Source organism: Panthera tigris, chromosome B1, assembly GCF_018350195.1.
Source record: "Panthera tigris isolate Pti1 chromosome B1, P.tigris_Pti1_mat1.1, whole genome shotgun sequence".
In the NCBI taxonomy this organism is placed as follows: Eukaryota; Metazoa; Chordata; class Mammalia; order Carnivora; family Felidae; genus Panthera; species Panthera tigris.
Genome location: NC_056663.1, coordinates 121,674,900 through 121,746,988, shown reverse-complemented (window position 1 = coordinate 121,746,988; position 72,089 = coordinate 121,674,900). Strand labels below are relative to the sequence as shown.

At 36.8% G+C, this 72,089-nt stretch overlaps 1 protein-coding gene and 1 pseudogene across 2 annotated transcripts; one reads left to right on the top strand and one right to left on the bottom strand.

Moving 5' to 3' along the window:
- Nucleotides 1-27,661: 27,661 nt before the first annotated feature.
- Nucleotides 27,662-41,473, bottom strand: LOC102970414 (alcohol dehydrogenase E chain). 2 transcript variants are annotated; one of them, XM_007080970.3, is made up of 9 exons: nt 41,421-41,445; nt 38,386-38,487; nt 37,789-37,927; nt 35,839-35,926; nt 35,522-35,741; nt 33,116-33,376; nt 31,286-31,421; nt 30,203-30,341; nt 27,662-28,424 (listed from the first exon to the last, which is right to left on the bottom strand). In XM_007080970.3, the coding sequence occupies exons 1-9, from the start codon at nt 41,436-41,438 to the stop codon at nt 28,400-28,402; spliced, it is 1,128 nt and encodes a 375-aa protein (XP_007081032.1). In that variant the 5' UTR covers nt 41,439-41,445; the 3' UTR covers nt 27,662-28,399. The 2 variants fall into 2 exon arrangements, with proteins under 2 accessions (XP_007081032.1, XP_042838641.1); XM_042982707.1 differs by lacking the exon at nt 38,386-38,487 and having other exon boundaries at nt 41,421-41,473.
- A 1,872-nt stretch (nt 41,474-43,345) lies between these two features.
- Nucleotides 43,346-44,826, top strand: LOC102954931 (annotated as a pseudogene).
- Nucleotides 44,827-72,089: the final 27,263 nt, after the last annotated feature.

The following is a 72,089-nucleotide window of genomic DNA, read 5'->3' as shown; positions in this document are numbered from 1 at the left end:
CTATTAGACTTTATAATCTCACATTTAATAGCTCTAAATAGTTTCTTTTAAGGTCTGTGAAAAATGTTTTTTATATCTAGCCTTATGTATCTGCTTTAAGATAATCTCAGGTTCCTAAATTATCCAGTAAGAAAACATGTCTGCAACTCAATGTGTAAAGTGCAAAATGTACAAAGTTTTTTTTAATATTTAATTTTTTTTTAATTTGAGAGAGAGGGAGAGAGAAAGATGGAGGTGGGGGGAGAGAGGCAGAGGGAGAGAGAGAATCTTAAGCAGGCTTCATGCTAAGTATGGAGCCTGACACAGAGCTCGATCCCATGACCCTGGGATCATGCATGACGTGAGCCGAAGTCAAGAGTCAGATGTTCAACCAACTCAGTCACCTTTGTGCCCCTCAAATTGTACAAAGTTTTGAATTCTTCTCAAGGATTTAGACGTCTCAGAATAATTTTTACTGGTTAGACAATTATGTGGCCGGAAGGTTTTTTCTCATATGAAAACAAAAATCACAGTCACTTCAAGTTATTTTACAATTGCATTTGAATGTTGGCAACTGAAATCTGTATTTATTCAGTGTTTATTTATAAGTAATAAAGTCATAAATCTCATTGTAACAAGTAAAACCAGTTACAGTTAAAAAGGTAAGTTTAGTTTTCTACCTTCCTTCAATCATAGTTGTTTGATTCACCTGATTCAATCAGAGGTAAACAACCAGTTTTGCACATTTCTACACCTTTCTCCATGTTCATATAAGCCTATATACTAACAAATGGGAGTATTTTTACTTTGTTTTGTCTTTCACAGAAATCGAATCACACAGTACACATTACTTTGTACTTTGCTATTTATTTGTAATGATGCATCATATTCATCCTTCTTAAAAATAAAATTTTATAAGTATCTACCTAATTCAAAATAGGGGCTTATTATTCCTTTTTCTGTCAGTTGTACTGTTTAAAGTTTTTTTTCCCCCTTCTACAATCAAGACTGCAATAAATAACTTTGTCTTTATATCCTTACACCCAGATGCTTTTATTTCTGTGAGTTGATTCCCAGGTGTAGTATTCCTAGGAAGAAGGCCATGTATGTTTTAAAATTTTCCTAAATATTGTCAATTGCTTTTCAGAAACCTATAACAATTCACATTTTTATAAATTGTATGAACTAGTAGGTGAGCAGTAATAACTCATTTTCTTTTATGTTTTATTGACTACTCTCAAGGTTTGGCATCATTTCATATGTTTGATGGCCATTTGTATTTTCTCTGTTAAGAGTTTCCAGTATTGCTCATTTTCCTATTGAGCTGTTTGTTGTCTTTTTAAAAGAACACTTAGATATTAGGGATAGTAATTCTTTGTCAATTACATGTTATAAATATTTTTCCTTATGAATTATTTTCTTTCTGACTTTATTTATTTATAGCAGGATTAAAAGTTTTCTCTGTGCTAAATTTGATTTTAAATACTTTCATGGAATTATTGAATTAAATTCCAACTTTATTTGAATATTTCTCACAAGAAGTCAGAGATTTAAAGAAATACATTTCTATATACCACACGCATTTTCTCCTCTATCCTCTTTGCCCCCTGCTTTAGTTACCCTTATAGTCCTCTTTTCAATATCCATGCCATCTGCCTGTGTCTTCTCCTTTCTAGGGAAATTCTCCATTATAGACCTAGCCAATAACTTCTGCATTTGGAATATAATAAATATAATAAACATAAATATATAAATATATCATATTTATATCATATATAATATAAATATAATAAATATAATCACTTGAACTACTTAATCAATTTGCCCCATAGCAAAAGCTGATTTATCCAATATTCTTAAAAGTCTTAAAGAGAGGAGTGCTAATCAAATTGCTGTTAAGCACATTATTTAATAATTTATAAGAACTTGATATTTGGTTTCTAGTTCTAAATTCTTTTTTTTTTAAGTTTATTTATTTTGAGAGAGAGAGAGGGAGAGGGAGAGAGGGAGCAAGCGGGAAAGGGCCAGAGGGAGAGGGAAAGAGAGAGCAAGTTGGGGAGGACCAGAGAGAGAGGGAGTGAGGGAATCCCAAACAGGCTCCATGTTCTCAGCATGGGGTTTGAACTCACAAACTGCAAGATCATGACCTGAGCCGAAATCAAGAGTCAGATGCTCAACCAACTGAGCCACCTGGGCATCCCTAGTCACTTCCTCGATTAGGTGATTTTATATGACAAATGGTGATGGTATAGTTACGGCCATTATTATGTTACGTCACATAAGACTGGAGGAGGATTGGAAGTCAGGAGATTGTAAGCATGAAAGAACATATGGAAGGAGCCAGGCTGACATTGTTCCTGGCCTACTACTAACAAAAGAATGGAAGCCTTAGTCCTCTAACCACAGGGAACTGAATTTGGTCAACAACCATGTGAACTTTAGAAGAGGATTCCAAGTTCCAGAAAGGAATTCAGCCTGTCTGACACCTTGGTTTCAACTTTGAGAGACCCTGAGCAAAGAGACCACTTTTGACATGCCCACATTTTTGCCTTAAAGAAGCCATGAAATAACACATGGATGTTCTTTCAAGCCACTAATTTTGTGGCAATTTGTTACATAGCAGTGGAAAACCAATACATCTATGGAGAAATGTTTCATGTAATTATGAATCACCTACAATTATGGGTATTTTTCAAGTACATTTCCTCAAATTTAGAGGGAACTTTTATGGGTAATCAAGGGAGATGTTTAGAAAGGGATCACTTTCAGTTAATAAGAACAGAATTTAGGGAGGAGAAGGAATTTTTGGAATCTTTTTAGTGACGTAAAGGAGACAGGTGAGTAGAGATGGGGAAATCACTTGGGGTAAGATTTTGACTTGCAGAGGGGACAAGCATTGAAGAAACTGACAATAGAACACTTCTTGCTAAGAAATTTTTGAAAATGGAAATTTTAGCTTAAAATAGAAAAGTTTATGATACAAGAATAGAAAGAAGGTCTAACAATTTAGAAAATCCTATATACTGGCTAAATGTTAAAATTGTTTATTTCTACTTCTGACACTTATATAAAGATGTTTTAAGTAAAGTATTTAACCAACAATTTTTATAGTTCTGAAAATATAACCGAGAGATCCTAAGCACTCCGCCAGCAATTTGGGACAGTGGTTCCTTCTCCCCAAAGATTACTAGTAGCTTGCCCTGCCACAGCTGCCCTTGCCAGCTCCCCCAGTATATCTAGAAGATTGGGCAAGGGAAAGGGGTGTTTGTCAGTTATGAGATTTTGTCTCAGGGGAAGCATTATAGCTCTTCCCTCCTTTTCTATTTCTTTCCCAGATTGTAGGGGGAGTTCTAAGACATTTGCTCTCCCAGAGAGTTGCAGAAATTTCTACTTCTGAAGCAATACGCATTATGTATTTGTAACAGCTAGGTCCCAAGTTATCAAATCTTCAGATTTCAGAAGTCTATTATATAAATCTCCTTCCTCCCCAAATGCAGAAAAATAATTGAATATATTGTAACTTCTTTCAGACTCTTAATGATTTACTTCTCATTTAATGATTAATTTTGGCACTGGTCAGAACACTTTCATGAGTAATTTTTTCTTGTTTCCCAATTCCCAATTGCCCAGACAGTGGACTAGTTCATTCCAAAAATGAAATGGAATGAAATGACATGAAAAATTTTCAAAGTTGTCATTTCTTCTTTATACAATACTAATTTTCCATATATGAATTATCATTTAATTAGAATTTTTTACTTTTTCTTCACTTCCAAACTACAAAAAAATATAATTCCTTTTGGGAACTGTTTTAGGGGAAATAACAATTTTTGGTTATTTCACAAGAATTATCGTATCTTTAAAGATCTGTGGAGAACCGCAAAATTGAATGGAAATGTAGGCCCAGACAGGCAACAAGACTCATTCATGAGCTTACACTTTAGCCTCAGTGTAATGGACATGATGAAATTTCATTACTACATATTAGTGTGATTTATTGCTGATGGCACACGTCTAAATTGCAAAATATTAAGTTGCAAAACAACACTTACTGCTCCCCTACCATTTGTATTGCAGTGTGTTTAGTACTGGGGAGATCAGATATACATTAAACACGGTCTTAGCATCATAAGACACAGCCCTTGCAGTGAGGGATTTAAGTAAATGTTCAAAATAATTTAACATAATATTAAATGTAATAAACCCATTAAAGGTCAACATAACCTTTAAGTTAAACAGAATATTAAAGGTTATTTATAAGGCAACACATGAACACTTGATATATAAGCTATAGAACTATCTGTTCAGGAGCCAGGACTAAAAATTCTCTTGCTTCCATGTCTTGTGATATCTATGTTTCCATTATTGGGGAAACTTTGTCACAGTAAAGGAGTTTTTTGAACTCCTTTGTGAAATATTTCACAGAAATATTTTAGTAGCTCATTTTGTTTATTCACTTTTTCATTTCTCTCATCAACATGATGGCATTTTATGTTTGGCAGGCTTACATGAGAAAGGAGGAATACAAGGTAGTGAGGCTCAAGTTCGAATTTCAGTGTAGGGATTGAGAAGTCTAAAGCAGTCCTAAGAAGTATATTAGTTTGAAATAGATTCAAGGACAAGTAATTGAAAACCTGACTCAGGATGCACTAAACACCTACAGGTTATTTTCTTCCCAGGTGATGAGAATTTGGAGGTAGAATTTTCCTACCTGTGTTCAGCAGCATGATAACGTCAAGGCCAGTGTTTCAGAAAGTACCTTAGACTTTCCCATGATTGTTATCATTGGGTCCAAGATGGCTATCCCAGTACTAGGTTTTACAACTATGTTTAATCAGGCAAAGGGAGGGGGAAAGGAAGAAAAAAGGGATAGGGATAGTGCTAATTATACCTCCTTCCTTCATCCAGAAATGGGCAGCTTCATTTCAGAAGGCATCACCAAAATTTCGTTACATCTCTATTGGTAAGAAGTATGTCATGTGGCCACTCATAGATGAAAAAAAAGACTAGGAAAGTGAGTATATAGCTTTCCCAAGCCCTATGGTAGAGCCGGCAAGGCAATAGCTATTATATGCCATGGAACAAAGGACTACTGGGGGTGGGAATATGTATTTTATATGAACTGTCTCATTTAGTTATCATAATGATGCTGTAAGTAGGTGTTTTTATTATCCCCAGTTTGCAGACGAGAAAACTGATGTTCGCTAATTTGTACTAGATGGTTGCTAGGATTCAAACTAGATAGTTGCAGGGATCTGCACTGCCTGTTGAGATTCAAACTCTCTTATTATTTTTTAAATGCAGAGTTCATGTTCTTACTTACATTATTACTACAGATTTTTAAAATCAGATGTTGCAGACTTTTATGTCAATGATTAAAAACATATTTTGAGCAATGGTAACATGAGTGGAATAAACATATCACCCTCTAAAGATAATAAAGTGAAAGTAGTAATAGTCCATTGAATCTGCAAATTTTGTTCCTTTTTAAAAATCTTCTTTAAAAATTTCATCTTATTTTTCATACAGTCACTTTTCATATTTGGGAGAGAGTCACCACAGACCTTCTGCAGCATGCTCAGGGCAGTGGCCCTAAGGATAATCTGGCATGATTATGAGAACTGACCACTGGGGTCTGGGCTCCATAATCCTGAGAAAAAACACTGCCTGAATCTTTCCGTCTAGAAACTTGATGGATGGATGGCCAATAGTCTTGAAAGGCTTGTAATATTCATTGGATAACAAATTATATAGGGTCAGTCATCTATGAGGGTAGGAACAAGTTAGCTTTTTGGTTTTTAAAGTGAGGTAAACACATATTCTGGTTCCACTGTCTTCCAGGAGGTTGACTATTACTGTTTTCACTATTTATCTTTGAAATATGCTCATTTCCTGATAAAGTTAGTTTAAATGCTAAAATTGTGGGAGAAAGAAGGCTATATATGGTTCTTCTGAATTTTCTGGTGGCCCTTATAGAAAAAGCATCAGTATTGACATAGTGTTTTTTAGAGCACGTTGTTTGTTTAAGCTGCGTGTCTTTAAATCCCAGACTCTTACTGTTTTTACGTATACATAAATCAGGGTTAAGAAGAGTCCTTCCTTGGAGGTTGGCTTATTTTATGTGAAACATCTCCCTCTTAATACATATTTGTAATATTCAGGGTGCTTAGTTGACAAATGAAAATTGTGCATCTTCACTTTAGCATCTTCATGAGGCCACATGTGGGACAGGTAGTGGGTTGCACTGTATTATTGTAACTGGATTCTCAAGGGAATGGGTAAGCTTCCCTCTGCCCCCTTATCTAAAATCTATAGCCAGACTCCCAACATCTTCCCTTCCACCTGGTCATCTATTCATCCACCATCCTGGACTCATGTTTGAAATGTATACTGTTAAAAACTGAGAACAAACTGAGGGTTGATGGGGGGTAGGAGGGAGGGGAGGGTAGGTGATGGGTATTGAGGAGGGCACCTTTTGGGATGAGCACTGGGTGTTGTATGGAAACCAATTTGACAATAAATTTCATATATTAAAAAAAAAGGAAAAAAAATGAAATGTATACTACCCTTAACAAGACTTACAGTGAAGGTGCTATTGTCTAGGGTAGCAGAAAGCATTCTCTAGCAACACCAAAAGAGTTTAAATTTTGTGCTTTTATCCTAGGATGTATTATTTTCTTTATGTATAAACTGCAACATATTGTTAAACATATGGACGGTGGGGTGCCTGGGTGGCTCAGCCGGTTAAGCGTCTGACTTCGGCTCAGGTCATGATCTCACGGTCTGTGAGTTCGAGCCCCGCGTTGGGCTCTGTGCTGACAGCTCAGAGCCTGGAGCCTGCTTCAGATTCTGTGTCTCCCTCTCTCTCTGACCCTCCCCCATTCATGCTCTGTCTCTCTCTGTCTCAAAAATAAACAAATATTAAAAAAAATTAAAAAAAGACATATGGAAGGTGGACTAAGTTGGTAACTACTAGTATAACCGATCCTCTTACTTGTTAATTTTTAATTTGGATATGTTAATATCTCATGGTCCAAAGTTTCAGTTCATAGTCATTCACAATCAGTTAACCCATGAAGTTGCAAGTTGAATTTACTAAGATGGCTGCTATAAGTAATATCCAGTTTATACAACATATTTTGGAGGTTCCCTTCTAGAATGCTTGGGATTTGAAAAGCATTTCCCCATATGTATAAATTATGGGGAAGATCAGTCCCATATTAGAGATCTTCCTCATTATTCTTCTCAATTGCTCCCTAGAAGGAATTTCCTCTTGGCCCTGTTGTTACTGCTATTATCCTGCTAGTCTCCTTGTCCAACCTTTTAAAGTTGACCATACTTGCCTCTTTTACTTTGTAGTCAACTCTTGACAAGTTTCTTTGTTTATGCCATTTATTTCTCCTCTCCTTCTCTTTACTAGAACTTCCACTTCCAGAGGTAAAGGGGACCTCTTTCCTCAACTCTCTGGTCTTGATAATCCAGTGTCTCCTCATTGTCTTCATGTCTCCACTGGCTGCTGCTTGTCTCTTCTCTTCACAGAACTTCCTTCTCTTTTTTCACCCCAAAGATGGGGACACATCCCAGCACAGGTTCTATGCTCTCAGAAAGTGTTTCTTTTTTCATGCTTTTTACTATTACCTCTGCCTGGTATAACCAGGGATTGAGGGGAATGACCACCTTATCTCCCATAACATCTCGGATCTCAAGTCTTACATCTGCTTACTGGACATCTTTTGAATACCTCTTGTCACCTCAAAAATCCATGTTTCTAAGATTTCTTTTAAAAAACTTTTTTTTGATGTTCTGTTTGGCACAATGGATTATTCTTCACTTCTCCCTCCATCTCCAGACTTCTGGTAATCTTTGGATTTTCTGTCATAACAAACACCATCTTAATGCCCCTTTCTTTATGGCATTTCTCACATCTATCTCTTGTGATCCCTCTCTCATCTATGTCACTTATGTCCCATTGAAATCCTCTCCAATTGATCTCTTTGTTCAGCTCAATCTATTCTGTTTACTACTGTTATATTAATTTTCCAGATTGGCATATTTGCTAAAACTTCAGTGGCTTTTTTCTGGAGAAAAGGAGCCAAACCTGACATGGAGGGTGTCTTTACAGTTTATTTTCTCTCTCCCTATTCAGTCATATCTTCTAGTTCTCAATTGAGCTATTCATGGTTCCACAGATAGTAGTGCAAACACTTCTGCCTATGGCCCTTCGCTGATACTTTTTCCCTGCCTGAAATGTTCCTTCAGTTTCTACTTCTGTTATTCTCGTAATGCCTTACACTCCCTCCCTGGACTGTATTATCTATGCCCAGTGATTCAGTTAACACCCCATACTTGGCAAAGTGCTCATTGTTATAGACAACAGAATCCTCTCAAGATAGTTTACACAGAAGGGATTTCTTGAGAGAGGTATGTAGCTCATAGAACCTAGCAGACTCTAGGCTGAGCTTCCAAAAATAATGTCAGGACCTAGAAGGCTAAGGGAATTGTGCCTTTGTATTAATCAGGGAGCTTCTAGAACAGCTCCTGACTCCAGCTCCAGAACCTTTCTGTCCTTGCTGTGATCGGTACCAACGGAATGGATGCTACATATCCAGACTCTTTTGACAAAATGCAGTTCTCAAGCATGGTCTCTCATGAATGTATTTGACTGGAGGAACTTAATTACACTTCTGCATTAATCACTTTTTGGAGGGAGGGGACCATGGGAGAATTCAGTGCTAGGAAAAGAGGATTTACACTGTGGAGACTTATCAAAATGGGACTCACCCCAAATCTATATATTTAGCTCAGAACTCAATTCTCAGCTCTAGCCTTTGTGTGGACAACTTTATTTGAATATCTTAGAAGCACTTCAGACTTGCCAAGTCCAATGCCAAACTTAACCATCTTCACCACAAATACCTGATGCTGTTCTTAGATCCCAAATTTGTGAAGGGGCCTACTGTCCACTTCCAGTTGTCAGGAAAGACACTGGAATCAGCCTCAATTCCATCTCCATCTACCATGCATCCTGTGCTCTTTTCAGTCTTGCTGCCATGTCACCTATACTTCCTAAGAATATGCCATTTATCTGATGCACTTTTTCCCTTCACACTGCCCTAAAACAGGCTCTTATCTGTTTTAAATTCTCTCTTGTCTCTACATAGTGAAAGCCTCCTTACTGCCCTCACCTCTAATGCCCCCTCCCCAGGGCTGCAAGAATGAGTTTCTAATGTGTTCTGACTAATCACCACTCTGCTCAGAAAATTTCAGTAAAGATCCCATGGCCCAGAGGATAAAATCTAAAGATCTTTTGAGAAATTCAGGAATCACTATTACCTGGCCCCACACATTTCCCCTTCTGAAGTCTGCAGGTCAGCAATACTAAGTGATTATAATTCCCTGAACACATTCTGCTTTTTCATGCTGAGCCCTCTCTCTGGGAGGACCCCCCCAAATTTTCCTCTTGTCAAACTCCTCTTAATTTTTTAAGTTATATGTATTTATTTGCCTCCGGGTGACAGTGTAATCACAGAGTGCAAAGTTTAGGTCAGACATCGACAGTTTCTCCTTTAGGTGTTAGTTTTGGATGTAATTGTTATTTTTTCACCCCTTCTTCATTCCCTTCTTTTTCTTCAGAACTATTGGAGAAATGGAGAATAGCTCAAGGCCTTCAAATCTCTCTTGTGCTGAAAAGTCAACCAGCATATTCTTCAGTGTCTTGTCTTGAGTGTCACTGAAGGAGGGGAAAGTAGCAAATGTAAAATAAATGGACATTGACAGTTCTGAATCCTTTCTGCTATTAATTAGAGTTTGAAGATTTTGGAAACATAAAACCAAATGCCTTTGTATTTCCTTCCATTAATGATGGACTTGACTTTACTCAGCTTCTCTTTCACTTCTAACTTACTGAGGCTTGAATTCAGGTTCAAAAGAAATGGTCCTCAAGTTATTTCTCAATCTCTTTCTCCCACCCACTCTGAAACTTGGAATATTTATTAGGGGATAAGTTATCCTAGGGGACATTTATTATTATTATTATTATTATTATTATTATTATTATTATTTTAAAACGCTTTTTATTTTAACTCCAGTAGACTTAAAATACAGTGTTACATTAGTTTCAGGTGTACAATATAGTGATTCAACAATTCTGTACATTACTCAGTGCTCATCACGATAAGTGTACTCTTTAATCCTCATCAACTATTTCACCCATCCCTCCAACTACCACCATTCTGGTAACCATCAGTTTGTTCTGTATAGCTAAGAGTCGTTTCTTGGTTTCTCACTCTCTCTCTCTCTTTCTTCTTTGTTCATTTGTTTTGTTTCTTAAATTTCATATATGAGTAAAATCATATGGTATTTGTCTCTCTCTGACCTATGTTGCTTAGCATAATACTCTCTAGCTCCATCCATGTCATTGCAAATGACAAGATTTCATTCTTTTTTATGGCTAAATAATATTTTATTGTGTATATATATCACTTCTTTATCCATTCATCTATTGATAGACACTTGGGATGCTCCCATTATTTGGCTATTGTAAATAATGCTGCAATAAACATGGCGGTGCATATATCCTTTCAAATTAGTGTTTTTGTATTATTCCCAGTAATAGAATTACTGGATTGTCAGGTAGTTCTATTTTTAATTTTTTGAGGAACCTCCACACTGTCTTCCACAGTGGATGCGCCAGTTTGCATTCCCACCAACAGTGCATGAGTGTTCCTTTTCTCCATATTCTCGCAAACTCCTGTTGTTTCTTGTGTTGTTGATTTTAGCCATTCTGACAAATGTGAGATGATATATCATTGTAGTTTTTTTTCTTCCCACAATTTTATTTAGATTATAGTTAGTTAACATATAGTGTAACAGTTTTCAGGAGTAGAATTTAGTGATTCATCACTTACATACAACACCCAGTGCTCAAGAAAACAGGTGCCCTCCTTAATACCCATCACTCATTTAACCCATCCCCACCCACCTCCCTTCATTAACCCACATATTTGTTCTCTGTTATAAACAGTATCTTATGGTTAGTTTCCCTCACTTTCTCTCTTTTCCCCCCTTCCAATATGTTCATCTATTTTGTTTCTTAAATTCCACATATGAGTGAAATCGTATGGTATTTGTCTTTCTCTGCCTGATTTATTTCACTTAGCATAATACACTCTACATCCATCCACGTCATTGCAAATGGCAAGATTTCATTCCTTTCGATAGCTGAGTAATATTCCATTGTATATATATACCTCATCTTTATCCATTCATCAGCCGATTGACATTTGGGTTCTTTCCATAGTTTGGCTATGGTTGATAATGCTGCTATAAACATTGGGGACATGTACCTGTTGGAATGTGTATTTTTGTATCCTTTTCATAAATGTCTAGTGGTAAAATTGTTGGATTGTAAGGTAGTTCTATTTTTAACTTTTTAAGGAAGCCCCATACTGTTTTCCATGGTGGCTGTACAAGTTTGCATTCCCACCAACACTGCAAGGGGATTCTCCTTTTTCCACATCCTCACCAACAGTTGTCGTTTCTTATGTTGTTAATTTTAGCCATTCTGACAGGTGTGAGGTTATATCTCATCATGGTCATGCTTTATGTTTCCCTGATGATGAGTGATATTGAGCATTTTTTCATGTGTCTGTTGGCCATCTGTATCTCTTCTTTGGAAAAATGCCTATTCATGTCTTCTGCCCATTTCTTAACTGGATTATTTGTTTTTTGGACATTGAGTTTAATAAGTTCTTTATATATTTTGAATACTAACTCTTTATCAGATATGTCATTTACAAATATCTTCTCCCATTCTATTGGTTGCCTTTTAGTTTTGTTGATTGTTTCCTTCACTGTGCAGAAGGTTTCTATCTTGATTAGGTCCCAATAGCTCATTTTTGCTTTTGTTTCCTTTTCCTCTGGCAATGTGTCTAGTAAGAAGTTGTTCTGGCTAAGGTCAAAGAGGTTGCTGCTCATGTTCTCCTCTAGGATTTTGATGGTTTCCTGTCTCACATTGAAGTCTTTCATCCATTTTGAATTTATTTTTGTGTATCATGCAAGAAAGTGCTCCAGGTTCATTTTGCATGTTGCTGTCTAGTTTTCCCAACACCGTTTGTTGAAGATACTTTTTTCCATTGGATATTCTTTCCTGCTTTGTAAAAGATTAGTCGGCCCTATTGCTGTGGGTCCATTTCTGGGTTTTCTATTCTATTTCACTGATCTATTTGTCTGTTTTTATGCCAGTACCATATGGTCTTGATGACTACGGTTTCATAATATAGCTTGAAGTTTGGAATTGTGATGTCTCCAGCTTTGCTTTCCTTTTTCAAGATTGCTTTAGCTATTTGGGGCCTTTTGTGGTTACAAATTTTAGGATTGTTTGTTCTAGCTCTGTGAAAAATGTTGATGGTATTTTGATAGGGATTGCATTAAATGTGTAGATTGCTTTGAGTAGTATAGACATTTTAATAATGTTTAATAATGTTTAATAATGTTCTTCATGAGCATGGAATTTTTTCCATTTCATTGTATCCTCTTCCATTTCTTTCATAAGTGTTCTATAGTGTTCAGAATGCAGATCTTTTACCTCTTTGGTTAGGTTTATTTCTAGGCGTCTTAAGGTTTTTGGTTGTAATTATAAATGGGATTGATTCCTTGATTTCTCTTTCTGCTGTGTCACTTTTGGTGTATAGAAATGCAACAGATTTCTGTATGTTGATTTTATATCCTGAAACTTTGTTGAATTCATGTGTTAATTCTAGAGTCTTGGTAGAGTCTTTCAGGTTTTCTATATAGAGTGTCATGTCATTTGTAAATAGTGTAAGTTTGACTTCTTCCTTGCCAGTTTGGATGCCTTTTATTTCTTTTGGTTGTCTGATTGCTGAGGCTAAGACTTCCAGTACAATGTTAAATAGTAACAGTGAGAATGGACATCCCTGTCTTGTTCCTGATTGTGGAAGAAAAGTTCTCAGTTTTTTCCCATTGAGGATGATATTAGTTGTGGGTCTTTCATATATGGCCTTTGTGATGTTGAGGTATGTTCCCTCTATCCCTACTCTGTTGAGAGTTTTTATCAAGAATGGATGCTGTATTTTGTCAAATGCTTTTTGTGCATCTATTGAGAGGATCATATGATTCTTATCCTTTCTTTGATTAATGTGGTGTATCATGTTAATTGATTTGTGAATATTGAACCACCCTTGCAGACCAGGAATTAATCCCACTTGATCATGGTGATTCTTTTAATGTATTGTTGGGTTCAATTTGCTAGTATCTTGTTGAGAATTTTTGAATACAGATTCATCACGGATATTGGTCTGTAATTCTCCTGTTTAGTGGGGTCTTTAGTTTTGGAATCAAGGTCATGCTGACCTTATAGATTGAATTTGGAAGTTTTTCTTCCATTTCTATGTTTTGGAACAGTTTGAGAAGAATAGGTATTAATTTTTCCTTAAATGTCTGGTGGAATTCCCCTGGGAAGCCAACTGGCCCTGGACTTTTGCTTGTCAGGAGATTTTTGATTATTGATTCAATTTCTTTCCTGGTTATGGGTTTGTTCAAATTATCTATTTCTTCCTGTTTTAGTTTTGATAGTTTGTATATTCCTAGGAATCTGTCTATTTCTTCCAGATTGCCCTGTTTGTTGGCATATAATTTTTCATAATATTTTCTTATAATTGCTTGTATTTTTGTGGTGTTGATTGTGATCTCTCCTCTTGTATTCATGATTTTATTTATTTGGGTCCTTTCTCTTTTCTTTTGATAAGTATGGCTTATAAATTTTGTTAATTCTTTGAAAGAACCAGCTCCTGGTTTCATTAGTCTGTTCCACTGTTTTTGTTTGTTTGTTTCTACATCATTTATTTCTGCTCTAGTCTTGAATATTTCCCTTCTTCTGCTCATTTTAGGCTTTATTTGCTGTTCTTTTTCCAGCTCCTGTAGGTATAAGGTTAGGTTGTGTACTGAGACTTTCTTGCTTCTATAGATAGGCCTATATTGCTATATACTAATCTCTTAGGACTGCCTTTGCTGTATCCCAAAAGTTTTGGACTGTTGTATTTTCATTTTCATTTGCTTCCATGTACTTTTAATGTTCTCTTTAATTTCTTGGTTAACTCATTCATTCTTTAGTAGGATGTTCTTTTTAAATTTTTTTTTTAACGTTTATTTATTTTTGAGACAGAGAGAGACAGAGCATGAACAGGGGAGGGGCAGAGAGAGAGGGAGACACAGAATCTGAAACAGACTCCAGGCTCTGAGCTGTCAGCAAAGAGCCCGACACAGGGCTCAAACTCACGGACTATGAGATTATGACCTGAGCCGAAGTTGGACGCTTACCCGACCAAGCCACCCAGGCGCCCCAAGTAGGATGTTCTTTAATCTCCAAGTATTCATGGTATTTTCAAATTTTTTTCTTGTGGTTGATTTCAAGTTTCATAGCGTTGTGGTCTGAAAATATGCATAGTATGACCTCAGTCTTTTTGTACTTGTTGGGGGCTGATTCATGACCCCGTGTGTGATCTATTCTGGAGAATGTTACATATACACTCAAGAAGAATGTGTATTCTGCTTTAGGATGAAATGTTCTGAATATATCTGTTAAGTCCATCTGGTCCAATGCATCATTCAAAGCTACTGTTTCCTAGGTGATTTTCTGGTTAGATGATGTGTCCATTGTTGTAAGTGGGGTGTTGAAGTCTCCTATTCTTATTGTATTATTATCAATGAGTTTCTTTATATTTGTTATTCATTTATATATTTGGGTTCTTCCAAGTTGGGGGCATAAATATTTACAATTGTTAGATCTTCTTAGTGGATAGACCCCTTAATTTTGATATAATGCCCGTCTTCCTGTCTTGTTACAGTCTTTGGTTTAAAATCTAGTTTGTCTGATATAAGTGTAGCTATGCTGGCTTTCTTTTGAGATCCATTAGCATGAAAGATGGTTCTCTATACACTCACTTTCAATCTGCAGATGTCTTTAGGTCTAAAATGAGTCTCTTGTAGGTAACATATAGATCGGTGTTTTTTTAATCCATTTGTATATCCTTTTGATTGGAGGAGTTAGTCCATTTACATTCAGAGTGATTATTGATATGAATTGAGTTCCTTTGTAGTCTATTCCTTTCTAGTCTTTATTGCTTTTGCTCCTTTTTTCCCCACTTAAAGCATCCCCTTTAATATTTCTTTCAGGACATGTTTAGTGGTCACAAACTCCTTTTTTGTTTGTTTGTCTTTGAAACTCATTATCCCTCTTTCTATTCATAATGGAAGACTTGCTGGATAAAATATTCTTGGCTGCATATTTTTCCATTCAGCACGTTGACTATATCATGCCATTGCCTTCTAGCCTGCCAAGTTTCTGTGGACAGATCTGCTGTGAACCTAATCTGTTTTCCCTTGTGGGTTAAGGACTTTTTTTCCCTTTGCTGCTTTCAGGATTCTTTCTTGGTCTGTATATTTTGTGACTTTGACTATGATATGTCTTGGTGATGGCTGGCTTTTGTTGAATTTAAGGGGAGTTCTCTGTGCTTCTTGGGTTTTAACATCTGTTTCCTTCCACACGTTAGGGAAGTTTTCAGCAATAATTTGCTCAAATAAGCCTTCTGACCCTTTTCCCCTCCTTCATATTTTTGGGATTCCTATAATATGAATGTTATTATGCTTCTAAGAGTCACTGAACTCCATAAGCCTACATTCATGATCCAATACCTTTCTTTCCCTCTTTTTTTCAGCTTCATTATTTTCCATAATTTTATCTTCTGTATCACTGATTCCTCTCCTTGCTCATCCTTGTTATGGCATCCATTTGTGTTTGCATCTTGGTTATATCATTTTTATTTTGCCTGACTAATTTTTAGTTCTATTATCTCTGCACTAAGGAATTTTCTAGTGTCTTCTATGCTGTTTTCAAGCCCAGCTAATATCCTTATAATTATTGTTATAAATTCCAGTTCACACATCTTACTTATGTATGTATTGATTAAATTCCTGGCAGTTACTTCTTCCTATTCTTTCTTTTGGGGTGATTTCTATCTTGTCATATTGTCAAAGTCACTGTTTCTTTTGTGTGATGGTTAGGAAAGCCTGCTATATTCCTGCTTCTGGGAGTAATGACTATATACATATACATATACATATATGTATACATACATATACGTATATATATAATTTAAAAATTAATATGTATATAATAAGTTAAAAAATTGTTTTTTTTCTGTATCCCAAGAAGAAAAAAAGAAATACAGAAAAAAAACCCTAAAGGAAGCTGGATCCTATTTCCTCTGGAGCTGAAGCTTTGCAGTACTGTATGATTACTAGACATAGTGAAAGGAGGGATTTATGCTGGTCTTCTGTGGGTGGAGTATGCTGCGCTGAATCTCTGGGTGCCTTACCCTGGTGGAGATGCACCTGCCAGGCACAGTGAGGTAAGGCTAAGTGGCTCTTACCTCCACTTGGTGGTGCTGGTTTGCTCACTGGAGTTGGTCAGTGCTGAGGGGTGTGGAGAGGGAATGGCCTCAATCTGGTCTCTGGTCCCGTCCCCAGAGTGGTGAGCTCATGCCTGCTACTCTTCAGAAAGCCCTCACGGAAGAGTAAACAATCACCTCTCTTGTGTCTCCAGGTTCTACCAGATCCCCACCTTCACTCTGCCTACATCTGAGCTGTCCTCCTACCTAGTGGTACAGCACTGCTGTGTTTTATCTCAGGCGTGGGCTGGGCTTCAAAACATCAAATTTTAGAGATCTGCACGATTCCAACTTGCAGTAATCCTCTGGGGGAAGCTTTCATTGCATTTGACCAGTGCAGGCTTCCTCTAGAAATTGGTTGCATGACTGCATAGTGGTTCTGAGTTTATGGTAAAGTGCCATAGAAAGCTGGTCATGGCTTGCTGCTCTCAGTCAGTGTCCCCATTCCTATGTTTGTGAACAGACAGCTCAATGGTGCCCACTGGGTCTCTTGCCCCCTGAGAGGCTGTTCTACCTCAGTTCTATTTTTAATTTTTTGAGGAACCTCCATACTGTTTTCCAGAGTGGCTGCACCAGTTTGCATTCCCACCAGCAGGGCAAAAGAGGTCCTCTTTCTCCGCATCCTCACCAACATCTGTTGTTGCCTGAGTTGTTCATTTTAGCCATTCTGACAGGTGTGAGGTGGTGTCTCATTGTGGTTTTGATTTGTATTTCCCTGATGATGAGTGATGTTGAGCATTTTTTTATGTGTCTGATAGCCATCTAGATGTCTTCTTTTGAAGTGTCTATTCATGTCTTTTGCCCATTTCTTCATTGGATTATTTGTTTTCTTCGGTGTTGAGTTTGATAAGCTCTTTATGGATTTTGGATACTAACCCTTTATATGACATATTTGATATGTCATTTGCAAATATCTTCTGTCATTCTGTTGGTTGTCTTTTAGTTTTGCTGATTGTTTCCTTTGCTGTGCAGAAGGTTTTTTGTTTTTTTGTTTTTTTCAATCTTGATGAGATCCCAATAGTTCAGTTTTGCTTTTGTTTCTCTTGCTTCTGGAGACGTGTTGAGTAAGAAGTTTCTGTGGCCAAGGTCAAAGAGGTTTTTGCCTGCTTTCTCCCTCTAAGATTTTGATGGCTTCCTGTCTTATATTTATGTCTTTAATCCATTTTGAGTTTATTTTTGTGTATGGTGTAAGAAAGTAGTCCAGGTTCATTCTTATGCATGTCGTTGTTCAGTTTTCCCAACACCATTTGCTGAAGAGACTGTCTTTATTCCATTGGATACTCTTTCCTGCTTTGTCAAAGATTAGTTGGCATGCATTTCTGGGTCCATTTCTGGGTTCTGTATTCTATACCATTGATCTAAGTGTCTGTTTTTGTGACAGTACCATACAGTCTTGATGATTACAGCTTTATAATACATCTTGAAGTCTGGGATTGTGATGCTTCCAGCTTTGGCTTTCTTTTTCAGGATTGCTTTGGCGATTCAGGGTCTTTTCTGTTTCCATACAAATTTTAGGATTGTTTGCGCTAGCTCTGTGAAGAATGCTGGTGTTATTTTGATAGGGATTGCATTGAATATGTAGATTGCTTTGGGTAGTGTCGACATTTTAACAATATTTGTTCTTCCAATCCATAAGCATGGAATATTTTTCCTTTTTGTGTGTGTGTTTGTGTCTTCTTCAATTTCTTTCATAGGTTTTCTATAGTATTCAGTGTATAGATTTTTCACCTCTTTGATTATGTTTATTCCTAGGTATTTTATGGTTTTTGGTGCAATTGTTAATGGGATTGATTCCTTGATTTCTCTTTCTGTTGTTTCATTTTTGGTGTATAGAAATGCAACCAATTTCTGTGCATTGATTTTATATCCTGGGACTTTGCTGAATGCCTGGATCAGTTCTAGCAGTTTTTTTGTGGAATCTTTTGGGTTTTCCATGTAGAGTGTTATGTCATCTGCAAAGAGTAATAGTAGACTTCCTCCTTGCCAATTTGGATACCTTTTATTCCTTTGTATTGTCTGATTGCTGAGGCTAGGACTTCCAATATTATGTTGAATAGCAGTGGTAAGAGTGGACATCCCTGTCATCTTCCTGACCTTAGGGGGAACGCTCTCAGTTTTTTTGAAGATGACATTAACAGTGGGTCTCTCATATATGGCTTTTATGATCTTGAGATATGATCCTTCTATCCTTACTTTCTTGTGTTTTTTTTTTTTTATCAAGAAATGATGCTGTATTTTACCAAATGCTTTCTCTGCATCTGTTGAGAGGATCATGTATTCTTGTCCTTTCTTTTATTAATATGATGTATCACATTAATTGATTTGTGGATATTGAACCAGACTTGCATCCCAGGTATAAATTCCATTTGATCATGGTGAATAATTCTTTTAATGTATTGTTGGATCCTGTTGTATAGTATCTTGAGAATTTTTGCATCCATATTCATCAGGGAAATTGGTCTGTAGTTTTCCTTTTTAATGGGGTCTTTGTCAGGGTTTGGAATGAAGGTCAGCCTGACCTGATAGAATGAGTTTGGAAGTTTTCCTTCCATTTCCATTTTTGGAACAGCTTCAAAAGAATAGGTGTTAACTCTTCTTTAAATGTTTGGTAGAATTCCCCTGGAAAGCCGTCTGGCCCTGGATTTTTTTGGGGAGGTTTTTGATTATTGATTCAATTTCTTTACTGGTTATGGGTCTGTTCAAATTTTCTATTTCTTCCTGGTTCAGTTTTGGTAGTTTATATGTTTCTAGGAATTTGTCCATTTCTTTCAGATCACCCAATTTATTAGCATACAATTGCTCATAATATTCTCTTATTATTTGTATTTCTGCTGTGTTGGTTGTGATCTCTCATCTTTCATTCTTGATTGTATTTTTTGGGTACTTTCCTTTTTATTTTTGTTCAAACTGGGTAGGGGTTTATCAACTTTGTTAATTGTTTCAAAGAACCAGCTCCTGGTTTCTTTGATCTGTTCTGATCAGTGTTTTGATAGCATTAATTTCTGCTCTAATCTTTATTATTTCCTGTATTCTGCTGGTTTTGGGTTTTTATTTGGTGTTCTTTTTCCAGCTTTTTAAGGTGTGAGGTTAGGTTGTGTATCTGAGACCTTTCTTCCTTCTTTAGGAAAGCCTGGATTGCTATATACTTACCTCTTATGACTGCCTTTGCTGCATCCCAGAGGTTTTGGGCTGTGGTGTTATCATTTTCATTGACTTCCATGTACTTTTTAACTTTCTCTTTAACTTCTTGGTTAACCCATTCATTCTTCAGTAGGATGTTCTTTAGTCTCCAAAATATTTATTGTCTTTCCAAATTTTTTCTTATGGTTGATTTGGAGTTTCATAGCATTGTGGTCTGAAAATATGCACAGTTTTATCTCGATCTTTTTGTATTTGTTGAGGGCTGATTTGTGTCCCAGTATGTGATCTATTCTGAAGAATGTTCCATGTGCATTCGAGAAGAATGTATATTCCACTGCTTTTGGATGAAGCGTTCTGAATATATCTGTTAAGTCCATCCAGCTTAGTGTGTCATTTAAAGCCATTGTTTCCTTGTTGGTTTTCTGCTTAGATGATCTGTCCATTGTTGTAAGTGGGGTGTTGAAGTCCCCTATGCTTATGGTATTATTATCAATGAGTTTCTTTGTTTGTGATTAACCGATTTATATATTTGGGTGTTTCACGTTGGAGGCATACATATTTACTATTGTTAGATTTTCTTGGTAGATAGATCCCTTAATTATGATATAATGCCCTTCTTCATCTCTTGTTACAGTCTTTATTTTAAAATCTAGCTTGTCTGATATAAGTATGGCTACTCTGGCTTTCTTTTGGCAACCATTAGCACCATAGGTGGTTCGCCATCCCCTTACTTTCAATATGAAGGTGTCTTTATGCCTAATATAGGTCTCTTGGGGTGCCTGGGAGGGCTCAGTCGGTTAAGCATTTAACTTCAGCTTAGGTCATGACCTCATTGTTTGTGGTTTCCAGCTGCACATCACGCTCTATGCTGACAGCTCAGAGCCTGGAGCCTGCTTCAGATTTGGTGTCTCCCCCTCTCTCTGGTCCTCCCCAGCTTTGCTCTGTCTGTCTGTCTCTCTCTCAAAAATAAAAGTACATTTAAAAAAATGGTTCTTTTGTAAACAGCATATAGATGGATATTGTTTTCTTATTCTGTTACCTAACATTCTGTTACCCTACATCTTTTGATTGGAGCATTTAATCCATTGACATTTAGAATGAGTACTGAAAGATTTGAACTTATTGCCATTGTGCTGCCTGTAGAGTTGGAGTTTCTGGTTGTGTTTTCTGGTCCTTTCTAGTCTTTGTTGCTTTTGGTCTTTTTTGTTTTATTTTGTCTTTTCTCCTTTCAGAGAATCCCCCTTAATATTTATTGCAGGCTGGTTTAGTGTTACAAACTCCTTTAGTTTTTGTTTGTCTGGGAAACTTTATTTTTCCTTGTATTTTGAATTACAGCCTTGCTGGATAAAGATTTATTGGCTGTGTACTTTTTCAATTTAGCACATTGAAAATATCTTGCCACTCCTTTCCGGCCTGCCAAGTTTCTGTGGATAGGTCTGCTGCAAACCTAATCTGTCTCCCTTGTAGGTTAAGGGCTTTTTTTCCCTTGCTGCTTTCATGATTCTTTCCTTGCCTGAGTATTTTGTGAATTTGACAATGATATGGCTTGCTGATGGTTGGTTTTTGTTAAATCTAATTGGAGTTCTCTGTTCTTCCTGGATTTTGATGTCTGTGTCTTTCCCCAGGTTAGGAAACTTTTTCTGCTATGGTTTGCTTACATAAACCTTCTACCCCTTTTTCTTTCTTCATCTTCTGGCATCCCTATGATTCGGATGTTATTCCTTTTTAATAAGTCACTGAGTTCTCTAAATCTTATATCGTGCTTTTTTGCCTTAGTCTCCCTCTTTTTTTCTGCTTCATTATTCTCCATAAGTTTGTCCTCTATATCACTAATTTGCTACTCTGCTTCATCCATCCTTGCCACCGTGGCATCCATTCGAGATTGCATCTCAGTTATTGCATTTTTAATTTCATCCTGACTAGATTTTACTTCTTTTATCTTTGCAGAAAGGGATCTATGCTGGTATTCTTAGTATTGTGATCCTAAATTCTGGTTCAGACATCTTACTTATATCTGTGTTGTTTAAGTCCCTGGCTGTCTCTGTTCTTTCTTTTAGGGTGAATTCTTTCATTTCGTCATTTTGGAGGAAGAAAAAGAATTAATAGAATAAAAAAAATAAGTTAAAAAAAATTAAAAACAACACGAAAAAAAATCAAATAAAGGAAGCTATATCCTAGGTGTGTTTTGATCGAGTTGTTGAAAGAAGCTTGGTAGAATAGAGAAGAAAGGGAAAGAAAAGAAAAAAAGAGGAAAAAAAAAAAGAAAATGTTTAAAATTCTTAAAAAATGTATGCAATAAAATAGAATAAAATGGAATGAATAAAGTAAAATAGACTTAAAAATTTGCAAAAAAAATAAAAAATATTAGAAATAAGAAAAATCTTTTTTATAAAAATGGAAAATAAAAATGAATTTCTTCCTTTTCTGTATCCAAGAATAAGAAAAAAAAAGAATAAATGGACAATAAAACAGAATGATATCTGAGGGAAATTACATCCATTTCCCCTCCAGAAGTCAAACTATGAAGCACTTTATAGTCTGTACACTAAGTAGGGTGGGAGACTTGTAGTCGTCCTCTAGGGCTTGCTTGAGGCAGCTGGATGGGGCTTGGTGTAATGGCTCTGTTCTCCACTAGGCGGTGCTGCTTAGTTTACTGGGGTATATCTATGTGGCTGTGTACACATGTATGTGCATGCATGGGAGGGGTGAAAATGGCATCACCCATCTTCTCAGTCTCTAGCATCAGAACTCTTGGGGCGCCTGGGTGGCTCAGTCGGTTAAGCCTCCGACTTCAGCTCAGGTCACGATCTCACGGTCCGTGAGTTCAAGCCCCGCGTCGGGCTCTGGGCTGATGGCTCAGAGCCTGGAGCCTGCTTCCGATTCTGTGTCTCCCTCTCTCTCTGTCCCTCCCCTGTTCATGCTCTGTCTCTCTCTGTCTCAAAAACAAATAAACGTTAAAAAAAATTAAAAAAAAAAAAAAGAACTCTGTGCTCTCGCCAATCGGCAATCAAGCACCCTTCATTTGTTTACAGCTTCTGTCCACTTCCCACTTCTACACTGTCTGCAACCAACCTGTCAGCCTGTCAAGCAGCACCTACCTCCTGAATTTTATCTCAGATGGGGCTGTGTTTCCAAACCCCTTTTGAGGGCCCTGTGGCTTGGACCCATTCTGACACTCTGGGGGAGGGCCTCATTGAGCAATGGCCAGGTGCTGGCCCACCCCCAAAATGCTCATGCGACTGTGTCATTGCAGAGGCCCGGAAACTGTGGTTGGGTGCCAGTCCACCCCTGAAAAATTCACTTGATCATATAGCAACAGTGGTTCAGGGACTATGGTAAATCACACATGTGGCACCAGGCTTCACCGCACCCTAGTGTCTTTGTTCTAACACCAGCAAACATGGCTGTAATCTGGGGTCCATTGGGACCATTTCCTGTGGGTAGGCTATAAGGCCTCTGCCAAATGTCTTCCTGACAGGGGAACTGCCTCTCCCCATATGGCCCTCAGACCTTGCTGTCTGCTCCTGGGGATTCACTGTACCCACCAGAGCCCCACCAGGTATTGAGCTACAGAGTTTCTGATGCTGTGCTTCCCTGCTTATAGAGTCCTAATGGTAATGAAACCTTCTCTTTTCTCCTTTTTTCTTTTTCTTGTTCAGTTCCTTATGGGTGTTTCCATTCTTTCTTTCTCTCCAGCTGCTTTTGGGGGGAGGGCTTTTCCTATACTCTCCCCCCTCACTCCGTCCTCTCTCTGCAAACAAAATATCTCCCTGCCCTCTGCAGCTTCTCTCTTCCAGTTCACCTCTCTGTGCTGCCTACCTGCTGAGTTCTGTGGCTCAAGTTATGCAGATTGTTGTGTTAGTCCTTAGATCAATTTTCTAGGTGTGCAAAATGGTATGGTGCTGATCTAGCTGCATTTCAGGGATAAAAGAATCAGAGAATTTCCATGCTGCTCCGCCATCTTGACCCCTACCTTCAATCTCGGGGAAGAGTTTTTCATATGTAGTTCCCTCCACACACTTTCATTCTTTCTCTCTCTGTCACTTCTCTCTCCATTATCAGGGCTCCCTCCCATTTGCAGCACCCACAGCTCTTCTCTCCCCCAAGTCAACTCTCCGCAGCTCCTGCCTTCCACAATGTGGTGTTTTTTTCACCTCCAGTTGTGCATTTTTGCTCTCTCAGTCCTCAGATTGATTTCCTGGGTGTTCAAAATGTTTTGATATTTATCTAACTGTGTTTGAGGGAAGAGGCAAGCCTAGGATCTCCCTACTCCTCCATCTTAACTCCTTCCTGGGACATTTATAATTTAAATTTAGAATAAACTAAAATTTTGTTTGCTTTGAAATTGTAGTTATTACTCCTTAAGGTAATTGAATATGTTCAAAAACAGTGTAAATTATTGGTTTCTGGGTGAGTGGCAGTCTTTAAGCATCATATTTAGGTAACAATTATCTGGTGATCTTTCATACTTTCATTTCTAATAAATCTACTGAATTATTTGTTGAGATACCAACTGCCTGAAAGACTAAGTCTAGACAAGGAAACCAAATGGTTTTTCTCTCTAGTTATCATTGTTTATGAGGTAACTTAGTGAATTATTAAGCAACTTCTGTGTTCTCTTGATTCTGATAGAGTTGTGCAGATGGTCTTTTGGACACTGGGTCCCAAGTGAATAAAATGATCAAACCAAGTCCACATATATCACCATTAACCTCATCAAAATAGTGTTTGGCCCCAAGTATAGTGTTCTAATTCTGCTTTATACTTTCCCCACTTACTTTGGTTTCTCTTTTTATTTGTTGACCCGTTTCCTGAATATTACTAGGTATTTGACAAATAGAACTTAATATACATCAATAAAATTGTGACTTTAACATTTTTCAAGACTACTTAATAGAGATTATTTGTGCAATAATAATTTAACAGAATTAACTAGTCAAATGTCAAAGAAATGTAATTTTCAAATACAGACTTGCTCTCACTCTGCTTCAACTTCTGAGTGATTTTCTAATGAATCTTTCCAAATGACTTTCTTTCTAATACTAAACCAGCTTATGTGATTTGTAAAATGGCAAAGGTTAGTTAAGAGTTCAATTGTATTGCTTTTTGTTTACTTAATATTTCAGGGGGAACTGTGTCATTTTATCAGAGCTATTAGATAAACCGTCAACATGAAATTATTACTCTGCAAACTGAAAATTTTCTTAATTTTGATCGAGCTTGTTATGGCTGGCTAAAAGTAAGTACGTACATTAAGAGTTATATTTTCTTAAGGGAGGCCAGTGAATATGGAAATTTTTGTTTCTAGAGTTAAAATTTTTATTGCTGGAGACCAGCAGTACAGCCTGAGTATATGCACCATTATAGGCCTATCAGGATACCAGCCACTCCATTTTTATACTTTGATTTCAACTTGCCTCCTTTTCCATCAATGTCAATACAAATAGCCAGTGCTGGATGCAGAAGGCACCTACCCCCAACTTCCCCAGACACCCCATGGAGGACTGTGCCACTCTGTGAATATACTGACATGCCCACCTATGTCCCACTCTTCACTTGTTACCCATGACCTGGGAGGAAGGAGGGTGGGAGATTAATACAAGCCTCTGGGAAACCAGAAGGATTTTATGCCCACTCTTGTGATTTTAAATTTAGAACCATACTCTCTTTTTCTGGATCTCTTATCAGCAGCACCAGTATAAAACATTGGCACACTGAGTAATATGGGATCCACAGTATTTCAGGGTGTTTTCTTAGGGACGTTCTGAAGGCCGCCTTCACCCTAAATGTCTCCTTCAGCCTCTTTGACAAAACAATTAAACTATGTCCTACCTTTACATGGCGCTCCATAGTTGACAGAGCCCTTTCACAGCATCATCCTGTCTAATCTTTATGAAGCTGTATTGTCCTGGTAGAGTAATTTTTTTTTAATGAAAGCATCTTTCATAGGTTTATTGATCCATTACTTTCAGTTAATTGAGGTAGAGAAATCTTTTTAAATTTATAATAGTTTATCAAGCAATACAAATTTTTGTTTACCTACAATGTAATACTAATCTCATAGTAAAGAGTGGACAGAATTTTTTTTACATAGATATATGAAAAAAGAAGACAAATGCCTCAATCCAGTATCAAAAATGCAACAAAACTTTTTTTTTCCTTTTTACAATCTGAGTTCCATAACAAAGAAAAAAACGGTGACTTTTCCCCCCCCCCCAAGTTTTTATTTAAATTTCAGTTAACATATAGTGTAATATTAGTTTCAGGTGTAGAATGAAAAAGTTTGGTAGCTTCATGAAAGAAAGACTTTGATCTGTAAATAAATCACTTTCTCATCTACACACATTCTCGAGCACTTTTTTTTTGTGGCTTTTGATTTGGCTTCCTGGAAGCATGGACAGAAGAGAACACACACATGGGGACTTTATCAGTACCTCAGTTTTTTCTTTTAAAATTTTAAAAGTAAAGAATGATTTCTAAAAATAAGAAATATAGTCCATAATTTGGGCATGACCTAAGCAAAAATTTTTAATCTTTTTTCCATAGTTAAAAAGTTAGAATTTTCTGGCAATTTATTTCATGGAGATTTATCAAATGTACATCATCTCTCAATGCATTCCCAGTGCACAGACATTAGGGGACATTCCACAGTTGATGGTCCACCTCAGGTGTGTTTAGGTAAATTGTGCTGACTGTTAAGAGTTGCTGATTTGTTGTTCAATGAAAGCCCAGCTGACACAGGCATCATTTTATCACACTGATTCACATTTTGTTTGTAATCTTTCACCTCCCCATTTCTACACTGGTAAAAAAGTGATACCCCCTTTCTTCTTCCACTATCATCATGACTGAGGGGTTGGTCTGAAACTGTGAACAGTCTGTCAAACAGGGGTGTTGAAGGTGTTATCTGCTCTGACCTGGCTTATAGGGAACCCAAAATCACCTGGTGAGGTGGGGGGGTGGGGGTGCATGCACAGTGCTTCATCATTGGTTTGGATGGCGAAAGCTCTGTTACAATGGACCAAAGTATGTGAGTCAACAACACATAGATTTTGGATTTTGGCATTTCAACCTGTGGAGAATTTCTATCTGAAGCACGCAGCTTTGAGGCCCCCATAGTATCTTTTAAAAAGCTGTTCTGCAGAATTGGGATAAACCTTTAATGTTGTCACAATCTAGAGTTCTTTGTATTTGGGTGACCCGTTAATGCTGATACCATATGTCCTCTACAGTAAAAAGTGTGCCAAAGGCATTAAATTAATCTTTCAAACTTAAAAAAAAAAAGGTTTTGTGGTCCTTGTGTTTAGAGTAATTTTTTTTTTTTTAAAAAGGATAAAATGGGCTCAGAGAAGTTGAGTAACTTCCAGTTAAGGTCACAATTAAGTGGTAGATCACTTGCACTAAGTTTTAAGTCCTTTCCACAATATCAACAAATTGTAGACATGGAAGCAAATAACACTTTTGGAGAGAGACAACACCCCTTAAAGGAGTAAGCTTTTTAGCTTTTTATGTATATTTAGAGATAAAGCTTAAAATGCAAATCTTCCCTTGAGAGTGGGAAAGCATGAACAAATGACTACCATAGGCTTTTACATATTCAAAAAATTAAATTCCAGAATTCTAGATTTAAGACGTGGCAGTTAATAGAAAAGTTCTAATTTAAAAATAATTTCTATAGAATACACATCTGTATATGCACATATATTTACTTAGAAAACATATTTCTTTGGATGTTTGTGCCATTTCTTAGTTATATGTTGTGTCCATAGCTGTTTCATTCCCATCCCTACACTTCAAGCCGCCATATTACTTTTAAATTACCTTATGACTCATTTTCAATTAATTATAATAATTAACTATTTAGCCAATAAAGCACTTTCATGAGTAAAAAATACAGATTTTTGAATTTGGTTCTAGGAATAGTTCAATTTTCATATTTAATATCTGAATCTCGTATTTATCACATGTAGCATGAAATTGCTTCTGTTTTAAAAGAATAATTATATATTCATTGCAAACAGTATAAGAAGTAATAAATATACCTCCTTCTATCATATGAAAATATGTGACATTTCCCTAAAAAATTCCTTGAATTTAGAATATAGTTAATAATATGGTAACAACTTTGTGTGGTGACAGAAGGTAGCTAGACTTATCATTGTGATCACTTCCTAATGTAAATAAATGTTGAATCACTATGTTGTACATCTGAAACTAATATAAGATTATACGAATAAAGAGAAAAAAATTTCCTGCATATAGAAATTCTAGACCTTCTCTACTTGTAAATCTAAGTGTATCCTTTCCCAGATGATAGCGTTTCCCCTAGGGCTTTGGTACATTTCGTAAAAAGGAAAATATAGACAGTGGAAATACAGGTAGAAATAGAAGAGTTCAAGTGTGGTAGCTCATCATGTGTATGCTGGGGACAAGTGTAATGAGGACCTGCTCCCCTGGGTTTCAGTGACTGAGGGTGGCAAAGATACAAGAAGTGCAAGAAATACCTACCTTTCCTCAATGGTAAGGATGCCACAATTCAACATGAGTAAAATGAGTAAGAAGGAAAGTTTACTGGACTCAACTATGCAGCTGATATTGCATTTAGCTCTCACTTGAATTTTAAACATTTGCTTGAAAAAGGATTTTTAAAAAAAGGTGGATTTCATTTCATTTTTTGCTTCTTTTGGAAAGCTCTCCTGTGTAATTTATTGATTGCATTCCTGAAGAACAGAGTTAATGATGCTGTTTGGTTGATGGTTCCAGAAGGTGCAGGAGCCAAAAGACCTGCTCCAAAGGAAGGCATTTGTATGGTCTCAAAATGTCAGGATGGTGCGGAGGCTGAAACAGGAAATAAAACATGTTAATTGTTTTAATATTTGGATAACCCACATGTTCCATGTGGGAGTCCAGGGAGCATTCAGCTTTGAAGAAAATGTAAGACTTCAGCATTTAAAAGAGCAGTCCCTTTTTCAATACAGGCACACCTCACTCTATTCCTCTCTTTTTTTTTTTTTACACATTGAAGGTCTGTGGCAACCTCGTGTTGAGCAAGTCTACCAGTACTATTTTTCCAACAGCATTTGCTCACTTCATGTCTCTGTGTCACATTTTAGTAATTCTTACAATATTTCAAATTTTTTCATTGTTGTTATATTTGTTATGGTAATCTGTGATCAGTGATCTTTCCCGTTATTATGTAATTGTTTTGGGGCTACCACTAATGTGCCCATGTAAGACGGTGAACTTAATCGATACATATGGTATGTGTTCTGACTACGACTAGCATTCCCCTGTCTCTTTGTCTTTCCTGGGTCTCCCTATTTTCTGAGACACAATGATATTGAAATCATGCCAATTAATAACACTACAATGATCTCTAAGTGTTCTAGTGAAAGGAAGAATCAATGGATATGGCAAACTATTGTTGTATTTATTTATTTATTTATTTATTTATTTATTTATTTATTTATAAATAATATAATTTATTGTCAAATTGGCTAACCAACAGTGTGTACAGTGCACTCTTGCTTTTGGGGGTAGATTCCTGTGGTTCATTGCTTACATACAACACCCAGTTATTGCTGTTTTATTTTAAGAAATTGCCATAGTCACCCCAAACCTCAGCAACCCCCACCCCGATTAGTCAGCAACCAGCAACACTGGGGCAAGACTTTCACCAGCAAAAAGGTTACAACTCACTGAAAGCTCAGATGATGGTTTGCATTTTTTTGCAACACAATATTTTTTATGTTTATTTATTTTGAGAGAGAGAGGGTGAGAGAGCATGAGTGGGGGAGGGGCATAGAGAGAGGGAGAGAGAGAATCTCTGATGCAGGGCTTGATCCTGTGAACCATGAGATCATGACCTGAGACGAAATCAAGAGCTGGATGCTTAACCAACTGAGCACCCAGGTGCCCCGGCAAGATAATATTTTTTTAATCAAGGTATGTACATTACTTTTTCAGACATAATGCTATTGCACACTAGACTATAGTATAGTGTAAAAATAACTTTATATGCACTGGAAAAGCAAAAACTTTGTTTGACTTGCTTTACTGCAATATTCTCTTTATTGGAATTGAACCCACATTATCTCTAAGGTATGCCTATAATTTTTGTGAAAACTTCTTTGTAAACTGAAAAAAGAAAAAATTTTAAAAATTTTTAATGAAAAAAATTAGTGGTATCTGTATACAAAAAAATCCCAAGGTAACTCCAACTCCTTCCATAATGAGTAGGTCCTTAATACAATTTAAATTTATAGCCATTAATGATAACCCTTTTTAGGTGGCCAGAAAGAGGCTGCAGTGACTCCATATTATAATTAAGACTCTGTGACTCTGAATCTTTTTCTTTGCAAGGGTGACTGTTCTCTTGTAAATAAAGCTGGGGTGGCTCTGATCATCTAGATTTACTGTAACCAAAATAGTTTGGTTTCAGTAGAACAGGAAGTGCAAAGCAACTATTTTAATTTCTCACAATATGATGTAAAATGTGCTACATCCTAAGACTGAACTACTAATGGAGAACCAAGGCACTCCAATGTTTTTTTCATTCTTTTACCTTCTTTCTCTATTGGCCAACACCTACAATAAAAAAGAAATTTAATACCTACCTTTTTCCAGAGCGAAGCAGGTCAAATCCTTCATTTATTTTTTCAAGAGGCAAAACATGGGTTATTAATGGATCAAGTGAGAACTTCTTAGCCATAAAATCGGCCACAAGTTTAGGGACAGAATCTTTACTCTTAAAGCCTGAAAAGAAAATAACATCATTTAAGATTCAGCCATAGGTTAAGAGGAGAATTGGAGAGGAGGCTTTCCAAGTAGAATTGAAATGAAAGTTTATAGAAAGTGCTACATCCCACAGACTACAATTACTGAGGTTAATAACAGATAGTGTTTCAGTATCCTTTTGCCATGGTTAGACTTTTTAAAAATCCACCTAGATAAAGTGGGGTCCTTAATTATTAGCTCTCTCACAGAGAAATTATACTATGGGTGGTTATTCCCTTAGGGAGCAAATTTAGCAGTTACCTAAATTTAGGCAATGACAGCACACATGAATGACTGCTATGGATTTCCTGGGTCCTATGAGGTATTTCAGTGCCTTATACAGTCATGAGTATAAAAGAAGTGGGACTGAGAGATTCTAGTTAATTTATGGGGACACTAAAAGGTGTGTCTTGGAACCTTCTGTGAGCATCCTTATATCCGTATCTAGTTCATTTAACCATGTTGCTTTAAAAACATTTTTTTAAATGTTTATTTTTAAGAGAGAGAGCCAGAGTGCAAGCAGGGGAGGGGCAGAGGGAGAGAGAGAGGGAGACACAGAATATGAAGCAGGCTCAGGCTCTGCCCTGTCAGCACAGAGCCCGACGTGGGTCTTGAACTCACAAACCATGAGATCACAACCTGAGCCGAAGTCAGATGCTTAACTGAATGAGCCACCCAGGCACCCCTAACCATGTTGCTTTTTAAAAACTGGCTTTGGGGTGGGAGGGAGGGCAGGGTGGGTGATGGGTATTGAGGAGGGCACCTTTTGGGATGAGCACTGGGTGTTGTATGGAAACCAATTTGACAGTAAATTTCATATATTAAAAAATAAAAAATAAAAAAAAAAAACTGGCTTTGTCACTTGTAAAAGGGAAGAACTCCTGAGGTCCATAAGAATTTAGCCATCAAGCCTAACTACATACCACCAAAAACTGCTCCTTTCCAGGTACGTCCGCCCAATAGCAACATGGGGTTCATAGAGATATTTTGAGAATAAGGAGCTACTCCTACGATGACACTTACACCATATGACTCTTGGCAGCAGGACAAGGCAGCCAGCTGGAATAAAATTAATATTTAGCATCATTAAAGTGAATTTTCTGATAGTCCACACTCATGGTGCATGGTATCACGTAATATTGATTTAGCTAGATTGTGAGTGTGTGCAGGGAAGAGATTATGGCTTTTGCTTCTTCATTCCCCACTGTGCCTAGGATAGTGTTGTGGTTTTAGGAAATGCTCAGAAAAATTTTTTTTAATGAAACAGTGGATGAATGAATCTGTTGTATATGCTTAATTCTTCCTTATAAAATAATAGAGGCAAACATCATCACAAACATATCTACCTATTTATTTATTTTAAGTAGCTATTTTGAACTCAGTACTTGAACCAGGTGTTTTGATGGCAAACAAGATGTTAAGGTCAATTACATCATCAAAATTGGTGTGTTTGTCTACTTGATGGTCTTCTGGAACTTCAAAAGAAAGCTTCTTCATCCAGCCAAGTTTTTAATCATATTCCACAGTAAGAGAATTGTTGAGGATTCTCTAGCAATATATAATGGTTAACCCTTTGATTTTGGAGTATGATGTTTAGAAGACCAGATAACCTCAGAACATGTGGCTATTGGATATTTGGTAACTTCAAGTGAAGTAGCAATCTAATTTCACAGGAGAAAATAGAGGGAAAACAACAGAAAAAGGGCATAAGGAGAAAAGCTATAGCCTTAGAACTTTAGTCATCTGAAGTGAGTATATTGTCTCAAGTCAAGGCTACAAAGAGCTTTATTCTTAGGGTGGTTCCTCATGTTACCATTACTACTAGGATTTACTGGAGAACCTCAAAAGGGGGATTTGTTGGTTTCTGGGGACTTTCTTTCAGTAAGGTTCTAGGGAGTTCTGGGTAGGCGGGATATATATAACTGGAGATGTATTCCTCCTTGCAATTGATGATATTTATCATTGAAAGTAATGTTATGTATATTCCAAAGATTATGTAAACACTGCAAGATCAGAAACAGCACTGCATGTCAGTAAAACTAGCTAACATTTACTGAGCTTACCATCTGACAGGTCATGCTGTGCTAAGTATTTTACATGCATTATCTCATGTAATTTATAAACAGTGCTATGAGATATAGATCTCTTAAATTTTTTTGGTGGAAAAAATTGTTGAGTTTCAAAGGTATTCAACCCAACACATAGTTACTGGGTGCTTACTATGTGCCAGGAACTGTGCTCTCTGCTGTGGCAAAATAAGGCAGCATGGTAAATGGAAAAATGCAATATTTTCTGTTAATAAAATGATACTGGTCTAAAATTGGCCATTATTCCTCTGGCCAAAGTATGATATATGAAAGAAAATGGAAGTTTCTTAAAATGTAAAATATTGATAAACCATTTCATTATGAATGTGAGAAAGAAATCAAACTTGCCAATTTGAAAACAATTTATATTACCCATATTTACTTGTTTGAAATTTTTTTTACCAAAAATTAACAAAGTAAAATTATAGTGGTTTAATTTTATAAAAACCCTCTTTCCTCTCGAAAGGAGAAATATTACTTGAGACAGATTTGCTGAGCTGATGGAATTAAAGATTTCTCATAATAATAAGTAGAATAACCCAACAGGATATGGAAAATCACCTTAGTTTTAAAAATATTATTTATATATAATATTTATATTCTACTGCCTCAAAGTATACTATGAAATATAGAAGCAGATATCTCAAGGCATTTCATGTTACATACCATGGTGTCAAGCCGCCCAATGACTTCAAATGAAAAATCCACACCGCCACCACTCATCTCTTTTAGCACCTCCTGGATTGGTTTCTTGTAGTCCTGAGGGCTGATGCACTCAGTGGCACCCACCTCTTTGGCCTTTGCAAATTTGTCTTTGTTGATGTCCACCCCAATAATCCTGGACGCTCCTGCTGTTTTACAGCCTATGATAACAGACAGACCGACTCCTCCAAGGCCAAACACGGCACAGGTGGAGCCCTGGGTGACCTGTGTTTTCAGAAAATGCAAAAATGGATTAAATAATGATTGCCACTGGGGCACCTGGGTGGCTCAATAGGTGAAGCATCTGACTTCAGCTCAGGTCATGATCTCGCTGTTCATTGAGTTTGAACCCCATGTTGGGATTTGTGCTGACAGCTCAGAGCCTGGAGCCTGCTTTGGATTCTGTGTCTCCCTCTCTCTGTCCCTCCCCTGCTTGTACTCTGTCTTTCTCTCTCAAAAATAATCATTAAAAAAATAAAAATAAATGATTGCTAGAAAATGCCTAAGCTATATAAAGTGCTATGCCTTTTCTGTTATGAGGAGCTGTTCGAACTCTTACGTCCAGCCTTCTGCCAAATCTCTTTTGGCTTCAGTTGCTTTATGTTTAAATTGAGGTGGCTGAACTAGATGAGTGGTTCTCAAACGTTGCTGGACATTAGACTCACCTGGGGAGCTTCAAAACATCTCAATGCCTAGGTCACAGCTTATAACAAATTCCATCAGAATTTCTGCAGGTGGGACCCAGTCCCCAGGTGACTCCAATGAGAAACTCAGGCTGGGAGCCAGTGCCCTAAATGCCAGGGACTCCCGTCTTGAATCGAATCTAGTAGCTCAAATCTATCAACAGTTTTAGTATATCAAACACAGAAATGCAAAGTTTTGGGAAATGAAATAATAAGTGGAAAAGATTATTCTGGGAGACTGAAAAATAATTCAGTGAAACCTTCAATAATTAAGTATTTGTTTCATTAACTTTCAGCATCATGACCAGTATCATGAGAGCATAAATTACCTGTGAAATATAGAAGAGTTAACCTTAGTTTAGAGGAAAGCCCAAGAACAGGGGAAATTTAACAGATAACTAAGATAATATAGCTTGAGATCACTGTGATCTTATTGGGTCTTTATCCCTGCTTTAAAAAATATACTAATGAGCAATAATGCAATCAAAAGTTGGTCTATATTTTATTAATGGTTGAAAATAATTATGAATGCTCTCAGTTTCTGCTCTGTGTCTAGGCTCAGCTAGACCATCTGTTTAAACAGATGATGCAGTTGCATAAGAGACTCAGTGCTAGAGCCACAGAATTTGGAAAACTCATGCTTTCAATTGTTTTAGTTGGCTAGAGACTGTTTAGTAAACCTAGTCTGCTGTAATCAGCCTTCAGTGTGGCTGTTGATTTCTCCTATCCCAAGTAACTATACTCTGGGATATAACACCACTTTTTACCTTACTTAGAAAAATTTGAGACTTGTAATTGTGATCTAAAGGTGAAGGTAATTATGTATCCTGGTTTAAGATTCAGCAGGAATTTTGAGAGATAGGCCAATCACAATTCTCATACTAACCAGCTGTGAGATCTTGGGCAAATAGCTTTATGTCTCCGGGTTTCCATTTCACAAAATGAAGGAATACTGCTAGATTTCCATACTTTTGGGAAGAGGAATTTCTGTTTAAAGAATTTCTCTTTAAAATCTACCACCTCTGAACTGTGTGTATATACATGTGTGTGCAGAAGATGAGATGTAGCAGTGAAATCCCCTAATGACTGGATTAATGCAAAGTGCATTACTGAAGCTTTATTACTTCCTTTGTAGGGATCCACAGAGTGGGTGGGTTGGTAACTCTTGGTTTGGAGGTGCACTATATAAGGCTTTGGAATCTACTGTTCATCCCAATTCTGAGAGTAAAAGATCCATGGACTAGATGCTAGTCAGAGGTGATCTCTTCATCTTATTTACTGTTGTTGCCTCTAAAGTTAGCAGAACCTACTATGCCTGATGCATGTTGGTGTTAACAGTACAATAAATTACTAAATGAGCTCCAAGCTCTAAAATTTAGTAATCACATAAAGAACAATTGTAGAATAATTATTGAAAATTACATCTTTACTTTTTCTTAACTAAGCGTCAATAGCATTTTCATCTGTGATAAATAAATTTTCTAGGATATGCTCATCAATTCCTTCTGAGGCCATTTTTACAGTCATAACTGATACCCTAAATTTTATCAATGTTATTGTGATAGCAGGAGGAAAATCTACCAGTAAATCTATGAAGAACGATCTCTGATTCCTGTGAGAAATTGCTCTCCTCTTGGTTCTTGATAGTCTGAGTGTAACTGGTTTTATCAACCATTGTCTTTCCTACCTTGGCAACTTTGACTGCAGACCCATAACCAGTAGAAAATCCACAGCCAATGAGACAGACTTTCTCCAGTGGTGAGGCTTCGTCAATCTTGGCCACTGAGATCTCATCCACCACTGTGTACTGGGAGAAGGTGCTGATGCCAAGGAAATGGTAAATGGGCTTCCCTCTGCAGGTGAATCTGATGGTACCATCCTGCATGGTCCCCCGAGGCATGTTCAGACTGGCCAGTGCAACACATAGACACACAAGGGCATGAGACAGTAGCATAACGGATGTGTAAATCCATTGCCTGTGTAAGGAGAGTATCAGAAACTTACTCGTTTTTCACGCAGAAGTTGCCTTCTGGGTGTTTACAAACATTGCATTTTCCACACTGGGGAGTAAAGAGTGGAATGACTTTGTCACCTGGAGGGTATAAAACAAATTCTTCTTAAATTTCTACCCAGGAATTAATACAGCAAGAACCAGAAGCTTATGCATATGTATTAGAGGTGTGTCTTTGAAGTCTCCAAGAAATAGGGTTCACCACTATGTTGTTGGTCATTGCCAGCCAGCATTGTTATTGGTTTGGGTTTCCATGTGCCTGAAGATTCTCAAAGAGGAAATGCAAATATCAGAAACGACATAGATTTAAAAAATATTTCTGCCATATTAATAGTTATCTTTTGTTGTGTGCCTTTATTCTTGAGAGTTTTATATATATCATTTAAGCCTCGGTAATTAAATGTTCTCATGTAACTGTAAACATAAATTTTAGCTGTGAGCAGGCTGGTATTCTTCCACTAGATGCCAGGGAAATCTGCTACTTTGTAATAGTTTGAAATAAAGTAAAAATGAGTGTTTGAACAACCATTTCTTGGCTTTTCAAAGTGACTATGCTTTTAAGTTTGTTTGTTTGTTTTTAAGGAAAACTAACAAAAATGGGAAAAAGAAGAATTCAAGAAATCCCTTTGTAAACCTCATCAATGAGTTAGGCACTTTCTTAAAGGATAAAAACTGACTTTCAAATGTTTGTGGCTGATAACTTAATTTGTAAATTATCTATTTTTTCTGCTATGATTAAGGGATCAGGGTGAAAAGTAAGGGTGTTGTTTATTATTAATTAATTTTCCCTCCACTGGTGAACTCTACCAAAAATTTATTTTTTATTTTTTAAATATAATTTATTGTCAAGTTGACTAACATGCAGTGTACACGATGTGTTCTTGGTTTGGGGGATAGATTCCTGTGATTCATCATTTACATACAACACCCAGTGCTCATCCCAACAAGTGCCCTCCTCAATGCCCATCATCCATTTATTAATTTATTTCTGAGTAAAGGAAATATTAAGAGCTGAAACACAAACCAGACAATTGACCTGTTCACAGGTCAATTAAGTATTCGGTAATGGGGGAGGCCAAATCCATTGGTAAATTGATTTTTTTAGAATTAGACAAAATTTTCATTTTTAATCACCTATGCTACCTAGCCACAAGACCTAGAAAAATGGTCAGGCCATAACATCTAATTGAAAAATTTCTATGCCTATCATCTCCATATAAAATTTCCATCTATTCACCCTTTAAAAATATTTATCTATATTAATATAAAATTAGAATAAAATCTATATTAAAGATAAAATAGTACTTTGTCACCAGTCACATTTAACCATGGTTAAAGGTAATAACACAGATATTGTTTATGGCAGGGTGTCTTCTGCTAGGTCTATTTCATTCCCTTCCATCTAGTCTGTTTTGTTCATTTAATGTTCAAGAAGGGAGGCCATACTGGAAGAGGAAGTCAGTGAATGAGTCTCTTCCCACCTAAGAGTAGGTCATGTAGACTCAGTTAAAGCCTCATGGCCCCCATCCTGTGAAATCAGTACACAACAGTTTCCATATAGTGATGTGGAGGGTCAGGACATAGACTTTTGTTTTCTTATTTTGTCCCATTTGTAGGTCTCTTTGGACCTGACAGAACATAGTACTCAGCAACACTCAAATGGAAATTATTTGTTTATGAACTCTAACCTTGGCAGTCACTGCGTCTCACTTGATCTTTATGTGTTCCCGGGATCTAACCCAGTGCCTGGCATCTAATAGGCACTTGCTAAAGGAGAGAAAACATGATTGCATGAATGCACACATGTCTGAGTCAGGCAAGGGAGGGAAGAAAGGAGGAGACCTATGTTCTAGTCCCAGCTCAGCCATGACCTTCTGCAAGGTCTTTCCAGGCTGCATGATCTTGTTCTTGAACTGTGAATTCCCGAAGTGTGAATTCTGTACCTGGTTTTACTGTCGTCACACCTTCTCCAACACTTTCCACAATGCCAGCTGCCTCATGGCCTAAGATCGCAGGGAGAGGCGTGATAATTGTTCCACTAACCACATGGTCATCTGAACGACAGATTCCTGTGGCCACCATCTACATGGGAAAGGGAGGATGATTAGATACAGAAAAGAATAGGACACTTATCTTTTCCTCATCAAACAATTTGGAATAGTCTGTGAAACATTTTTTTTCTGAAATAAAGTCTTAATATACAAGAATGTATCCTTTTTATAGAAGTAGAAATTGCAGATTAGCACTAGGAAAGTTGTCACTCAAATTATACCAGCTGATGCTAATTGATGTTGAAATCTTGATGTACATCCCTTTATACTTTTTTCCTGTAGAAACATGTAAATTATTTTTTATTTTATTGGGATTAGACTGTATATACCCTGGTTCCTTTTTAAAAACTTAACAACTTGTATTTGTATCTTTCTTGACGATAAGTGTTTGGATCACCATATAGAAAGTGCCTTTTAACGGATTTTTGCTTATTTCCACTTTTACCATTTTTGGAGCCTAAAATTAAAAAACTGGAAAAAATGTTTCACCTTAATACGAACTTCATGGGCCTTAGGGGGTGCAACCTCCACCTCCTCAATGGAAAAGGGTTTCTTTAACTCCCACAGCACAGCTGCTTTGCATTTGATCACCTGGAAATTGAATAGAAAGATGCTACTAGTTTTTCCCCATTCTTAAAGTCAGGTATAGTGACTTTCATCTTGTTACGTGCAACATGTTCCCTCATGTCTGGACCCTAAAATGTCCCATAGAAATGAAGGAAGGACCTCTGATTTACAAAGAGAATAAAAATACCTTTTTAAAAAACAGGCAAAGCAATCGCACAAGGAAAGAGAAACAGGATTAACTATAATGAGACATTGAGATAAAATGGAATATATTCTTTCAGGCCATCTTCATGTTGCTTTTTGTTTGCCAAGGGTTGTTTATTCCTGATATTTCCTAATGTCCTTAACTCGGTTGTTTACCCGCGACTGTTGGCTGGTGTGTGAAATTCTAAATCAACATAATTTTGCTGACAGGTTTAGTGCTGTTCACATAAAAGCTATTGCCCTCTTGCTCAATTCTCTGCTGAAGCCCAAATAATCTAACTTTATGATTTCGGTTGCACATTGGCCTCCCTACCTAGGATGAGTTTTTTTTTTCTCTATTTGCCTGTTCTCTTCCCTTGACTTTGTTTTCCTTACTGCTTGTGGTTGCTACTTGCTTGCATCACTCATTTGAAAGTTAGCTTTGGCAGTGCTGTTTTGTTGTCTGATTTATGTGTAGAAATTCCTTCCAGATTAGATTTGCAACAAAAATTTCAGAGGTTATAGCTGTATACACACACTCACACACACCTATGTACACATGTACGTATATATTTAAAAATGGGAGAATGGTGTGCTTGAATTTCTAGCTAGCACAGTTTACCCATTGGGGTTCTTAAAAATAAAAGTTGAAAACATATTTTTAGTGGTTGGGATTATAATATAAAGCTGTCTTCATTGTTGCAAAGCTTACAAAATTAAGGGAGTTTTCTCCTAGAAAGAATTGACTTAATTGCAAATATGATAAAAAAATTTTCAATGCAGATTTATCCTTTTGACAATTTATTTTCATGTTAAATCCCCCCCAGTTTTCAAGGTGTTTGCCAGGGTCAATGCCACAATAGATATGAAAATTCTTGGAAATAATACGCTAAGGGTAGATAAGTCCTGACTACAAGGTCCTGTCTTGGGTGAATTACATACTTGATCTTTAAACCTCACAATGATGTTACCAGGGCAGTATTATTGAATTATTGGTCTTATTTTACAGATGAAAAGATTGAGGCTCAATGGACTCCATAATTGACTAATTTTCCCAAAGTCACAAAGCTGGCTGTCCAGAGAATTAAGATCAATGCAACTTTATTTTTTTACTACTCCATGGTAGTGAAAAGAGATTAAACAATAATAGCAGTAACAATATAACAGCAGTGACTAACATTTGTTGAATTATTTCTTTTTACAATCTTTTTTTTAAGTTTATTTATTTTTGAGAGAGAGAGAGACAGAGCATGAGTAGGGGAGGGGCAGAGAGAGAGGTAGACACAGAATCCGAAGCAGGCTCCAGGCTCCACGCTGTCAGCACAGAGCCTGATGCGGGGCTCGAACTCACAGACTGTGAGATCATGATCTGAGCCGAAATCGGACACTCAACCGACTGAGCCACCCAGGTGCCCCTGTTGAATTGTTTCTATGTACCAGGCACTGTTACAAGTGCATTACAGTATTAATTTATTAAATTCTCACACCACCTTATAAAATGGTATTATTATTGCCATTTGGCGTTTGAGGAGACTATAATGCAGGAAGGGTAAACAGAAATGGGTGTTATCACAAAGCTAAAGGTGATTAATGCTGCACCCAAAGATTTATTGTTTTCATTAATACATTTGGTTTGCACATTTGCTCTCTGAACTCCTTTTAAGCTTAGTTTTGGCATATTTAATTGTTCTTTTTCCTAACTATTCCTCATTTGAAATGTAACTTGCCATTGTAAATACTAACCAGTAATGAATTAAAATAAAGAGATTTGGAATAAGAAAACTGACAACTGGCGACCCATGTGGTTTCCAACCAATCTAATTGATATAGGAGTGTTGTGTCACACAGTGTGTGTAGAAACCTCGGAATCTTTAAGTTATCATAGCAAGATAGTGTATGGTGTGATCCACTCCTAACATAACACATGTCCTAGAAACAGTTGCATAGACTTTTGTAATTGAGGTAGGTTAAACAATATGAGTTGCTTGTATTGAATGACCACATGTGTTTCTGTGCACCTAAGCACATTGAACAAATGAGCATGAATCCATGGAAGACTTAGAACTGATTATCTCTGTTCTCAGTGCTAATAAGTGATTCAAACTGTATCACTATTATTTTTATTTTGTAAATCCATGTTGACTTTTGTGTGGAGAAGATACTGTTCCACAGGATTTCTATGGAAATTTCCTGGATTCTGCACAGTAGGGCCCTTGTAATTCAGAATTTGCATGTTGATGCTGGCTTGCTTATTAATCTTGATTGTTCTAAAGTTTTGAAATCAGTGTGCCTTTTGTAAGAGATTTTATAGGAAGGTTCAAAGTATATCTCAAAGTCCTCTGAGTCAAATTCCTCTCATAAAACTTTTGTCAGGTCTAACTTTCCTGTGTTCCCAAAAAGAATATGATTACAAAAAACATTTAAATTATGGTTTTTTATTATAAAGAAAACTCCTTGATTAAAAACATAGAATGTTAGATTTACAAATATATTTATGATTGACTATAACTACTGCACATGTATTTAATACAGGAAGTAAAGATTTTATTAAGTACAGATGCTATGCATTCTTGATAAAGATATTTAGGAATAGCCTATTTTTAACTGTAGTTTAATATACATTGAGTATTGAAGCACACACTCTGTTTTGTATTTCAGTACACATTGTTTCTAATTTATATATGCATTTTAAATTATTCATTAATACTATATCTTTGTGAATTATATAGTAAGAATATATTTCCAAAAGTAGAAACAAAATTTTTTTTGCTTACTTTTCCTGCTGTGCTCATCGTTCCGTTTTCTCTGCAGACCAGGAGACTGGTGAATTCTTATAGACTCTTCTGTTTGAGTAGATAAAGCTGATATGTTATACAGATATTTTGTTTGCTTGAGTAACTGCCCATTCCACACATGTGATCTGGGGTCTTTAAGCCACACCTATCAGCTTTTTCTCAAGCCAAGTCAAATCAGGAAGAAAAGCGCACTGAGCCAGCATCCAAACCTTTGACTTTGCACCTTGCCAATTTCAGTTAATATATTGGGTTCATTAGGTAAATTTTAACCTCGCTCTCTTTTTTTCCTAGATTGCATATTTCTTCTCTTTCCATCCCACATAGGGTGTTCGGAGTTGTTTGCCCTTCATGTGAGCTAATCTCCAACTTCTAGTCCATATGTTGCAGTTCGAAAAGAGGAGTAAGGAAGCAGCACAAATGATATTGGACAGAGAGTGCTCTGAGCCAGAGGAATAGGTTTGATTTAGCACTCTTTTCATAGAAGGGACGTTGGACAACAATGAGTCACAGCACAGACACTCACCTCTACCTGTCATAACAGGGAGTTTGGAGCAGTGGTTATGGCTTGGCAGACCCTATGCTTACTAGCTGTGTGCAGTTGGATTTATTATTTATCTGTCTTTGGCCTTAATTTTCTTACCTATAAAATGAGGATGACTGTTGGTACCCCCTCGAGGAGTTGTTTGAGGAAAACTGAGATAATCCTTTTAAAGCACTTCTCAGGGTGCCTGACAAATAGGACAACCTTCAGTGAATATTAGCTACTCACTAAGGTTTCAGTGCTGACAACCTTACTTTCTTTTTGTTCTCCCAGCCCTCTAGGGGCTGAATGTTAATGTTCTCTGTGGCCTAACATGCCTTTGTGATCTTTCAGCTTTTCAACAATTGTGCAGCCAGTTTTCGGTAATAAATCTACTTTGTTTGAAATACAGAGTTTTCTATTTTCCTAACTGGACACTGATACAGTTCTTGGCACCAAAAGTGCTCCCAGAAGCATACTGTCTAGCAAACCATAGTATTACACAGACTGAGTTAATTTACCCAGACTGAGTCTTTTTAATGGTTACCATGTGCTGACATAGAAAGCACTGGAATGAGTATGTTAAAGGGGGTTGAGAAGAAAGGAAAAGAATCCAGAATCATCAACAGAAGAGAAACCAATAGATGACTAACAGGACCCACTTGCTCTTTTCCATTATAGATTTCACGTAGGCCTGATCTGCCACGGTTTGCACACCGCCCATTATGTTTTCAAGTAGTTTTCCAGAGCACTTTGAAGACGTTTGAAGTATTGTACCTTTCGAATCCCTGTATGATACAGTCACTGAAAATGTTATGCTCAGCCATATATGCCTATTTGCATGATGCTACAAAACTTGTTTTAGAATTTTCATTCATTTTGTATTTTAAGAGTCCTAGAATATAAACAATTCTTTTGTGTTCATCACTTTTCCAGTTTTTGATTTTTCATTTTCATTTTTACCAAAATTATACATGCATATACATATGCAAAACTTTTTTCTACAAAGCCTCCTAAGAAAAACAGCTGTACTTGCTTTCCTGCTTTTTCCTACATTTACTCTTCCCTACAAGCCACTGCTGTCAACTTTCGAAACTTATTATTTTGTTTTTTTATTTCCACATCTCCAAGTAGCATGCATATATTACTAACTTGGTTTTGCTTTGGACATTCCTATTAACTTTCCATTTGGGAGGATGAAAATTTGGGGCAGTCATTACCACAAAAATGCTCTACTTCTGGGGGTGGAGAGAGTGAGGAGGAAGAGGAGGGGGGCCATCCCACAATACCAGGCGGGAGGGCAGTAGGTGGTTTGTATCTGGGCTGTGAGGTGCTCAGTGCCTCAGACGTTGCTGCTTCTGTCTCTTTAATGCGAGAGGAAGCAATGCAGTGGAATTGGTGGAAACTGGCAGAGCTGTAGATGTTACTAGAGGAGGAGATCCCTGTGGCAAGATGGCACTGATGGAGAGTTACCAGAATCTGACCCGGGTGGTGGGCTACTGTGAAAACAACTACATACAGGCTGCAGACAAGAGAAAAGCTTTAGAAGAGTCCAAAGCCTACACAACCCAATCCATAGCTAGACTTGCTTCTCAAATAAATGCACTGGCCAACAATGTACTCCAGTTGCTGGATATCCAAACCTCTCAGCTTTGGAGAATGGAGCCTTCCACCAATCATATGTCACAGACCGTGGACATTCATAAAGAGAAAGTGTCTTGAAGAGACATTGGCATTTTGACAACAAATAAGAATACACCAAGAACTCACAAAATAATAGCACCTGCACATATGGAGCGCTCTGTAAGGTGTATTCAGAAACCTATTGACTATACAATTCTGGATGTTGTGGGCCGTGGTGTCAAGCATGGAAATACCCAGCCTGCAAGAACTGGCACACTGTCCAGAACAAATCTTCCTACTCAGAAACCTCCAAGCCCTCACATGTCAGGCCGGGGAACACTGGGACAAAATACTCCTTACAAAACCCTGGAACCTGTTAAACCCCCAGCAGTTCCTAATGACTACATGATAAGTCCTGCTAGGCTCAGAAGTCAGCATAGTCCAGGCAGGACGGCTTCTTTACACCAGACACCGAGGACACACAGTAGAAGTAGTGGGGGGGGAGTAGAAGTCGAGAAAGCAGTGGAAGCAGCACTATTGGCATCCCCATTGCCATGCCTATATTTCACCACCCACTATTGGACCAGCAGCCCCAGGCTCAGGTCCCAGTTCCCAGTACGGCACAATGACCAGGCAGATTTCTCGACACAACTCGACCACTTCCTCGATGTCTTCTGGTGGATACAGACGAACTCCCTCTTTGCTCAATTTTCTGCTCCTCAGCCTCATGTTAACAGAGGTCCACTTTATTCTCAGAATTCAATTTCTGTTGCTCTCACCCCTACCCCTATGCCTCAGTTGACTCCACAGATAACCTCTCACAGGCTTCGTGGCCAGGATGTAGGAAAGCATTGCTGATAGTCCAACTCCACCACCACCACCTCTCCCAGATGACATTCCCATGTTTGATGAGTCTCCGCCTCCGCCACCACCCCCAGTGGATTATGAGGATGAAGAGTCTGCAGTAGTTCAGTATAATGATCCACATGCAGATGGGGATCCTGCTTGGGTCCCAAGAATTACATGGAGAAATTTGTGGCACTATATGATTATATGAAAGACAAGGACGATGAGCTATCATTTATGGAGGGTGCAATCATTTATGTGATAAAGAAGAATGATGATGGCTGGTATGAAGGAGTCTGCAATCAAGTGACTGGTCTGTTCCCTGGGAACTGTGTTGAATCAATCATGCGCTATGCTGATTACATTTTTGCTTTTAAAGCAGGTTCTTCTTATTAGTCATACTGTGGGATTATTATGGTTAACAGAGTTGTCTTAAAATATTTTCAAACGTGCCCATATTTTCAGGACATGCTGTTTTATTGGTATAATTGAATGTCTACCTGTAGGCATAAGTCTTTGAGGCAGTTTGTGTATTGCTAATCAGCAATTAATACAGGAGGCTGTCCATACCTGATAATGCTTATGTACTTACACAGTTAACTTTATGACCAGCCTAAGTATTCTGGGGGAGTGGTGTAGAATATTTAACAAATCATGATTCAGACCGTACCATTACATGTTTCCATGCGGCATGGTTACTAACGCTATGTCAGACTAATATTAAAACCAGAAAACTACAATCCTCGTGCTGGTCATACTTTCCGTTTAGATTTTCTCATTATTGAAATATACTATTTGTTTAAAGCATGCATACAAATTTATGTATTGAAATATACATAAAAAATCCAAGATGCTTCCAATTTGTGTAATATTTACTTGGAGTACTCGTACTTAGGTCTCATGAAATGAATTGAGTCTCTAAGGTCTCTATGTGAAACAAAACAAAGGGTTATCTGTAATGTTGTAATTTGTACCTAAGTTTTTTAATGGGTGAATTTGCGTTATAAATTTTTTCCATTCATAAATACATAAATGAACCAAAGATTTTTGTCCTTTCCCTCACTGGTTTGCTTATAAAATAAATGAGTAAATTTAAAAAATATTCTACTTCTCTCTTGTTTCCCGAAAGAATAACAGAATAATTTGTTATTAGGACTATGTAAATGTTACATATAGGTGAACCATTTAGTTTGCAGTGGTTTTTTTTTTTCCCCTTTACCTAAACAATTCTGTTTTTCCTAGGATTATATATTGTTCGTTTTTTTTTGTTTGTTTGTTTTGTTTTGTTTTGTTTTTGTTTTTTTTTTTAACTAGCTTAGTAGGGCACTTGGGTGGATCAGTTGGTTAAGAGTCTGACTCTTGGTTTTGGCTCAGGTCATGATCTCGTAGTTTTGTGAGTTTGAGCCCCACATCAAGCTCTGTGTTGACAGTGCAGAGCCTGCTTGGGATTCTCTCTCTCTCCCTCTGTCTCTGCCCCTCCCCTGATCGTGCTATCTCTCTCTCTCTCTCTCCAAACTAAATAAACTTTAAAAAAATATATAGGGGCGCCTGGGTGGCTCAGTCGGTTGAGCGTCCAACGTTGGCTCAGGTCATGATCTCAGGGTTCGTGGGTTCAAGCCCCGCGTCAGGCTCTGTGCTGACAGCTCAGAGCCTGGAGCCTGCTTCGGATTCTGTGTCTCCCTCTCTCTGCCTCTCCCCCACTCATATTGTGTCTCTGTCAAAAATAAATATTAAAAATTTAAAAAGAATTTGTAAAAAACTAGCTTGATTTTGTCTTTATGCTTACATCTAATTCAATGCCCAAAGCATCTCCAGTTGTTTAGTTCTCCACTTAGGACAAATAGACGCATCAAGTATCTCACCAGTTTTGTCTTTAGAGAAATCTTACTTGGAGTCTTTGACATGCTCCAGAATGGCCTGGGTGTGCTCTGAATCTGGGGCAGCATGCTCTTTTGGATTCCTATGGCTGCTCTAACAAATTACCACCAACTGGGTGGCTTCAAACAATGGAGATTTATTTTCCCCCACTTCTGGAGGCCTAATATCTGAAGTCCGTACCACTGGGCAGAAATCAAGTGTCAGCAGAGGTACTAAGAGAGAAGCCATTCCTTGCCTTTTCCAGCTTCTGGTGGCTGCCACATCCCCTGGCTTGTGACCACACACTCCAAACCCCTTCCTTCCCTGCTCCTTTCTTCCCCCTCCTTCTTCGTGTTGTCTTTGGGAGCTTGTAGCATGTTCTGTTTATCCCTGGTAATCTGAAATTTTACAATGACCAGTTCTAGGTGGATGTATTTTTATCCATTTTACTGGCATTCCGTGGCTTTTAAAAAAAGATGAGGGTTGGGGCGCCTGGGTGGCTTTGTCGGTTAAGCGTCTGACTTCGGCTCAGGTCATGATCTCACGGTCCGTGAGTTTGAGCCCCGCGTCGGGCTCTGTGCTGACAGCTCAGAGCCTGGAGCCTGTTTCAGATTCTGTGTCTCCCTCTCTCTCTGCTCCTCCCCTGTTCATGCTCTGTCTCTCTCTGTCTCAAAAATAAATAAAACGTTAAAAAAGATGAGGGTTAACTTTAAAGTTCCAGAAAATTTACTTAAACTGTTTTATTAATGCTCTTCCTTCCCTACCCTTCCCACCCTAGCTTCTCTGTTCTTTTATTCATTCTGGAACTCCTACTACTCAGATACTGAATGTTTTGATATACCACTCTCATTTTCTGTCCCATGCCCCTTTTTCCTTTTTTCCATCTCTTTGTGTTTGTGCTCCCTCCAGCTTCAAATATCCTCTTGAAATGAAGGCACAGTTGGCATAGTCAGGGTTTGCAGGGCATGACACGAGCCTCCTGGGGGTTGGGAGTTCCTACCAGCCCAGCAGTGGCACTTCATCTTTAGTTCCAGTGGTGGGGCAGGAGGTGGGTTGGAACCGAAGCCTGTAGTGATGAGCAGTATGTACCAGCTCTGAGAGCCCTTCTGGCTCCCAGCAATGAAAAATTTTATTTCTAAGATTAAAAGCTTCTACTTTTGCTAGTTTTCCCTAAACTATCACCTGTGAATTGAGACATCTTATGTTCATGGAAACAGGAGCCCTGATATTTTGCTTACCATGCTTGTTAGTCCCCTGAGAAATTGTGAAGGATATTTATACAACGATTGATAAGTTCATGGTCCAGTTAAGACCTGTGCTACACCTTGAGCAGCTATAGCTGGATAATAACACATCTCAGTTTGCCAGAGACAATTACTATGTGTGTTCCCAGAGTGATTATGAATAGCTTACTCCTTGCTTTCAAAAGTGTTCTAGTTTAGATGATTAATTATGTGGTCACCCTACTTACACTTGCATGTGAACTAGGACAGAGGCTCTAGGACATCCTGGATTTAGTCAGCTACAAAAGGCCTCCTTGGAATAAAGAAAACTTCAGAGTTTCAAGAGTTAGAGCTTATTGTTTAACAACTAGCTTTGACCCTTGTGACCCGTTTCAGTTGTATTGAAACAATTAAAAGAGTAGTACAGAATATCACTTAGCTAACCTTTACTACTTTATGAATAATATAAGCTAGTCTGGGATTAGAGCAAAGGCTGATGTGATTTTTGAAATTTGATAGTCTCATAAGAAAATTACTCTCAGAAGCTGAATTAGAATGAATCAAAGTCTATGTTCAAAAACTACATAAGAGTTAAATATTTAATTTTGTTAGGAAATGATTATTACAAAACCTTAATGAAGTGGTCACTGAAATATTTGAAAGTGGTGATCAATTTTTATTTTAAAACCTGGAAATGGATTGTTGCATAAGAACAAATAGAGTTATTGGAATGAGAATAAGTGGAAAGTCGTAGTTATACCATAGTTTTAATCAAATTGGTATTGGAAGAGATTAAGGGTCATAAAGGTGAATTTAGGTGTTCTTTTCTTTACCTTTTTCTTTTTTTCTATTTATCTATCTACCTACCTACCTACCTATCTATCTATTTATTTATTTATTTATTTATTTATTTATTTATTTATTTATTTAGAGTTACAATCCAGAAGCCATTCTATGTGCTGCTAGGGTAAACAACAAAGACAGAACTTGTTTATTAGTCTAAACTGCATGCTAAGGGGAAATTTTAAAAATCCTGGTTTGCACAGCTAGGTGAGAGATTGTCCAGGTAAGCAATTTAAGGCATTTACCATATCAGCAAATAGGAAAAAAAAATTTCTTTTCAATTAAGGCAAATCAGAGGAAAAGCAAGATCATTATTATGTAAGAGTGATGTTTCTGGTTTACTCTGGTTTACTCACCTGGGAAATCCTGGGATTGTGGTAATCTTGGCAGGATCTAGTTGTCTTAAGGTTGATCGCTGTAGTCTCAAAACAGAATTAATGTTTGTGTACTTTAATGTTAAAAGTAAATGTCTTCCTGGAATGCCTTGTCTGGAATCTAAGTTGCAGGGAGGAGAAGGGAAGAATGGGAAAGGAAGAAGGGAATAAGTATTTCTTCTGAGTCTAAATTCAGGCCTTGGGAAAGTAGAATCTAATCAAGAAAACTTGGAGTGAAGTATATTCCTTTATAAGAGAAAGTTCAAAGGCACCCTCCCACCCCTCCCCCATGCTTAAATAAAAATAGCAGAAAAGGTTTAAACGAGTTCATGAGCTATTTATGTGACACATAGTACCTTCTTTTCTTACAAGGACATTCCAAAGCTCTTACAACACTCAAGTAGTGGGTGATTTCCAAGTCTGAGGGTTCTGGGGGCTTTTGAGCAGTTTTTGCTTATTTATTTTAAAATTAACTTTATTGATGTCAATTTTATACACAAAAAATGCATCCATTTTCAGTGTATACTCAATGAGTCTTGACCATTAATAGAACTGTAAGTCCACCACAAACAAGATATAAAACATTTCTATCCACCCCCCCCAAAGTTCCTCTTTCACCCCTTTTGCAGTCAATTCACCTACATACACCAAGCCCCAGGCAACCACTGATGTGCTTTCTGTTAATATAGATTGCTTTGCCTATCCTATAATTCCATATAAATAAAATCATGCCAGTACAAATTCCTTTGTGTTTATTAGCTTCTTCAGTTTTTGAGATGTAAGTATCTTGTGGGTATCAATAGTTGGTTCCTTTTTATTATTCCACAGTGGTCTGTTGCATGGATTTACCATAATTTGTTCGTCCATTTACTAGGGGATGGACATTTCACTTGTTACAATATTGGCCAGTATGAAAACAGCCACTATAAACATTGTGGACAAGTGTTTTCATTTCTTTTGGATAAATATCGAGGAGTAGATTTGCTGGTCATGTGGTAGGTGAGTGTTGAACTTTATGAAAAATGGCCACACTGTTTGCCAAAGTAGTTGTACCATCTTACAGTCCCATAGGCAATGTATGTGAGTCACCAACATTTGATACTGGCAGTCTTTTATTTTATTTATTTATTTATTTATTTTTTCCCAGAAAATATTTTGTGATATTTATTTATTTACTTATTTATTTTCACTATTAATATATGAAATTTATTGTCAAATTGGTTTCCATACAACACCCAGTGCTCATCCCCAAAGGTGCCCTCCTCAATACCCATCACCCACCCTCCCCTCCCTCCCACCCCCCATCAACCTTCAGTTTGTTCTCAGTTTTTAGGAGTCTCTTATGCTTTGGCTCTCTCCCACTCTAACCTCTTTTTTTTTTTTTTTTTTTTTCCTTCCCCTCCTTCATGGGTTTCTGTTAAGTTTCTCAGGATCCACATAAGAGTGAAAACATATGGTATCTGTCTTTCTCTGTATGGCTTATTTCACTTAGCATCACACTCTCCAGTTTCATCCACGTATACTGGCAGTCTTTTAAATTTTAGCCAGTGTATTGGCTGTAGTGTAATTTCAATGTGGTTTAAATTTGCACTTACTTCAAGATGAATTTTGAGCATTTTTTTCATGTACATATTGACCATTTGTATATTTCCTTTGTGTGAACTATTTAAATCTTGCACCTATTTTTATTTGGCTGTCTTTTTACTATTGAATTGTAAGAGTCCTTTATGCATTCTGGATATAACTACTCCATCAGATATCTGTGTCAAGAATATTTTCTCCTATTCTGTGGTTGGTGTTTTCACTTCCTTAATGGTGTTATTAAAAAAAGCATTCGTTTTTAATTTGGAGAAAGTCTTTTGTATCCATTTGCTCTTTTGTGATTAATACTTTTTATGTCCTGAGAATTATTTCCGTAACCCAAATATGCAAAGAGGTTTCCTATCTACTCTCCTTGAAATGAGATAATTTTAGCTTTCACATTTAGCTCTATGATCCAATTCAAGGTTTTTTGTGTGTGTGTGATGGGAGGTATGTGTTGAGGTTCTTTTGTTTTCATATGGATAACTACTTGTTCTAGTATTGTTTATTGAAAAGCTCTCCTTTCTTCCATATATTACCTTACCACCTTTGTTTTTAAAAAGAAATAACATATGGGAGTGCCTGGGTGGCTCAGTTGGTTAAGTGTCCGGCTTCAGCTCAGGTCATGATCTCGCAGCTCGTGAGTTCGAGCCCCATGCTGGGTTTTGGTTTGACAGCTCAGAGCCTGGAGCCTGCTTTGGATTCTGTGTCTCCCTCTCACCCTGCCCCTCCCCCACTCACACTCTGTGTCTTTCTCTCTCTCAAAAACAAATAAACATTTAAAAAAATTTAAAAAAAAATAAAGGTTAAAAAGAAAAAAAATAGCATATGTGTGGGTCTATTATTTTTGGAATCTGGAATCTCTATCATGTTCTATTGCTATTTGTGTATCCTATGCCAATACTGCACTATTTTAATTACTATAGCTTTACAATAATCCTTGAGTTGTCCTACTTAGTTCTTATTTTTGAAAACTCTTTTGGTGATTCTTCCTTTGAATTTTCATACTAGTTTTAGAATGAGCTTATCTATACAAACACACACACACACACACACACACACACATAAACAACACCAACCTGTATTAAATCTATAAATCAATTTACAATTGATAACATATTTGTTATCAATAGCAGTCTTGTCTCATCTAACCCATAAACATGGTGTATCTGTTCACTTAGCATCATCTATAATATATGACAATAATGTTTAGATTTCAGTGTATGATTCTTATTCATGTTTTGTTTTACTTATTTATTTATTTATAAAGTTTTATTGATTTAAGTAATCTCTACACTCTAGGTGGAGTTTGAACTCATGACTCTGAGGTCAAAAGTCGTGTGCTCTTCTGACTAAACCAGCCAGCCCCCGCTATTTTTGTTTATTTTATTCCATAGTGTTTCATATGCTGAATGATACTATAAATGATTATGATTTTATTTTCTGATTTTTCATTGCTACTATATTAAAATATAATTGATTTTTGTCTATTGACCTAGTATTCACTAACTTTGCTAAATTCATTTCTAATCCTAGAAGCTTTTTGGTACATTCCTTAGGATGTTCTCTGTATATAGTCATGCAATTAGTTAATAAAGGCAGTTTAATAAAATACTTCTTCTTTGATATTTAGGACTTTTGTTTATTTTTCTGGCCTTAATCACTAGTTTTGATCTCCAGTACAATGTTGAATTGGTAAAGGCAGAATTTCTTGCCTTGGTCCCCAAAATAGGCATATAGTTTTAACATAAGTATGCTGCTAGCTTTAGGTTTTTCATAGTTTGCAAAAAGCTTTTTAATCATTCATGGATGTTGGATTTTGTCAAAGTTTTTCTTGCATCTATTGAGATGATCATACAACTTTTCTTTTTTATTCTCTTATGAATTACACTTACTCTCTGGTGAATTACATTAATATTTGAATATTTGGATTCCTGAAATAAATCCCACTTGATCATAATTTATCATTTTTCTATATTGTTGAGTTTGATCTGCTAATATTTTGTTCAGATTTTTTGTGCCTACGTTCATGAAATCTGTAGCTTTCTTGTAAAATATTTGTCTGGCTTAGTTATGAAGGTAATACTAATGGTAAGATTAGTTGGGAAGTGTCCCTCTTTCTCTATTTTCTAAAGTTATTTGAGTAAAATTGTTACTTTTTTTCTCCTTAAGTGTTTTATTGAATTGACCAGTAGAGTCACCTAGAAATTGAGTTTACTTTGTGGGAATATTTTAATTAAGACTCTAATTTCTAAAAATAGTCGTAGGTCTCTTCAGATTTTCCATTTTTTCCTTGAATCAGTTGGTAACTTTTTTATCTGTGTCTGTCAAGGAATTTGTCCATTTCATGTAAGTTGTCAAATTTAGTGGAATAAAATTGTTTATATTATTCTCTTAACATTCTTTTAATGTCTGTAGTATATGTACTACTGTCTTCTGTTTTATTCCTAAATTTTATATTTGTGCCTTTTTAAAAATTGATCTAATTAGAGGTTTATCAATTATATTGTTCTTTTCCAACTAGCATTTGATTTCATTGACTTCTCTGCATTTTCTTTGTTATTTTACTGATCCTCAATTTTATCTATATATTTTTTCTACTTACTTTGGGTTTAATTTGATTTTAATTTTTTAGTTTCATAAGGATACCTGTATCAGCGATTTTAAGCCTTTATTATTTTCTATTATTATCATTTAAAGCTATAAAGTTTCCATCTAATTTCTGTTTTAGCTGCATCTCACAACTTTTGATATGCTGTGTTTTTATTACCGTTCAGTTCAAAATATCTTACTATTTCCCTTGGTTTTTTTTCTTGACTCATAGTGTTCCAATGTTTGGAAGTTTTACAGATATATTATTATTGGTTTCTAATTTAATTTCAGGTAGTCAGAGAACATAGTCTGTATAATTTCAATCACTTCAAAGTTTTTGGGAAGTATTATTATATGGTCCAGGAGAAGGTTCATCTTGATGAGTACTCCAAGCCATTTGAAAAAAAAAATGTGTACTATTTTATTGTTGAATGTCAACTAATGTCAATTAGCTCAAGTTGATCAGTAGTATTTGTTGGTCAGATACGATTTTCTTACTACTTTTTTCTATCAAGTATGTATATGAAAGTGCTGACTTCTTCAGCTTTAGCGATTAGATTTGCCTACTTCTTTTAGTTGTAGCAGTTATTGATTCATGTACTTTGAAGTGTGATTAAGTATATGCTTGTTTAGGATTGCTCAGAATTTTTGATGAATTACCTCCTTCATCTTTGTGCAACGTTCTTCATTATCACTTGTGATACTCTTTTTTTTAAAGTGCACTTTGTCTGAAATAAGTAGAGCTATCCCAACTTGGTTGGTTAATGTTTAGATGATGTTCTTTTCCCCCATCTTTCCATTTTCAACCTGTATATGTCTTTATGATGTAAGAGGGATTTGTGTGAAGAGCATATTGTGTGTTGCATTTAAATTTAATTTGACAATTTTCTCCTTTTAATTTGGGTATTTACATGATCTGAAAATAAATTATTATCAATTTTTCATTTTTATCAAACCTTCAAGGAAGGGATAATTAATTCCATGTTATTTAAGCTGCACCGACCATATCAGATCATAGAGAAGGAAAGATTCCAAATTATTCTATGAAGCCAGCACAACGCCAACAAAGAGCACCAAAAAAGAGAAAAAATTACTGGGGGAAAAAATCTATTTTATGCATATTGGTGCAAAATTCATAAATTAATAACAAATAGAATCACCCAGTGTTATGTTAAAAATAACAAACAAAAATAACAAACACACAAGCAAGTGGGCTGTTTTTTAAAAAGTAATAGGTGAAAAGAGGTGAAAAATCATATAAATAGCTCCATAAATGCTAAAAATCCCGTAAAGGCATTTGATAAAATTCACCTTATGTCCCTAATTTTAACTATTAAAGTTTTTTTTAATCATTTTATTTTATTTCATCATGATAAGTATACTCTTTTTAAAAATTCATTTATTTATTTATTTAATGTTTTTATTTATTTTTGAGACAGAGAGAGACAGAGCATGAGCAGGGGAGGGGCAGAGAGAGACACACACAGAATCCGAAGCAGGCTCCAAGCTGTCAGCACAGAGCCCGACGCGGGGCTCGAACTCACGAACCGTGAGATCATGACCTGAGCTGAAGTCGGACACTCAACCAACTGAGCCACCCAGGCTCCCCAATAAGTATACTCTTTAATCCCCATCACCTATTGAACCCATCTCCCTCTCCCCTCCCAGTTTGTTCTCTATAGTTTAGAGTCTGTTTCTTGGTTTGTCGCTCTCTCTGTCTCTCTCTTTTTTTTCCTTTGCTCATTTATTTGTTTCTTAAATTTCATATATGAATGAGAGTGTATGGTATGTATGTTTCTCTGAATGACTTATTTCATTTAGCATTATACCCTCTAGATCCATCCATTTTGTTGCAAATGGCAAGATTTCATTGTTTTGTTTTTTTTTATGGCTGAACAATAATCCGTTGTGTGTGTGTTTGGGGGGGTATAGATATCACTTCTTCTTTATCAGTTTCTTTCATGATTATTGGTCTGTTGAGGCTGTCTAATTCCTCTGAGGTCCAACTGGTGATTTATATTTCCTCAAAAAACTACCAATTTCAGCTGGTTTTCAACTGAATTTACATGTAGTCCAGCACAATATCCTCCAAGAATTCTCCTTTCTCTGTGTTAGTGGTTATTTCCCTATTTTAATTTTCAACTTTATATGTTTGAGTCATTCCTCCCCCAACCCCTATTAGATTACCTAGACCTAAAATAATCCATCAAATGACACATACTTTTCAAATAGTAGCCTACTTACTATGTACACAGCCCAGAAATAGAGGAGCTGAAATCAGGGACAAGGATGAGGAAGGTAACAGGAGAGGGGTAGTTTGACAAACACAAGTCATTGAATAAACATTTAAAAAGCAGAGAGCCCGTGCACATATGACCTGGTCTTGAACACCCTGTATCTCCTTTTCCCAAGTCCTCCACACCCAGTAAAAACCTGCTACATCCCACCTTGCCTTCAACACCCAGGTGTCACCTCCTCTTGGAAACTTACCTGGATTTCATGGGAAAAGTCAACGCCTTTCCTCTGATATTCAAGATTACTTTTTTTCCTTGAATTTTGAAAAATTTCAAATACAGAAAGTTAAAAGAATAAAACCAATGGGATTAATCAATGTTAACATTCGGTCAGTTTTACTTTAGATCTTTTTTGTTAAAAGAAGCATTATGGACAAATTAAAAGTCCTTCCTTTTGAATGAAATCTTTCCATTTGCAATGACATGGATGGAGCTAGAGTGTATTATGCAAAGTGAAATAAGTCAGGCAGAGAAAGACAAATACTATATGATTTCACTCATATATGGAATTCAAGATACAAAACAGACAAGGGGCATCTGAGTGGCTCAGTCGGTTAAGCATCCGACTTCGGCTCAGGTCACGATCTCACGGATGGTGAGTTCGAGCCCTGCATGGGGCTCTGGGCTGACAGCTCAGAGCCTGGTTAGCTAACTTTGATTTAAATAAAAATTTGAAAGGAAAAATAAATAAATTAATAAAAGTCCTTCCTTTTACCAACCAAAGCAATTTCTTTCCTTCACCAGAGACCACCACAAATGTGAATTTGGTAGTTATTGTGACATATTTGTATCCATAAATTATAAATAGTATTATTTGTGATTTCCATTAAAATCAAATGTTCATGAAAGAAATAAGAAAATAAATTATTATCCACTTGGCAATTTTTTCAGGCTCATCCCTACTGGGATTAACACTGGGGAAAGAACCATAACCTCAGTGCTAAAGTAGTTGCCTAGGTTTTTGTATTTCTCTCTCTGGAGAACTTTACTGTTGAAGATGACAAATCATCTTAAGCATTTTATTATTTTTTTCCCTCTGTGTAATTTGATTCATTCATTCACTCATCCATGAATTTATTCAAGAAGCATTTGTAACAGGGTCACAAGATTTATGCATACGACGTCTCAGGTATGTAGTCAGGATATGTTTTTAAAAATTATGTCTAAAACAACCCCAATCTATACTATAACCATCAGTCTATCAAGTAAAAGGCAAAAAAAGTAGCTTCCAGTCTTATTAAAACATGGACCACTGTAATGATTGAAATAATCTTTTAAGGTTGTGCTCTTTATCACTTGGTAAAAAGAAATGCTCAGTTTCCTAGAATCTTCCTGTCTTCCTGATTCTCTCCCAGGGCATCTTAGGGAAGGAGGACTTCATGACTTCCTGGCTGGGGGAAGATAGGCTCCCCAGAACTTGCAATGGTTTTGTTCCATTCCTCCAATCTTCATGAGGGTGCCCTGTTTGCTTGGTTGTTGCCTGCCTACTGCATTTGTAGCTGAGGTCTTTACCTTGTGGAATAGTCTTGTTTATCTTGTTTGGTTAGTTTTGCAGTTGACCTTAGGTTACACTGGTACAAAAAAACCTTTGTCCTCCGTGTGGCCTCCTACTGTGATGGTCCATCCCAAACCAAGGCCAGGGATCCCTTTACATCTCACCAATCCAGACCCTAAAAGGCAATCTGTCACCTGCTTCTCAAATTACCTGATGGTTCAATCCTTCCTCCCCAGGCTTGCTCTACTCTACACAAGGAATAAAGGAAGATTTTGTTATTGCAAGGCAGAAATGGTAAGCTGCCCCGAAAAGCAAATTTGAAGGCTACTCTCTAAGCACTCTTTGTTGCCAAATTAAACTCTGATGTGGTTTTGCCCCAGCTTGGTTAGGGCAACCTGTGGTTTGGGTTCTTCGTAGAGACTCAAACAACCCAACAGCTTCCTTCTTCCCATGGCAGTCCTAACACCCAGTCCTGGTGGAAGCCCGGAGAGAAGTTGGGACATTCAGATCTGTTTTCCACATCTCCTCTTTCCCTTTTCCTTCCTACGGCCCTCTATAATAGGGATGGGCTTCCCTTCCTTCTGTATCACATCCTCCTCGTATCACCATGCAGCAAGGCCTGGCTATCAGGGGCCGAAGGCATATAGGTGTTAATGTTATGTGAGAAATCAGAGTCCTCTCTAGGCTTAAAAAAAATGAAAGAAAGGAATTTAGAAAATTCTTTGGCTATAAAGCCTACAAGTCTTTGGCTTTTAAATTTATTGTGTTACTTTAAAGCCCTATTTAAATGATAGGAATTGAATAGCAACATCCTTATTCATATTTCTTTAGTCACCAGTCAAGTGGATATTTCTGGTCAACTGAGAAGGAGCTCTCAGAAGGAGATGGTGCCATAGAGAAGCAAACAGTTCTTATTCAGAAGGCCAGCTTTGGAACTGGGTGGAAAATTCCAGTATCCACCATCTTTCCAATTTCCCTTTTCTGGCCAAAGCTGCAAAGCATGGTTGTTGAGTAGAAACATCTATTTACCCTCATCCTAGGAAGATATTTTCTTTCACCTTTGGAAAGCAACATGCTGCTATCTGACCTTTATTATGTCCTCACTGAATGCTTTGCAATGCTTCACAGTGATTTGCAATGCTTTGCAATAACTTTAGGGTTACCACATGAAAAATAATTGAAAATCTCTTGGTCCTTAGGAGATGAGGCCTCCCAGACATGCATATATGCAAATAAAAACGATCTCTGACTTCCCTTTGTGTGTTCAACCTGTTTGCACTACTGACCAGATACAAGAAGAAAATATTTCTTATTCCATGTGGCCATGTTCCAGGTAGAATGACACTACACATTTCAACTTGGTTTCAAAGCCTCTGCCCTGAAAAGAAAAAAGAAAGAGAGCGTGTATAATCTTGTTCTCATGGGATTAGAATCTGTTTGGAACACCATACAATGACTGGAAAGAGGAGCAGAAGCAGTACATCTTTCAGCAAAGTGCCAAGGCCCTGGAGTCAGAGCTGGCTAGTTTCTTCCTATTTATGTTACCCCATAATTGGAATAATTAGTTAACTGACAAAGTTTAAACACAGGGTTTATTTTATGACCTCCTATAAAATAATATCCTCAAGAGTCTGAAAAACAGAAGTTCAGTAAAAGTCCATCTTAAGTTTGTGAACTCTTCTAAAAACAACAGATAATTGAAAACAGTATGTGTATAAGTTTGTTGTATAGAGCATGAAAATAATGCGAGGAAATAGAATTAGGCAAAAGAATATAATGTTTTTTTTCTACCATAAACTTAAATGTTTGACACCTGCTTCCACATGTTTATTCTATTATCTAGAATTGCATAATTAGTTATTCTGAATTTAATGTTGACATTACATGATATTCCATAGAGACCATTGTAAATCCTAAGTTCCCTGCCTTTTGAAAAGTTGAGAACCTCTGCTCTATAAGGTCTTTCTGACATCAAAACTCTATAGGAAAAATAAAAACACTCCTATTGCACTTTGAGGTTCTGTTACAAATATTCTGTGGTTGGATGGGTTAATTAAGTTTAAATTATCTTATATATGATAAAACCAATGGTCCTCTGAGATTATGCAATTTATTCAGGTCACACAAAGTTGATGAAATATCTGGAATGGGAACTTCATGCATTTCCTGTATACTTCACTAATATGGGGGTCGGAGCACAGTGTCTTAGATCTCTAAGGTTATTGCATCTTTGGGTTCAGCATGACAGGCAAGTCACCTGTGTGCTATGCTTTCACTCAACAAAACCAACAATGACTATGAAAAATGGTGTCCACAGTAGAAATTCAGATGGCCACAGTTAGAATATATTTTCCATTTATATTGAGAAGCATATTCTTTGATGCATACCACATACTTCAGCATTTGAACTAGATGGAATCTTAACGACAAAGGAAACAGATAAGTATTTTGTTTTATCTCTCTTCTATGTGGCTTTTTTTTAGGATGAAAGAGTACCTACATAGTTCCTGAACTATGAAATATTATCTTTGCTTATCAGAATTATTCCACTCTTCCTTACCAGATCTTACAATATTACTGCCTCCCTTTCTCAGTCCAGGCTTTTCCATGAATGTAATATATTATATGAAAGGGGCCTGAAGAAAACACATAGCATCCTGACATGCTTAGTGACCTAAGGAGAAGTTTTGCAACTGTGGATAGAGTTAGAGTGTGGGAAGAGCTTATGAGGAGATCTAGTCCCATGTGTTATATTGTTCAAGTAAGAGCTGCACACTGCATGGAAGTTGCATTGCCAGTCAACGTAAAATGACCTAGGCCTGTGCACATAAATTAGATCTTTAGTTTTAGCTACAAAACAAGCCTCAAGTACATAGCATGGAAACTGAAGACTGTTCCACTCATCCTATCTTTTGAAAAAATGCAGTGTCTGGATAGAAGTCATTTAATAAAAATCTACAATGGGGCTTATAAAACAATACTGCAGCTTAAGAATAGGGAACAACATTCCCAAATATAAAAGAAAATCAGTTTATATAAGAAACATCATAATTTTAGAAAGCAATTGCTTCATTGCTCCTCAAGTGTATGAATGGTGTAGCCTCCATGAAACAGGTGCTCTGGCCATCAAGCTAAGGCAAAGACTGGGGTCAAAATACTATCTGAGTGAATGGGAAACTAATACACTAATAAACACACTAATACACTAATAAACTACAGGTACCCAAGTTTAAAAATCTTCTCAAAATGGAAGTAGTAAATAGTAGAATTAACACTTCTGACATCAAATCAACATTCTGGAGGGCAAACTTGAGATACTCATCAAAAAACTATAGAGTGGGTTAAAAAAACACTTCTTAATGTGATAAAGGTTAAAAATAAAAGAATAGATGACAATAACTTTAATTTTTATTGAGCATATATTACATTTTAGGCATACATTGGGCAAATTCAAATGAAAAAGAAATCAAGATGGTTTCATAAACATCATATAGAGTAGCATGCATACAAAGTAGCACCAGACCTGACAAAGAGGGTCATTTTGTATTGATAAAAGGAAAGTTGCATTGTCAAGAAATATCCTGGCATTAAATAATGTGATATTTTACAAGTTACAACTTCAGAGAATGAGAGACACACTTAAAAGGAACCGAGAAGTACTGATCTAATCTAAGGGAGAGGAATGCATACAGGTTGGGCCACCCAATCCATGAGGATGCCAAGACACCTAGTCATAAAATCTTTTTTTTTCTTCCTAGTCATAAAATCTTAATGAACAATGGCTTAAGGCTTTGCTTCTCGAAGTGAGGTCTACAGACGAACAGCATGGGATTCGCCTGGAGCTTTCTAGAGATGCAGAATCTCGGGCTCATCCTATACCTACTGAATCCAAATCTGCATTCTAACAAAATGCCCAGGTGATTCAAATGCACATTACTCATTCATGCATACACATATATACTTCATACATAAAGAAGATTTTGAATAATAAAAAGTAAGGTAAATTTGTATGTGCTATATACTTTACATATGGACTATCCTCTTTTTTTGAACATTTATGGAAGACTTATGAAATGCATCACTTGGCTATAGATAAAACTATCAATTCTGAATAGTAGAAGTTGTAAAAGTCAAATAATCTACAAATTACATTAAAATTTAATGGCACAGATTTGAACAAAAATCAACAAACCAAAAAATAATAACTACTAGCTATTGTTTCAAAGAAGATATTAAAAATAAAATTATGGACTTTTTAGAAAACTATACACCGAAATTTGTAAGATGCTCTCAACTGTACTCATAGGCAAAAGCTTTAATTATTTAATACGAAAAGTTCTAATCTAAATATTTAAGTTAAGGAAGTAGAGAAACTATAGCAGCTTTGTGGAAGGCCAAGACACATATGTCTGGTGACAAAACTGATTCAATTGATTTTTTTCTTATACAGATTATAAATCATATTCTTCAACCACTTAGAGCTTTGTCATTGTTCTTTACACTGATGTAGAAACCAATCATTACTTAGACGGTGCTGTGCTCCTTGAAAATAGAAGTTTTTAACTGCCTGAAAATCAGACCCAGAGCTAGAATAGCTCACTCATTAACTAGAGGGCCACAGAAGAGTTTTACTTGCAGCTTACAGCTGAGCCCCTTTCCTGATCATCTTTCCAGGAAGGATAGAAGAGGAGAGTATTCTGTTTCCTTTTATTGTTTTAACAGGGCAAATAATATGGGCTCGTAGTGGCATCTGATCACAACATCCTGCTCTGATTTAGGACAAAAGGACAAGCTTCTTGCTAATTTTTATGGACAAATAACAGATAATTATATTTGACTTTCTAAACAAAGAGAATTTTGAAGTGATTTCTGTACATTACATGTGTGCCTCTTTTACTGAAGATATTCAGGATATGTCAGAATAGAGTCCAGCCCTTGGTGTATTTTGCTTAAGAACAATAGAAAATAAAAGCTGTTAATCACATCTGTCCCTATAAAACAACAACAACAAAAACAACAACAACAACTTATTATGTAGTTTGCCAGGAAGTCTTGGGGTCCATTTAGAGGATTTTCCTAAGTGATTCTGAGAACAAGGACTTAGGACTTTGTCCATAAGAGTTAATGAGAAACTTTGGATGTTTTTAAATGGGGAAGAGGGACTCATAATCATTTTGGCATCTTAAAATGATCATCGTTATTGTTCATGTGGTGAAGAATAGATTAGATAGGAATGAAGCTGAAGATTGAAGCTGGAGACTGAAAATCCACATATGACTTCTGACTCCCCCAAATTTAACTACTAATAGCCTATGGTTGACCAGAAGCCTTACTGAGAACATTAAACAGCTGTCTAACACATATTTTTATATCTATTATATACTGTATTCTTATAACAAAATAATCCAGGGAAAAGATAATGTTAAGAAAACCATAAGGAAAAGAAAATACATTTACAGTACTGTATTGTATTTGTTGAAAAAACAAAAACAAAACCTGTATAAGTGGACTCACACAGGTAAAACCCATGTTGTTCAAAGGTCACCTGTATTTCAAACACAATTTTAAAGAGTTTGTATTTCTTTTTTCAAAGGAAAGAGGCCACTGAAAGTTCTCAGTATTAAAGTGAAAGGATCAAAGTTGTGTTACACGAACACCGTTTAGCCTCCTACAAGAATACTGTGAGGGATGTGGGGAGGGTAGCAGTTCTTCCAGTAGAACTATTACTTTATGTAAGAAGATATAAATATTCAAATTAGAGCAGCAGAATTAAAATCGAAAAGAAGAAACCATGCTCAAACCCCCATTTTTCATCAATGCATTTTAATATTGAGGTACCGTTGGCAGCACTTTTTTATTTCTGGTTAGGTGGAAGGAATGGGTGGTCATGAGAGGGAGCTAGACCTAGTGCCAGTCACACTTAATGAACACCATGTCCCTGAGTGCTCACAGCATCACTTTAAAGTAGTTATGCTTTTTCTCCATTCTACAGATAAACTGGGGTTCAGATAGGTTAAATAACTTTCCCAAAGTCACATAGCTGGAAAAGAAGCAAAGCTGAGAGTCAAACCTAAATCTGTATGACTGAATGGTTATTGCTATAATGTTAAACATAATAAAGTCCTCTTCAAAAGGGAGGTTTTGTTTTTGAACAGCAGTTTTAGGAGATGGCCAAAGGAACACAGAGATGCAAGTATAATTAATTCTAGGTTTACAATAGTTTTCCATGGATGTTAGATTGTAGGCAATGCTTATTTCCTCCTCAGTAATCACGTACAGTATTTGTTTTCTCACTGTAGGCAGTATTCATTAAACAGACTATTGAAATATGCCATTTCTTGTGAAAGAGCTGTTGAACCAGCCCAACGTTTATCTAAGCAAATACTTCACCACCTATCTTACATGGGTTGCCATAACAAAATACTGCAGATAGGGTGCTTTAAACAACAGACATTTATTTCTTACAGTTCTGGAGGCTGGGAAATCCAAGATCAAGGTGCTGACTGATTTGGTTCCTTGTGAGAGCCCTTTTCCTGGCTTGTAGATGGCTACTTTCTTGTTGTGTCCTCATGTGTTGGAGAGAGAGACTTCTCTGTGTCTTCTCTTATATGAACACTAATCCTATGAATCAGGACCCTTCTGTCATATTTCCTTATTCCAAATATAGTCACATCAGAGGTTAGGGATTCAACATGTAAATGGAGGGGGGCAATTCAGTTAATACTGCTACCTACAACAAAATTCAAAAAACGATTTACCTATTAAGTTTATTATTCAGCAAAATAAAACAGTCATAGCTTAAGAGAAAATACGCCTAATGAAAACAGTATTATTATTTGTTTGTAAGAGTTGCCTTATTACAAAGAATGCCAATGAAATTTAACATCCAAAGTGAATGTGTACACTACATGTGATTTCCAGTGAAATCAATGTCAGTGACAGTGTTCTTTGTTAATGAACTATTGTGGATAAGTGTAATATTTGCAACAGATAATTTTCTCAGAAATGATTATCCTTAATAGAAATTATAAACACAACACAAAGTCTTCTTTATGAATGACCTTAAGTTTATTGAGAAATAATACATTAAATTTATTGAGAAATGTCATAAAATGCTGATAATAAAAAGAGCAAAATCCAACTACCCAGAGAAAACCATGAATAACATCTGGGTCTATTTGCTTCCAGAATTTTTTATACATATAATTTTATATTTTATATGACTTACACTCTTCAGGACTGTTTAAATTCACATCACAATAGTTGTGAAAATGTTTTCTTTTTTCTTTTTTTTTTTTTAAAGATTTTATTTTTAAATAATCTCTACACTCAACATGGGGCCCAAACTCACAGTCCTGAGATCAAGAGTCACATGCTCTACCAACTGAACCAGCCAGGTGCCCCATGAAGATATTTTCAAGTTGGCAAATGTCCATCTATGATTTTTTAAGTGCTGAAGAATATTTTATTGTATGGATATGCCGTAACTTATGAGCAACATGTCAAAATCTCCAGTTCCTACATTCAGCTCAATTAGTCTTTTCAGTCTTTAAAATATTTGTTTGATTGTCTTAGTTTTAACTTTCCTAATACCAGGACTAATTTTTTATGTACTTATTAACCACTTATTTTTCTTCCATAGATTATTTATTAATTTCCTCTGTCTATTTTTCTTTGAAGGATTTGTCTTTTTCTTACTGATATGCAAAAATTCATTCTAGAGAACTTATTAACCATTTATGGTTAGTTTGAAAAAGTTTCCAAGTTGTCATCAGAATTTAAAATTTTTCTAGGTCTTCGTTTTCAGCTTTAGCATGTGTCTTCTAATGGAATATATACATATAAATCTTAATCTCTGTGGCACTTATTTAGATATATGGAATGAGGTAGGAATATGATCAAGTATCCCAATACAAATTATTGAATTATCTGTCCTTTTAGCATTTACTAAAATTTCAACTTTATTATATACTAAACTGTTATGCATTTTTAGGTCTATTTGTGGATTTCCTAAATTAGTTCCACTGGATTGTCTTTCCATAACTGTGAAACATAGTTTTATTTTTTATTTCATTTTATATTTGTCACTGGTATGCAGAAATGTACTGACTTTGCATTAGCGATCTTTCTAAATTCCCTTATTTTTATAATTAAAAGATTCTTTTAGATTTTCTACACATAAACCCTCTGGGAATAGTGAAAGCTTTATTTCTTACTTCCTGGTTCTTTTCTTTTTTTAAGTTTATTTATCCATTTATTTTGAGAGAGAGAGCAAGCGAGCATGGGATGGGGACGGGCAGAGAGAGGGAGAGACAGCATCTCAAGCAGGCTCTGCGCTGCCAACACAGAGGCTGAAATGGGGCTTGAACTCCCAAATCTTGAGATCATGACCTGAGCCGATATCAAGAGTCAGACACTTAACTGACTGAGCCACCCAGGTGCCTCATCTCCCTTTCTGATTCTTAAACATTTTATTTCTTCTTTTTGCATCCTTGCACTGGGTAGGGCTTCCAGTCAAAGTTGAATTGAAGTTGTATTTATACTCCTATAAATTGTGAATCTCAATAATTGTCAATTGTCATTGCCAATCTCAATAATTCATTATTAAGTATGATATTTGCGGTTGGTTGATAGGCTACGTAGATAGGCTTTATCAGAATAAGAAAGTTCTCTTTAATTCATATTTTGCTAAGAGTTTTTTATCATTGGAATTTGAGTTTTATCATATGCTTTTCTGCATCTGTCAAGATCATCATGTAACTTTTTCTTTTTTTATGTGCTGAAATACATTGATTTTCAAATGCTAAACAGATGTTATATTCCTGAGTCAATCTACCTAGTCATGATATATTATTTTCTTTATAGTGTGCTGAATTTATTTTGTTTAGCATATTTCCATCTATTTTTTGTACAGTTCATCTGTAATTTTCCTTTTTTCTATGATGTTCTTATAGATTTTGGTATTACTATAGTTATGCTGGCTTTATAACATGAGTTGGAAAATATTCCCTCTTTTTCTATTCTCTGGAGGAGGCATGATTAATCATCAGGAAAATAAGAATGAAAACCACAAGGTGATATCACTCCATATCCATTAGGATGCTTATTATTAAAACAAACAAATAACAATTGTTGGCAGTGATGTGGAGAAGCTGGAAACCTTGTGCACTGTTAGTGGGATTATAAAATGGCACAAATGCTGTGAAAAACTGGCAGTTCCTAAAAAAATTAAAAATACAACTACCATATGATCCAGCAACTTCACTTCACATATACCCCAAAGAATTCAAAGCACAGTCTCAGATATTTGGAGAACCACATTCATGGCAGCACTATTTACAATAGCCAAGAGGTGGAAGCAACCCAAGTTTCCATTGACACACGAATGGATAAACAAAATGTGGTACATACATACAGTGGAATGCTAAGGAAGGAAATCCTGTCACATGCTACAACATGGTTGAACCCTGAGGATATTACCTAAGTGAAATAAGCCACTCACAAAAGGACGAATACTGTATGATTTCACTTATATGAGGTTTCTAAAGTATCCAGGTTCATTGAAATAGAAAGTAGAATGGTGTTTACCATGAGGGTAAAAAGAGTTGTTGTTTAATGTGTATAGAGTTTTAGATTTGCAAGATGAAAAAGTTCTGGAGATCTGTTTTACAACAGTGTAAATATACTTAACACTACTGACTTGTACATTTAAAAATAATTGAGATGGTAAATTTTATTTGTTTTTTACCAATAAAAAAAAGACACAAGTTGAACTTTTAGATGTCCAGCATGGAAAAATACACTCAGTGGTACTAACAGCAGATTAGATATTACAGAATAAGAGATTAGTCAACTTGAAGAGAGAGACAGAGACAGAGACAGAGAGACAGAGAGACAGAGAGAAACTATTCAAAATTAAATACAGGGGAGAAAAATGAATAAAATATCAGTGAGAAGTGAGATAACTTCAAGAGCCCTAATGTATGTGTAACTGTAATCCCAGGGAATAAAAAGAGGGGGGGAGAATATCATATTTGAAGATGTAATGGTTGACAGTTCTCTATATTTGATGAAAGCTATAAACCCACAGATCCAAAAAGTTCAATAAACACCAAGCACAAAAAACATGGAGAAAACTATATTTTCTATGTTTGAGCATTATGCTCAAATATATTGCTTAAAACCAGTGATAAGGAGAAAATTTTTTATTTTATTATTTTATTTATTTTTGAAAGGGAGAGAGACAGAGCATGAGCAGGGGAGGGGCAGAGAGAGAGGGAGACACAGAATCTGAAGCAGGCTCCAGGCTCTGAGCCTGACATGGGGCTTGAACCCACGAGATTTTTATTTTGTTTTATTTTATTTTATTTTATTTTATTTTATTTTATTTTATTTTATAAATAATTTATTTATTTTGAGAGATAGAGAAAAAGAGAGCATGTGTGTGTGCATGTGCTCATGCGAGTGGGGGAGGGGCAGAGAGGAAGAGAGAAAATCCCAAGCAGGCTCCATACTATCACTTGAACATATGAACTGTGAGATCATGACCTGGCCCAAAATCAAGACTCTTGACACTCAGCTGACTGAGCCACCCAGGCACCCCAGTGACATAGAGAAAATCTTTTTTTTTTTTAATAAAAAAATTTTTTTAATGTTGATTTAGTTTTGAGAGAGAGAGAGAGAGACACAGAGCGTGAGCAGAGAAGGGGTGGACAGAGGGAGACAGAATCTGAAGCAGGGTCCAGACTCTGAGCTGTCAACACAGAGCCCGAGGCAGAGCTTGAACACACAAGCCATGAAATCATGACCTGAGCTGAATTCGGACACTTAACCAACTGAACCACCCAGGCGCACCAAGAGAAAATCTCAAAAACAGCCAGAGAATAAAGATTGGTCATGTTCAGAAAAACAAAGACAAGCAGGACAGCAGATTTTTTGTTGGAAACAACACAAGAAAGAAGATGGTGGAACAAGATCTTTAAAGCACTGAATGAAAAAATAATCTTTCAATCTAGGATTCTATACCCAGTGAAAATATTTCTAAGTTGAAGGTGGAGTAAAGATAATTTTTAGTACATAAAGGTTGAAAGAATTCACCATCAGACCCACAGTATAAAAAAATATTAAGTAAATTTCTTTAAGCAGAAGGAAAATCTATAGTGACAGAAACAAGACCACTGGTTGCATTGGATGGATTAGGACTAGGAAATTATCAAGGGGCACAAGGGTCTTGTAGGAATTGTGGATATATTTATCATCTTGTGAATATGCATAAAAACTTATCAAGTTGTACATTTTACATCTGTGCAGTTTATTATATGTCAATTATAATTCAAAAAGCTTCTCCATAAACGTTATGAGGTTGATCAGGGAAATCTTTTTTATCAATTAAAAAAATTTTTTTATTTAAATTATTTTTTAAATTTACATCCAAGGTAGTTAGCATATAGTGCAACAATGGTTTCAGGAGTAGATTCCTTAATGCCCCTTACCCATTTAGCCCATCCCCCTTCCCACAACCCCCTCCAGGAACTCTCTGTTCTCCATATTTAAGAGTCTCTTATGTTTTTGTTCCCCTCCCTGGTTTTATATAATTTTTGCTTCCCTTCCCTTATGTTGATCTGTTTTGTATCTTAAAGTCCTCATATGAGCAAAGTCATATGATATTTGTCTTTCTCTGACTAACTTCGCTTAGTATAATACCCTCTAGTTCCACCCACATAGTTGCAAATGGCAAGATTTCGTTCTTTTTGATTGCTGAGTAATACTCCATTGTATATATATGTACCACATCTTCTTTATTCATTCATCCATTGATGGACATTTGAGCTCTTTCCATACTTTGGCTATTGTTGATAGTGCTGCTATAAACATTGGGGTACATGTGCCGATCAGGGAAATCTTTATAAATCCTCTAACAGTAATTGAACTGGCTTTATCTTCCTGTATTCAGCTGTGATCAAGATCCCATAATGGGGGAAAGAAAAACCCAACCCAAACCAAAACAAACAAACACACACACACACACACACACACACACACACACACACACACACACACATAAAAACCTTTAGCTGGCAGCAGGAATGTATTTGATTAAAAGCATGGAATCATAAAGTCATCTTTTAAAAACACTATAAAATTAAACACTAAAAAGGCAGTCTCCTCGACTTCCTTTACAAAGGACATAAAATTATTTATTTTTTGATGTAAATTAATATTTAAAATTTCCCCAGGAGAGAAAGAATTTTGATTCATGCAGAGACATAAATAGCTCATGTAAAACCTTTCTTTGAACAGGTTTTAAGGGAGGTAGAGAATGAGAGTGAAAAACTATATCTTAGTTTTTCTGGGATGCCATTGGTTTGTGCCATTTGTGTCAGCTTGTTAGTAAAGCTTCCATTCACTCTTAAAATTATACTGCTTTGGGTAATAAATTATGTGGGCACCTACCAAGTCTGGCTAAGATACAAGAGAAGGAGAAAAGAGGCAGAAGGAACACACGGGGAACACACATATCAAAGTCTTCTGCTTCTCAGAATTGCCTAAATCTTCTGTTCTTGTATCAGGTCATCTATTAAGAGGGTGTGAATCAGTGGTGAGAATGGTGCTAACCCTCACTATGTATGGAAAAAAACAGACTTCAGTGAAGGAAAAAGAAGTTAACTCACATAAAGGAGCAGATAAAATGATAAAGTGAAGTCTGCACTAAGATCAAGTTCTGTTCCTGGGTCCTGTTGTTGCTGAGGTCTGGGTGCCTTCTATCCTATTCATTGTTTGCTTGTTCATCCTTCTTTGAATTCCATTAATTAATACATTCTCAGTCTGCCAGGGTCATCTGCTTTATTTAATCTGGAGCACTTCATTATTCCTTCTTTTTAAATTAAATACCCTTAATTTGGGAATTACTCTAACCTGACTCCATGTGTTTCCAATGGAGCTACCTCTGCATCACCTTGGCCATGGGGTGAGCACAAGACCCAGACCTGACCAGTCATAGCATCACATCCTTGTGGCCAAAGATGTTGGCCCTGGGAGGGGCACATGACCCCAGCTACCATTGTTTGAGCACATCTTTGGGATTTTATTTTTTAAAGCTTATTTATTTATTTATTTTGAAAGAGACAGAGATAGCACAAGTAGGGAAGGGGCAGACAGAGAGGGTGAGAGAGAGAATCCCAAGCAGGGATTCCATGCTGGCAGTGCAGAGCCCGATGTAGGGCTCAAACCCATGAAACTGTGAGATCATGACCTGAGCCGAAACCAAGAGTTGAATGCTTAAATGACTGAGCCACCCAAGTGCCCCAGTGTCTTTGAGATTTCAAAGCAAGAATTCTTAGAGAAGTTTTCTTTCTTTTAGGACTACTGTGACATGAGTCCTGAGCTGTTTGTATCCCAATCACCCACTGAGCAGGGAAAGCATGCCTGTAATGGGAGGGAATGACAACCACAGATAAAGGTTAATAAATAGACATTGAGAGTGAGTTTCTCCTGAAACTGGAAAGACCTCATCATCTTTATACATCATCATCAAAATGCTATAATTACTATCATACTTCTCTTTCTCACATCAAGGAACTGAAGCTAAGAAAGTTTAAGTAACTGTGCCAAAGGTCAAACAGTCAGTGGCAGAATGGGAATGTGAACTCTCAAACCCACAGTTGTCCCATCATACCACCTAGTTCCCCACAAGTTCATTGTAGGTGAACAAATAGAACATATAATGCATACTGGACACTGTTCTAAGAGCAACCCCTGTCCCTCTATGACTTATATTCTTGTGAGGGTTTACAGAGAAGAAACAAAATAAATAAGTTAGTGATATATTCTGAGAAGCAAAATAAAGTTGGGAAGTGACCAAGAATTTCCTGAGAGATATTTTATGTTAAATATACTTAGAATATTCCATTTGGTATAGACTTGACAGAGTTGAGGGAGACAGAGGGAAGATCATTCCAGGCAAAGGGTGCAGTAGAAGTGGGAGTCCCCCTGGAATTCTTGAGGCTTAGTGAGGGAGTTAGGGGATTGGGCACAGTGAGCAAGACTGTGAGTGAAAGTGGCAGGTCAGAGAGGAATGTGGGGGAGGAGCAAAGTCATTTGAGTGTTGAGATCATCTTGAGGGGATTTTAGATTTTCTTCCAACTGAAATAGAAAGCCATAGGAAGGTTTTAAACAGAGGCATTACTTGATCTGGCAGCTATTTTAACAGGATCCTTCTGTCTTTTTTTGAGAACATATTGTGTATTTGTTTGGAGGTAGAGTGGAGCAGGAAGCAGAGGACATAAGAGTGGTTCAAGAGCTGAGATCAAAAACGAAAACATACGGGGGAGTTGGAGACTGTGGCAACTCTGGTGTCAGTTTTGTGACAGAAACTCAGAGAAAGGAGAGACAAATGTTACTGGAATCCTCTGAGAGAAGACTGGAGGGGCTGCTGAGGAAGAGTGGACTCTGGCCCTGCAAAGAACACAGGGACGAGGTGTGAGGAGCCAAGAGAGGAGAAGGGGAGCATAAGGAATATGTTGACAGGTTGTGGTTACCTCCACCATACCTGGAGTGTCTACTCAATGGCTGGCGCTCTGCTCAGCACTTTTGCAGACGTAGCAAAGTTATTACCACCATTTCATAAATGAGAGGATCCAGACTCAATAAGGGTAAGCAGTTATTGAAAAAAAAATAGAAGACATAAGGATATTTCCATTTTTTTTACAGGTAGAAAATCATTATAATGCTTGATAGTGAAATTATGAAGCCTATAGTAAATCCCATGAGTTCAAATTTCTTAGTATTCTGCTTATTTCTAAATGTATTTTCTTATTCGAGGCAGCCAGTGGGCTCACGGGAAATTGTTTTTGCCATCTTTACACCCTGCTCAGCGTCATCTCAGTCAAGCAGTCATTGACAGAACTGTGGCACTGATGCAGTAGAGGAAGGGGCTTGGGATGAAGGTGGGGAAGCCAGTTGACAGCCATCTTCAACCATCAGGAGAAGGGCAAGCATGTGAAAAATAAGATCAGGCCTGTTTTCTCAGGCCTAGGAAGCAGGGTTTGGATAAGGCTTGGGGTTAGAGGCAGATCAGCCACACATAATGAACAACTTCCCTCGGCTGGCTGTTGAGCAATAAAGCACTTAGGGGCAGGCTTGGAGATGTCCTAGCAGATTATGCAACCATTTGACAGACCACAGTGGGAAGAAGTTAAACACCAGAGGGGATGGTCCCAGTAGGCAACTATAAAGTTCTTCCAAATTAGGGATTAGAATCCTTTGGATGTCGGTGGACACATATCATTGCCTGACCTTTATAATGCAAGCCCATTCTTTCTGTTCTAAAGCTTAATAAATTATAAAGACACCTGCTGCTGGAATGTAGCATGTCCTACTGAAAGGAATGGAAGAAACTACA

Excerpts from the sequence above, each read along its gene's own strand:
- LOC102970414 (XM_007080970.3), bottom strand. Across the intron at positions 35,927-37,788 it reads TGTGACGACAGTAAAACCAG|GTGACAAAGTCATTCCACTC; the intron begins GTACAGAATTCA and ends TATACCCTCCAG. Across the intron at positions 30,342-31,285 it reads GAAAGGAGCAGTTTTTGGTG|GCTTTAAGAGTAAAGATTCT; the intron begins GTATGTAGTTAG and ends TTTTCTTTTCAG.